This window comes from Physeter macrocephalus, unplaced genomic scaffold (assembly GCF_002837175.3).
Source record: "Physeter macrocephalus isolate SW-GA unplaced genomic scaffold, ASM283717v5 random_106, whole genome shotgun sequence".
NCBI lineage: Eukaryota > Metazoa > Chordata > Mammalia > Artiodactyla > Physeteridae > Physeter > Physeter macrocephalus.
Genome location: NW_021145389.1, coordinates 12,316 through 82,815, shown reverse-complemented (window position 1 = coordinate 82,815; position 70,500 = coordinate 12,316). Strand labels below are relative to the sequence as shown.

The window sequence follows — 70,500 nt, the reverse complement described above, 5'->3', positions numbered from 1 at the left end:
GCAAAGAAGGACAGGCCTGGGGCAGGAGGAGGAAGTGGCCTCCACCCAGACAGTGTCCTCTGAAAGCACTGAAGCTGTGGAGCCCTCTGCCCTTCCTGCCAGCACTGACGAAGCACTGCGGGGGTCTCCAGGGCCTTTTGATTTTCTGGAGACCCCCATCACCCCCCACTTAGATTGCCAGTACCCTTGGGAAGGCGTCCCACTCCCAGCCTCCCCCAGGAGCACCCCTGGGCAGGGTGAGAGCAGGAAGGGGACGTGGGGGGAAGAAGGCCACGGGGGGAAGCTTCAGGCTTGAGGAGTACACACGCCCCACAAAACTTCTCTTTTCACAGAGTGGGAGAGACAGAGACCGTTCAGAGCCAGGAGGGGCACCTATGGTGTGCAGACAGTGCTGAGCACGCTCACGTGCATTCTCTTGTTTCATCTCTGCACCGACGCAATGAGCTCAGCATCACCCCATTCTAGAGATGCAGAAACAGAGGCTTCCGGAGATTCGATACCATGTCCAGGGCCACGTAGCCAGCAAGCGGCAGAACTAGTCCCAGCTACATCTCCCTCAGTGTCCTCAGACAGTCTTATACCCCGTGATCTTCTCTTGCTCCCTCATTTCACAGAGGAGAGGCCCAGAGAGGGAGAGTGACTCCCCGGAGAACACACAGTGAGCAAGGTGTGGGCGGGTTCAATGACTCTCCCAGGCCAAAGGGTCTCCAGGATGCCAGGGACAGACACTGCAGCCGTGGAGCAGAGCACAGGCGTCTGCCCAAGGACCCAGGGAGGGAAACCGGCTTCAACCAATAGAGAAACCACATCATTTCCATGGCAGGTCCCTGGGGCCCTGGTATATGGTGAGAGACAGCAGAACCACCTGGGCTTCAATCTTAGGGGGTTCTCGGGAGTCCCGTAGACTTCGGGGTGCAGCTGACACGGCGATGACGCCAGAGCCATGCAGTGGAGGCTGATCTGCCATCACGGAGAGAAGCGGCATCTACGTCAGGAGGACCGACCACATCACAGGCGGCGGCCAAGGGTGACACATCCCACTCCCGGCCTGCTGCCTGTGATGTCGCTTTAGAAGTGAGCTGGGGGAGGACAGGAAGCCCGGGCTGGTATCCGGTTCTTGGGGTCAGGCTTTGTGCTAAGCACCGGGGTACAAAGATACCGGGGCGTGGTCCTTGCCCTCAAGGAACCCTCGGTCTAGTTGCAGAAAACACCCCAACCCTTTCCATCCCCTCCCAACACACACACCCCAGGCCCAGCCGCCACCTACAACCTCCTCACTCTTGGTCCCCAGGCTTCCCAGGCAGACCTGAAGCCACCTTCCTACACCAAGTCTGTCCTGAGCGCAACGTCCTCAGCCTGGGGCCCGGGGGCCGCTGCCTGGGCCCTGCCAGCACCTGGCACTCAGTCTTCACCTCGCCCTGCATCACCCCTCTGCCCAAACACCCTGCCCTCCCCTCTTGCAGGGCTAACTCTTCGGCTTCCTTCAAGAGTCCTCTCCACTATCATCTCAAGGAAACCTTCTCCGGGCCCGCAGATGTGGTCAGAGGTCCCCCCTGAGGCCTCCAGCGACACCCGGGTATATCTCTCTAATTCACGGACCACCTTTTGGTTAATCGTTTGCTTCCCTGTGTCTCCCCGTCTGCACCCTCTACGTGAGCTCTGAACCAGACACCCGGGTTTCGGTCCCAGCTCCGCCACTCACCAGCCTCAGTTTTGCCATCTCTGAAACGGGGACAAAAGCAGTGCCCACCTCACGGGGCTGTTATGATTCACTGGGCCAAGGCGTGTGGGGCGCTCAGCGCCATGCCCAGCAGCAGCAAGAGCTGAGCGTTAGTCGTTGGGTTTTTATTACTCATGGCTCTACACCCAGCCCAGCGCACAGCCCACAGCGGGTACCTAATAGATGCTGAATTGTTTAACAGAAGCAAAGGTTTCATTTCCAATTAGTTGAAATGAGCTGGGGCTAGCAGGAGAACTGGGCAGGAAATGGGCTTATAGAGAGACAGGGTGGCGTCCCCAGAATAGCAGAGCCCCTCATGGCCACTGCAACCACCGTGACTTCTGGGTGGTAGTTTAAGCACAGAGTTCGGAAGGGGCTGTCTGGGGTGGAATCTTGGCTCTGCCTCTAGTGAGCTGAGAGCCTGAGCCCAAAGCTTAACCTCTGTGCCTCGAATGCTTCTCCTATCAAATGGGGATGATAAGGGTACACCTTTCCCAGGTGGCCTTGAGGACAGAAGGCACTCGGGGCATGTAATGCCTTAGACCCATGCCTGGCACCCACGAAGCACCCCCTGGACGTCAGTCCTCGCTCAGGGTTTGCTGCACTCTCCCAGACCCCAAAGGGAAGTGACAGAGGGGGGCCCTTTTATCCCCACCTCACCACTGAGAGGAAAACCAAAGCCCAGGGAGAAGGTCCCAAGGTCCTGGCAGCAGAGGCAGGCAGGCCCCCGGGAATCCTGCCCCTCTGCCCATGGGGGGCTCATCACATTTCATGCCTGAGATGCAAAGGTCAGCCCTGCCCAGCCTCAGGTCCACCCCAGCAGCGGCCAGGGTGAGCGAAGCCGGGTTCACCCTGGGGCTGACCAAGAGAACTCCAGGAACACACGAGGGTGACACTGTCCATGGTCAGGTCGCAGGGACAGGGCTGAGGCCACGGGCGCCTCATGTTGCAGGATGGGGTGGAGAGGGACGGCTCCCCTTTCTCCCGAGTGTCTCTGTCCCCACCCTAGGTCTTTGGTCCAGCCCAAAGCCCACCTCCTCCTCCCTGAAGCCTTTGATCCTTCCTTCCTGTTCTGCTACTAACCTCTCAGCCCAGAGCTCTCGCCTAAACTATTGCAACACTCTATCCACCTCATCTGTCCTTCCCACTGAGGCCCGAGTGATCTTCCTAATACACCCTCTGCTCTGGTCACTCCCTCACTCAAAAACTATCAGTGGCTCCCCGCTGCCTCAACTCCTGATACGAAGTGAGTGTGGTAGCCGAAAGCATGGTCACTGGAAAAAAGATGCCTAGCTTTGAATCCAGACTCCCCTCTTTTGGAGGGCAGCATCAAAGGAGTTTTGCTATTTTTTTTTTTTTTAAATAAATGAGGCTAAAAACCTCAGTCTTCTCATCTGCAGAATGGAACTGATAAGAGTATATACCTCATGGGACTGTTGTGAGGATTAAATGAGATAACACATGTAAAGTGCTTAGTAAACACTCCAAAAATTACAGTTGCGGGCTTCCCTGGTGGCTCAGTGGTTGAGAATCTGCCTGCCAATGCAGGGGACACGGGTTCGTGCCCCGGTCTGGTAAGGTCCCACATGCCGCGGAGCAACTAGGCCCATGAGCCACAACTACTGAGCCTGCGCGTCTGGAGCCTGTGCTCCGCAACAAGACAGGCCGCGATAGTGAGAGGCCCGTGCACCGCGATGAAGAGTGGCCCCCGCTCGCCGCAACTGGAGAAAGCCCTGGCACAGAAACGAAGACCCAACACAGCCAAAAATAAATAAATAAAATACTGAATACATAACTACTTAAAAAAAAAATCACAGTTGCTACAATGTTTTAATTTAATTTTTAAATTTTTTACTACTTCCAGAAACTGGTCCTAAACAGCCTATAGCCTCAAGTGCCATCGCCCCCCCTAACAGGCCTGTTGCTCCAGCTAGGATGGTCTAGCTACTATCCTCTGCTATTCCTACTCCTGGTATCCACTCAGCCCCATCCTGACCACCCTCCAGGGCTCAGCTTTTAAAAAGATCCTTGTGTGGTCACTGCGGGAAGAGGAATGTGGGGGACAGATCAGGAAGGTGTCAAAAGATGAGTGGGGTGACCAAGGGGCCAGGCCAGGAAGACACTGAAGCCATGGGGTGTTGGGGGAGGGGAGGGAGGACGGGGAATCATGCCATGAGGTGGGGGAGGGGCTCGAGAGAGCTAGGAGGACAGGACAGGAAGGAGCAGAATTGGGGGCTTTTGAATGCAGAGCAGGAGATGACAGGCTCACCAGGGACAAGCTGAACCTGGAGCCTCTGCGCGTGGCAGACAGAAGTGGGGCTCTGGGTCAGCAAGAGGGAGGACACGGAGGGGTGCCCAGGATGCTGGCGGCCGTCCCGGTAACTAAAGCCAAGTGCTGGGAGCCCTTCCCTAAGAGTCACTGTCAAGTCCAGACCCGGGCCTTGAGCTGGAGACCCACAGAGGCCGGAGCCGCAGGCCACCTCCTGCCCAAAGTCACTGACCCTCTCTATCCCCTTCCCCCTCCCCCTTGTCTAACACTCAGGCTGGGCCAGGTCTCTGCTGAGCTCCACTTCCAGCTGGGCCAGCTGAGGGTCAGAGAGGAGAAGGGAACGGGCCAAGCCCTCCCGAGCTGGAGGCTGAGCCAGGGCTGGGCCCGGGACCCTCACTCCCAGCCCCACGCTCTTGTCCCTTCCGCAGCCTCTGGCATCTCTCCCGAATGGCACTGGAGAAGGCTCTCCACGGACAGTCCGGCGGATGCCCATCCCGAGCCCCCTGCCCCCAATCCCTCCCCGTGCTGCTCTCACCCTCAGGCCCGCTCAGTTCCCCGAGAATGTGGCCAAATCAGCCACACCCACTGCAGGGCCCAGTGGAAACAGACAGGTGGGCCCCTGTCTGGACAGCAGAGGAAAACAAAAGCCCCTGGGGATTTCCTCCAGTCAAAGCACTGCATCAATCCGGGGTCCCAGCTCCAAAGCCAGGGGCAGAGCAGTGGTTTGCTGGCCAAAGGGATCCAGCCGTGTCCCTCGACGTCACCCCGCACTGCCAGGTGTCCCCACGCGTGCCCACTCAGTACCTGCTACCAAGAACGGGAGGGCGGCTGGCCAGCCTGGGGCCTGGGAGATGGGCTCTGCAGCCTTGCGAGCCGGCTAACAGGTCTTGTTCTAGTAACAAAATGGATAGTCTTGCGACCCTCAACCTCCGCAGGTGACACCTGAGATGCAGCCTGTTCCAACCTCTCCTCTTCTGCAAAGAGGACATGGAGGCTGAGAGCTAGGGCGCTGTGTCACGGTCAACAGGCCACCAGGGCAGAGACAGACCAGAGCTGGAGTCTGGGGTCTCCTGGACAGCTGCCCCGCCCCCCGACTCCCCCCAGCACTGCTCACACCTGGGGCAGATGGAAATCGACTCCTTCAAACCCCCGTCGGTGAACAGACACTCTCTCTTCCTGGGCTCGTACCTCGAGTGCCCCAAACCACAGTGATGTCACCACCACCTGGGACCTCATGACATGACACGATGGAAAATGACCGTGGGCCCCAGAGTCCCAGCCCCACAGTCAACATCTCAGCGGAGGGGCACAAACACCCAAAGCCCTGGGACTCAGAACCAGGGGGCCAGCTGTGAGTCCATCACAGGTGACAAAGCCTTCTTCAAGGAACCCCCCCCTCCGCACTCAAGGCTTCCCCGAACCTGTGGGATCCCAGGCGGCAGGCCCCGCAGTGATGCCCACAGCACGGACTTTCCCGTGGTTTGGTGCCCCAAAGGGTCTGGCTTCTGAACTTTAAGAGGGGCTAATTAGGTAGTAAGGGGCAGGGAGGCGGGAAACCCGTGAAGCCTGTTCTGTCTGAGGGTTGTGCATCTTGTCTTGGATGCAAGCTAACCAGCAGCCAGGAATTCTTGATGCTACTGCGGCCTGAGTCAAGGAAATCATTCCAGCTAAAACAAGTGGGACTGAGGTCAGCAAGAAGAGAGACTGGGAATCAAAGATATTAATGGTGGGGAGTGGTGGACTCTCCTTCCTGGGAAAACTCTTAGACCACCCCCTCACCCCCAGTCTGTGGCCTCCATCAAGCACAGGCAACACTGATACTTCCCCAACATTCCAAGAGAGTGTTAGGATCAGTGCTGTTAGGTTTTATAGATAGGGGTGCTTAGGCCCAGAGAGGTTAAGTAACCCGAGCGAGGTCACACAGTGAGCCGGTGACCACAGTGTACAGATGGGAACTCTGGTCTCTTGGGCCCCAGGCCAGTGCTCCTTCCTCAGGGTCCTGCTGTCTCGGAAATCACTTGGAGGCTGGGGGATGGACAGCATGACCTCAGAAGAGCCTTCATAAAGCTTCCCCTTTTCAGGGTTACAGGTAAATACAACCTTCCGGATCACGGAGGTCAGAGATGGAAGAGATTTTAAAGACAGCCTGGAATCAGCCCATGCCCATCTTGCAGGTGGGAAAGTCGAGGCCTTCTGCATCCCCTTCACAGAGAGGTCATGAGACTCCTCTATTCTATGCCACATGTGCCCCCTGCTCACCCTCAAATGAGATCCAGCACCTGTCACTCACTGAAAGGAGCTGGGAGGGGGAGGGGAAGATTTCCTGACCCCGCGGCCTGTGCCACATGCCAGGTTCCTAAGGCCAGGCAGTTGGGTAGGTGGTGTGAGAGGCCCTAGGAAGCGGGCTCTGGAGCAGGAAGCACAGCCAGGAGAAGGCGGGCAGGAGGGAAACTGTTCTCAGGGATGTTGGGCAGGAGCTCTGCACAAATGGAGGTCTGCCACCCCTACCTCGGAGCCCTGCGGCTCAGAGACAGGGAATCTGACTCCACGGTGACTCCCAGGCCCTGCGAAGCCACAGATGCTCAAATAGCCACCAATGGGCTGCACAGCATATAAAGCACTTTTAATCCTGACAACCAGCCAGTGAGGTGAAGGATCATTTCTATTTTACAGATGGGAACACAGAGGCAGGCTCCCAGAGATGGAAAGACTTGTCAAGGTCACACAGTATATAAACAGCAAAGTAAGAAGTGAGCCAAGGTCTGTCCAGTTCTGAGGCCAGAGCGTTTCTTCTAAGTCATCAATATTGCTGCCCTGGGGCCTGGCAGGTGTCCAGAAGCGGGAGCCACAGCAACTCCACTTTGTTCCTGTTTCCCTTGGCAGCACCCTTCTCTCCACCGTAACCCCTGGCTTCCCTCGCTGCCTGCTTCTGGGCAAGTCACATGCTTCCTGGGCTCCTGAGTCACTGCCAGCGGGTGGCCCTGTCACGAGCCGGGAGGGGGATGTGGGCGGGTGAGCACTTTGGGGAGAGCACCGCTAGCCTCAGCAGACTCAACACGGCAGAGGAAGAACCCAGAGACATATCCCAGAGAGACTGAGACGAACTGGAGCCCAGCCCTGCACCACCGGCTTTCCAAACTCTCCTGTCTCATCCATAAAACAGGGTCATTACGGGGCTTCCCTGGTGGCGCAGTGGTTGAGGGTCCGCCTGCCGATGCAGGGGACGCGGGTTCGTGCCCCGGTCCGGGAAGATCCCACATGCCGCGGAGCGGCTGGGCCCGTGAGCCACGGCCGCTGAGCCTGCGCGTCCGGAGCCTGTGCTCCGCAACGGGAGAGGCCACAGCAGTCAGAGGCCCGCGTACCGCAAAAACAAACAAACAAAAAAACAGGGTCATTATGAAGGTCAGATGAATATTTTCGGACATTAATTCAATATTTTTTAGCACCCACTACATGCCAGGCACCGTTCTAAGCCAACGGTTCTCAACTGAGGCAATTCCCCCCAGGGGACGTTTTGCAGCATCTGGAGACAGTTTTAACTGTCACAACTGAAGGACAAGTGCTGCTGGCATCTAGTGGGTTGAGGCCAGGGATGCTGCTAAACATCCTACAACTCACAGGACAACTCCCACGGCAACCATATGGCCCGAGTGTCAAGAGAACTGAGAACGAGAAATCCTCTTCTAGGCTATGACCAAGTGAACAAGTCCCTGCCCTCACCATACTTAACACTCTAGTAGAAAGACACAATGCAAGTGAAAGAAATACAACAGGCCATGAGTGTTACATAGGAAAACAAAGCAGGTCAGGGGAGTGAGAGTACCTGGTGGGGAGCTTTTATAGGTAGGATGGCCAGAGAAGGCATTCCTGAGAATTCCTTTCAGCAAAAGGAAGTGCAGGAAAGAGACCAGAGGATATCAGCGGGAGGAGCATTCAAGGTAAAGGGGAAGTGCAAAGGCCCTGAGGCAGGGGTGTGTGTGGCATGTCTGAGCAACAGAAAAGCAGCCCACATGGCATAAACCTGAGAACTAAGTTGATGTGTAGAGCTGAATGAAACACACACACAAACACCCCACGGATGGCATCAAAACTCTCCCCCTCCAACCTTCTTGGCTACTTCTCCAGGAGCCACTAGGCCAAACCCAGGACCACAGTGAGGGCCACATCCTCGGTCAGCAAACAGGTTCCCCTCTGGCATATCAGACAGGGGACAAAGAGACATCCCGGCACAGCAGGTACCCTGGATCACCCATCTCCACCAAAGGCTAATGTCCCCAGGCCAAGCTAGGAGTCCCCAACCTCTCCCCTAACTCGAGCTGGCCCCAGGCTCCTAGGTATCGAGGCCCCTCAGCCTCAGGCCAACCCAGCAGGTAGAGATCCCCTCAGCCCCCTCCCAGCAACAACAGAAAGCCAGACAGCTGGAGCCCTGCCCATCCCCATTTGGTGAGCACCAAATGCTCACCTATCCTGCCAGCTGTACTGGCATTTGTTTGTTGAAGGAATGGATGACTAGATGAATGAATGATGCATTCCACACCAGCCAGCAAATACAGCTTTTAAAGCAGGCAAAAACCCTGTAGGCAAAGTGATTCTGCCACACCTGCAGAGGCTCAGGTCTCCCTGGGGCTCTTTCTACAGCTTGATCTATTACATCTGACACAACTGAGTATCCACTGCGTGCCAGGGACCCGGGTGGGGGCAGAATGGGGATACAGGCATGGGGAGGGTAGAGTAAGAAGAGCTTTGGAATCAGGCAGACCTGCATGCAAACCTCCCCACCCGCTACCCTCCAGTTCTATAATCCTGGGAAATGCCATAACTTCTCTGAGCCTCAGCTTCCACATCTCTAAATGGGAACGCCACCTTTTAAGAGTTGCTACAAGGAAGGTTTCAGCAAGGTTCTGCAGTTAAATCCTAAGCATGCTGCCTGGCACTTAGTAGGCATTCAAACAACATGTGCTATTGTGGTGCTAATAATAAGGAGGAAGACCCCACAGTACCTGCCCTCAAGAAACTTTCCATCTATTGAGGTGGATAAAACACAACCAGATTAAAAAGCAGAACGTAGTCTGTCCTAGAGAGGGATGAAGGGCTGGGAGTTCAAAGAGCAGAGGATCAAATCCAACTGGGAGGGGCTTCCCTGGTGGCGCAGTGGTTAAGAATCCGCCCGCCAATGCAGGGGACACGAGTTCGAGCCCTGGCCCGGGAGGATCCCACATGCCGCGGAGCAACTAAGCCCGTGCGCCACAACTACTAAGCCTGTGCCCTAGGGCCCGAGAGCCACAACTACTGAGCCCGCATGCCACAACTACTGCAGCCCGCGTGCCTAGAGCCCGTGCTCTGCAACAAGAGAAGCCACCACGATGAGAAGCCCACGCACCGCAATGAAGAGCAGCCCCCGCTCGCCGCAACTAGAGAAAAGCCCGCGCGCAGCAACAAAGACCCGATGCAGCCAAAAAAATAAATAAAATTTTTAGAAAATAAATTTTTAAAAAATCCAACTGGGAGAGTGAGGAAAGGCTTTGGGGTGTGGGGTGGGGGGAAACGTGCAAAAGACCCTGAAGGATGGGGGAAAGGGTGCACCATGGAGAGAGACAGCGTGGAGCACGGAGATACACAATGGCCGTGTTTCATGGGCTATGGGGTACGATGCAGAGAGGTGGCAGGAAACACCCGGAGACCTCACTCGCTCTGGCCTGGGACACCTGGGGGAGTTTCTGCCTTGGCCACTGGGAGCCTTTTGCTTCCCAGGCACGGAGAGAGGCACTCCAATTTGAGGAGGGTGCCACCAAGGAGGATCAGTGGGAGAGGGGGCAGGGGCCAGGGGACCAGCTAAAAGGCTCTGAAGACAATCCCGGAGGAGGGAACCTGAGCTGATACAGGAGCTGGTCACACGGGAGGGAAGTGAGAGACTCAGGAAAACCCCTCAAGCAACTCCAAGACTAGGGGCTGCTGTCCTGCAGAGAAGCCCTGTGCCTCCCCCCCACAGGGGCTCGTATGTCCCCAGGTTCGCTGAGGCACAGTGATGCCCCTAGTCTTGGCACGCTGCAGTCAGGCTGGGGACCAGAGCCATCAGCATCCACACTTGGGTCTCAGACCTGGGACTCTCCTGACCTCCTCTGTTTACAGAACAACCTCTGGGGCAGCGCACCCAGGTCCCACCCTGGCACCAACTGTGAATGAGTCAATTCTGGTCTGACCACCTCCATCCTCTGCCCTTGAGAACTGGACTCTAAAGGTGTCTTTAGCCTTGGCCAGTGAGTCACCTCACATGAGTCAATGCCACCTCCCACCTTCTTCCCTGGTCGAGATATCCAGATGGGTCGGCACACACCCATCCATCAGGGTAAGATCATGAGGAAAGGATGAAGGCACACCTCCTCCCTAGCCAAGAGGGGAAAGGAAGAGGTGTCCCTTTTGAAGAAAGAGAGCCCCCCATGCCCTTCCATGAAACACAAGGAGCTTGCTGAGCCTCAGTTTTCCTTCTCTGCAAAATGGGGCTATTCTTTTTTAAAATTTATTTAGTTATGTGTTTGTTTGTTTTGGGCTGCGTTGGGTCTTTGTTGCTGCGCGCAGCCTTTCTCTAGTTGCGGTGAGCGGGGACTACTCTTTGCTGCGGGCTTCTCATTGCGGTGGCTTCCCTTGCTGTGGAGCACAGACTCTAGGCGCGCAGGCTTCAGTAGTTGTGGCTCGCGAGCTCTAGGGCGCAGGCTTAGTAGTTGTGGCGCACCGGCTTAGTTGCTCCGCGGCATGTGGGATCTTCCCGGACCAGGGCTCGAACCCGTGTCCCCTGCATTGGCAGGCGGATTCTTAACCACTGTGCCACCAGGGAAGTCCAAAATGGGACTATTCTGTCTTACCAGACCATGGAGACAGCCGCAAGAGGCAAAGGTGGAACAATCCTCTGTACACTCTCCCTTGCTATTGTGGTGGGTGCAGTTAGTGCTGAATAACAGCTCTGGGGTCTCTGCTCTCTCCATTTTCCTGGAGCCCCTTAGACATCATGTTTGTCTTGATAACCAGCCCAGAAGTCCTCCTTCACCCCTGTCGCCCAGAGCTCAGGCACAGATCCTTGGGGAGGTCAGCCCAGGGGAAACTGAGGGCACTGTCTCCCTCCCCATCACCCCAGAGTCCACAGACGGCAGGCTCTGAAGTGGCCACTGGACACTCCGGGTGGGTCCTGGGGAAGGGGTCTGGGCAAAGGGCACGGAAGACAGTCCACAGTCTGACTGTGCCCTTATTAGGTGCTTACTGCACACCTGGCCCTGTTCTTTTACACACGCAGCCCCAGTATTTCTAAGAAAGAGGAAAACCGTAGCCCAGAAGGGGAGGAAGTCTTCTGAAGAAGGTGCCGGGCATCGGTAGTGGGGACAGCGCCCCAGTACAGATCACCGCCTACCCCCACCCCCAAGTCACCCCGGAGAGGCCAGGGGTCGCAGGGATAACGGAAGTTGGGGTCCACAGTCTGGCTGGGATCTGCCCAGGGCCCGCTGGCCGGCCACCGACGGCGGAGGGACCAAGGTGCGACTCCGGGTCGCGGTGGCCAGAGTTTCGGCCCCGGGCGCACATGTGCCAAACCCGGGGTCCCCAGAGGGTCTCCAGCGGCGCGCGTCTGATCCGGTGTGGCGGGTGCGGCGCCTCCGTCGCCCCGAGCCCCCCACCCCTGTCACGGAGCCCCGGACGCCCCGGGGCGGGGGACGCGCGCCAGCCCGGGGGTGGATGGGATGGCGCCCCCCCCACCCCCAGACAGGGCCGCGCGAGTCACCTACCTGGGCGGGCACGGCGCGCCCTGCGGCCCAGAGCTGCAGTCCGACGGCCAGCGCGGCCCAGAAGGCGGTGGGCACCATGGGTGCGGGCGGCTCGGCGGGCCCCTTACGCCCTCGCGCCTCCGCTCCCTCTCCGCTGCCTCTGGCGCCTCCGACTGAAAGCGAAAGCCGGCGCGCTGCCGGAGAGAGGCCGGGGGGCGGGGCGGGGCGGGGACACACCTCCTCCCCGCCCCACACAGCCGGCCGCCCCGCCCCCAACCCCCTCTCTCACCCCAGCTCTGCCAGCCTAGCGCTGGGTCCATACCTCCATACCTCCAGCGCCAGCCACTCCCAGCCCTCCGAGACCCTCCAGCCTCCTTCTAACGTCCCCTCCCCTTCGAGTCACCCTTCCCAGCGGGGCTGGTGGGGTGGGAGAGGGGGCAGGAGACCCGCATTGGGGTCGGGCTGCCACCAGGCTTGCGGCTGCCCCGAGGTTTTGTCTCTCGACCTGCCCTGCGTCCACCTACCCCTCCCACCTCCTGCAGGTTCCCTACTCCCTTGGCGGTGGGACACGAATTTGGGAAAACATCCCACACAACTGACACTAGCTCACGGGCATTCTAAATTATTCCCTCATTAGACTTTATCTGACTTTAGAGCCAGGCCACCTGGGTCTGCATCTCTGCATTAACCTCACAGAGCTAGTATGAAGATTGAAAGTTATATAACACACATACTATAGTATATGTTATATATGTATGTAAACTTACAAAGTAAGTATATAAGTAACTTAATAAGCTCTGTATACATATTAGCTGTAATTACTGTTATTCACTTGTTCATTTATCCTTAAACATTCTTCATGCCCTCCTCAGAGTGAGCCGGAGCCTACCCTGACCTGCTTCTTGAGTCCCCTGTCCAGGTGGCTGACCAGTAAACAGAGGCTGGGACAGAAAGCTATAGGAGCCCAGAGTGGGGCTGGCCCAGGCCAAGGGCCGTGAGGGCTGGTTCCCCTGGAGTTGACATCTGAGCACCCACTCCAGCTGCCAGCTGCACCCCCTGTGCTTTGAGTGCCAACCCTAATACCAGGGCCAGCCCTGCGGGACCAGAACATATTCCCCCAGCCCTGGGAGACCTTGCCCCCAGCAGGGTGGCAGGATGGGAGGCTATTCTGTTCCCTCACTGCAGGCTGCCCCAAGCGAGGTCCGGGGACCCTTCCCCCCCAAATCTCCCCGGCTCTGGGCCACCAAACCCTGTGATGGAGACAGCAAGGATGATGCTTCTAGGTGCTGAGTGAGAAACTGGGAAGTGACCCTTGGCGGATGGAAAATCCCACCTCCTGATCAGGAGACTGGGAAATTACCTGGTTTCCACACGTTTCTAAGACATGGGCCATGCTAAGGGCGAGGCTAGCACAGCCCACAACCTGAACTCTGCAGAGAAGGTCAGACTCTAAAACTAGCATGAAGATTTCTTCTGGCCCTTACAAGTCTTGTCTGGGAGCAGTTTGGAGGAGTCCCTGATCCATAAGAGAGAGCCAAAGGCCAGGAGTGGGGTGTCACCTGGTGAAAACAGGAGCAAACAGTTCTCCATGGATGCCCCCTACACACCTCAAACCCAGTGGGCCCCACTGACTCACTGCCTCCAATGGCTCCCCGTCCCAGGGGGCGGCACCACCACCACCCAAACGTGGGGATCCTCCTGGGATCCCACCTTCCATCCCAGCTCCACCAACTGGACTCCAAGAGGTGGGTGACAGCCAAGGCAACAGGAAATCAAACCCTCCGTCTAGTGATTCTGTACAAGGTACTTAATACAGAGGAACTGGTTGTAAAGATGTTAGAGAAATTAAAAGAACAATTAGAGGAAAGGGAGACTAGTCTGAGATTAACAACTGCAAGAAGCCGCCACCACCTCCGGGGCCGGAAGTGGCGTTACCAAAGCCAGGAGCTGGGGCATCTGGGGGCATCTGGAACCATGACGGAGACAGAGCCACTGTTAGAGACACGTGTGAAGCAGAGAGGAGGAAAATATCCCGGCTTCTCCCTTCCTCCCACCCTACGATCTCCCACCAGTGACTCCCACTGACCAAACCTAAGACAGGAGCCACTTAGCAAAGGGACCTGGGAAATGTCGTTTGTTGGGGTCAGCCCACTGCAGTGGGGGGTGGGGTGGGGGGACAAGATGGCAGGGCCTGGAGCTGAGCGCAGGCAGATAACAGGCGAGGGTCTAAGGAGAAAGTCTCACTCCTTGTTACACTTGCTTGGGGGATCTATCTTTTCCCAGACTCTGCATGAAATCCTGCGTAGGTCCTAGAGCTTTTCCAGGCACTCTCAGGCAAGAAACAACCTTCTGGTCTACCAGATGAGAGTCCAGTGCTGCCCTGGGAACTCAATAGAGCTACAGTCTTTTCTCCAGGGTGGAGTTTCTCCCCTTCTCCCGCTGAACCCAGGCTGGATCCTCCCTGGGTGTGGGAGGACCCGGTGACTCCTCTCTTGACCTGCCGAGTGTGGTTGGGGAGAGGGTTTTGGAAGCAAAGGGCACAGTGTTTCACGGCAGCTAGAGCTGTCACCCCCCCCACACACACACACTGGGGCCTCTGGGAGGCAGTTTCTGGCTCATTCTCTCTCAGGGCACTTTTGCAGGTGTCTATGAGACCTTCTTGCTGATTCCTCTGACCATGGCTCCCCAGCACCAGGGATACCTGAGCCTCCTGCTGGCCATAGCTTACCATATCCCCCTTGAACCCTACATGAGTGGTGGTCCTCCAGGCTCCTCCTGCCCAGGGCTCCTCCCCATAGGAAGCACTATGGGTCAGAGATGACCCAAGGCCGGCTTCCTCCCCGGAGCCCACGGTTGCCCTTCACCCTCCACCTGGAGCAGCCCGGCTCACACCCATGCACCCCGTCTCACTTCAGCTCTGCTGCCTCAGGCCCATCCAGCCACAGGCTCCAACTCACATCACGACCTTTCTGGAGAGCCTGCTGGAGGCCAGCCCTGGGGTGCTGGGCGCTCAGTAGTGCACAAGCACTTGAGAGTCTCCCATCAGTCTTGTGGTCCCTAAACGCCTGCGATGTCAAGCCAGGGGATTCAGACACATAGTCAAAGAGCTCTGCTCATCTGGCTGCCTCTCACTGCTGGACTGTGTGGTCCTCAAGGGCAGATGGACTTGGCCATGGTCCCCTCCATTTCCCTGCTGACAAGGTGATACCCAGAGTCGGGGCTCAGTAGGGTTGAAGTGGATAAGGACTGCATACAGGACAAGTGGACACAGGAGGCAAGAAAGGGGCGAGGAAGTGAGTGAGCGAATGAAGGGCTGAGTGAATGTCAAGGTCAAGGCTCCAGAATCCAGTCCAGCTCAATCACTCCCAGACCCTATGCACTCTGCCAGGTCTCCCAGGCCATGCATCTCTTAGACCCCTAGTCCCATGACGCAGAAAAATCCCACTTGCTCCCTGGTAACGGGTAGCAGGCAGGCTTCCAGCGCACAGGACCATGGCCCTCTGGTCCCCAACTCAGGGGCTGCATGTACAGTTATCTGAACGCTGGGGCTCCCTGGAGGCTTTCCTCACTTCCCAGTGCAGCCCATAGCCCCCAGCCATCTCGCACACACCACCCCAGCAAGCTGATGCCCGTGCTTTACAAAAACTGGTGTAGAGGAGAGCTCAGCCGCGGCACGCATCGTGCACAAGAACAGCCAGCCTGTCCGCCAATATTTACTGAGCACCTACTATGTGCTGGGTGTTCTAGTGAACCGTTTGGAGGAATGGCTGTCCAGCATCAGCCAGCATCAGAATCATCTGGAAGTCCTGTTCAACATGCAGATTCCTGAGCCCCACTCCCACGTCTGTTGAGGGCCTGACAATCTGGCTTTTTAATGAGCCCCCAGGTGACTGACAGACACCTTTTGGGAAACAGGGTTTAGCTGCAACAGGTGCCGTGGCTGAGGGTGGTTCGGAAGGCATTGCTGTGGTCGCACGGGGAGGGGGAGTTTACACTGTGGGGGAGGTCTCAGAACCCGCCATCAAATCTTGTGACCTGGTCTCCAGGAGTTCCAGTGGGATCCTGTCTTGGGCAGCAGGACCCCCTCCCCAGCCCCACCCAGTTTGGCCCACAGCCTGAGCAAGCAGCCTTCTCTCTCATCCCACTGTCCTGCTTGTCTCAGCGTCCTGGTTGCTCTGGGTCAGCCCCTTGATGACTCATGTCCCAAAATCTCGAAAAGGAAGTAGCGCTGGGGTGAGCCACAGCTCTGCACCCGTCTCCTTCATCTGTCGAGGCCTCCCACCTGCCCTCCTGCCTACCCCAGGGCCATGTCTTGGGCTGAGCTGGCCATACCAAGCTGGGGGCAGGGGGTGCTGGACCAGGAAATACTCCCCAGCTCCCATCCCCATTTCCTTCCAAAGAAGGGGAGGGCAGCTCTCCCTCCCCGCAACCCTCAAAGAGGACCCCAGACAATTTGGGGAAGGTTGCCAAGAGAGCCTCCAGGCCTCCTCCTCCCTCCACTCCACTGAAACCTCCCTGTTCTGGGTTGTCTCTTCCCAGGAACCAATCCCCAAACCTGTCCCAAAGCTTCTGAAGACCCTTAGTTTCTAAGCCCAGCAAGTGGGCCCAGCTCAGACTCAGGGGAGTTCCCATCCTAGCCCCCTCCCTGTGTGAGGGCCGAGAACATCTAGAACATGAGGGCCCTGGATTAGATCGGGGAGGCAGGCTGCTTTCAGCCTAAATGCTAACCCTGCTCGGTGGTAGCTGCCTAGGGCTTCATGTTGAAAAGGATTCTGAACCTGTGTGTGGCCTCTGCAAGAAAGGATGCTTAACCAAGTAGCCAGGTGTGTGCTGGGTGGGGAAGGAGGCAGCCACAGCAGATCACCCGGCCTCTGCTGTCTCTGGACTAGGTCCAAGTGCCCCTCCTGTCCTGATGTTCAAGGATTCTGATGTCCATGAGATGTGGGGGGATGGGGATGGAGCTGGGCTGGGCTTGATTCTAAACCCCTGCCTTTAAGAGTACAGAGGGGGGACTTCCCTGGTGGTCCAGTTTAAGAATCCGCCTTCCAATGCAGGAGACGCGAGTTCCATCGCTGGTTGGGGAACTAAGATCCCACATGCCGCGGGGCAACTAAAGCCTGTGTGCCGCAACTACTGAGCCCGTGCGCCACAACTAGAGAGCCCGCATGCCGCAACTACAGAGCCCACATGCTCTGGAGCCCACACGCCGCAACGAAGACCCGACTAAGCCAAAAAAAACCCAAAAAACAAAACAGTACAAAGGGGACATATCTGTCCTGCAGGAATGACCACCTTTGATCCCACTCAGGGCCTTCCACGATGGGTAGTTCTCCATTTCATCCTACTGCAAACCACGCTGCTGCATTTTACACCCATCTGTTTTTTAACCTGACATTGTCCTTGTCTCAGTTTTTTTTTAATTAAAAAAAATCCAAAGCATACTATAAGAAACACCCATATTCCCACTACCCAGAAATGACCAATGTTAACAACTGGGGCTGCCCTCCTTCCTCTCTGACCTTCTATCCTCTCACTTGACACCTTTGTTCTGGCTGGTCCTGAACAGGCAAAGCACCTGGATCACCCATCCTCCAGACACCTGTGTGACTCCCCCCCTCACTTTGGTCCAGTCTGCTCAAACGCCGCCTCCTCAGAGATGCTTCTCTGACCCTCCTAACTAAAGTTACTTTTCTTCATAGCAGCTAGTATAAGTTCTCTATTTGTTTATTGTCTCTCTCTCCCATGATGGCAGGAACCTTGTCTGTTCTGTTCTCTGCTGTGTCCCCAACACCTAGAAAGCAGCACCGGCACTGATTCGATCTTTTTTTTTTTTTTTAATAGTAGGCTCTCGGTAAATTTTTGTTGAATTATTTTTTTGCTTCAAATTCTTCTCTAATTAAAATCAAAGTCCTTCTTGACCCCCAGCCCCTGGTCTAGTCCCTTGTCTTTCCCTCCAAAGGCAACTATTCCTCTGAGTCTGCCATGTTTCTCTCAAATCCGTTTTCTGCCTTTACATGGAAAGGAACGACAGGGAGTATTATTATACGCGTGCTTCTGTGTTTATATCAACATACCAGGCACGCTCTCCTGCCCCCTGGTTTTTCCCCCCCCCACCCCTCGGCTGTGTTTCTGAGAACTTTCCGTGTTGTTGAGTTCAGACCTGGTCCTGCCCCGCACGCCTGTCCTCCATTCCCCCCACCCCCTCGCCCTCCCCCCGCTTCTGTTTACCTGCTGCCCTGCGAATTGACTGTCAGGTGTTTGCACTTCTGGCCCCATGCACATTCTGGCACCTGTCTCCTGGAGCACGGGATTGAGAGCTTCTCTAGGTCGTAAACCTAGAAAGTAGCACTGCCAGGCTGTGGGGTTTACACATTTTCATTTTCACTAGGTCCTGCCAAATTCCTCTCCCAAGGGGCTGTACCCGTTCACACTCCCAGCAGTATGTGAGGAGTCTCCCTCCCGGGTGCCCACATCTGCAAGGACATTTAATCTTGTCAGCGGGTTTCTTTTGATAGCCCTTTATATTTTCAAAGGGCTTTCAATTCTCCTACCTCTTTCCAGCCTCACCAAGGTCCTGCCATGTTCCTTTCCTCTGAAGGATGAGTCTCCCCTCCCCCAACCCCCAACCCCCAGTCCCTCACCCCTCCACCCCAACCTTCATACCTACCCACCCCACCCTCCAAACCCCGCTCTCACTGACTCTCCTTCAGGCCCTGGAAGAGCCAAGAAGCAGCTGGTCCTTACTTTGTAAGTAAAGCCTCAAAGACAAGGAATGTCTGCTAGACACACTCTGGCCTCACGTTGAGTTCTCCACCCCATTACAAACTGGGCCACTCCCAGCCTGGGCAGGTAGCCAACCCCCTCGACTAGTCCCTCCTCCAGCCCCTCCCCCCTTTGGGTAAGTGATGCCTAGCTATTTTATAATTTGGTCACTGGTGTGAACGGAATCTTTTTTTGCATAACTTCGCTTGCTCTCAGGTACCTCGGGTTCAGTGAATCATACTCCTCAGATCCTGCCTTACAAGCCTCCTCTCTTGCTTTATTTTCCCCCCAACCCCTGCCTCCCCCCCCCCACAAACTCAATCCATGTGTCCTTGTAAAGCACGTGGTGGTATCTGTGGGTGTTCGCATCTCTCTGCAGTGGCACTGCCAGGTCTTGGAGTCATTGCGTACCTATTTCACCAGCCTTGCCAGTAATTTCTCCAGGACCGCAACGCCAGCCACGCCCCTTCCCACCAGCATGGTCACAGGGTTCCCCTTTCTTCACACTCTCCCCAAAACTCACCATTAGCCAACATTCTGATTTTGGCCAATTTGATGGGTATGGAGTGGAGCCCACCATTGTCTCATTTGCATTTCTCTGAATATTCGTGGGTTTGAGCACCTCTTCATTACTTAGTCATTTGGGTTTCCCCTTCTGTGAACTGCCTATTCATATCCTTTGACCATATTTCTATTATTTCCTGTCTTTTTCTTGTAGCTTTGCAATAATTCCTTGTATATTCTACATATTAATTCCTTGTCATTTTTAGGTATCACAAACACTTCCCCATTCTGTCATCTGTCTGGTATCTTGGTTTATAGTGTTCTTTGTTGACTCAAAAACAGAAAAAAAAACTTTAATTTTAATGTAGTTCAAATCCATAAATTTTTTGCCATTTTGTTCTTAGCCAAAAGGTCCTTCCTTACAGTGGGATGTAAAAATATTTCCCTATATTTTCTTTCATTAGCTTTATGATTTTACATCTCTCATCTAGGTTTTTAATACAACTGAATTATATGTGGTATATCAGATCTAGAGACCCAACTTCCTTTTTCTCCACAGAGTGAGTCAGTCTTTCCTATACCATTGGCAAAATAGTCCATCCTTTAATCGCTGATCAGAATTACATGGGTCTGTCGCTGAACGATTCCTTCTGTCCCATTCATTCTTGCTCCTCGGCTACTTCCACATATTTTTTATCGGTAGAACTTTGTAGAATGTTTAGTATCTGGTAAAGTGAATCTCCTTAGCCCCTTTTTGAAATTGACTGAATTCTATAGGTTCTTTATTCTTCCACACACATTTTTTTTTTTTTTTTTTTTTTTTTTTTTTGTGGTACGCGGGCCTCCCTCTGCTGCGGCCTCTCCCGTTGCGGAGCACAGGCTCCGGACGCGCAGGCCCAGCGGCCACGGCTCACGGGCCCAGCCGCCCCGCGGCACGTGGGATCCTCCCACACCGGGGCGCGAACCCGGCTCCCCTGCATCCGCAGGCGGACGCGCAACCACTGCGCCACCAGGGAAGCCCTCGCACACGTTTTTGAATACGCTTGTTAAATTCCTCCAATTCCAGCTGAGATTTTAATTGAGATTGCACTGAATTGACAAGAAAATTGGGGGGAGAACTGACATCACTGCAGTGTTAATTTAGCTCATCGGCAACGTGGTATACCCTTCATCAATAAACGAAGGAAGAAGAGCTTCTTCTGTGGCTTTTAATAGTCCCCCTCCCCCCACCCGCCCGGGCATTCGGGTGTGGCAGGGTTAAGGTCGTCAGCACCCCTCCCCCAACTCACCAGCTTCTACACCTGGGCTCCCATCTGATGTTTGCAATAAGTCCAGGCGAGGTGAATGGCAGGACCCAATAGTCCTTTGTATAGATGATTTTAAGGAGTTTATCCAAGTCCACACCGCCAGCACGATGTGGACACGTGATCTCTCTGCGTTAACTCTCAACGCCAATGCAGGTGTAGAAGAGTAAATGCTATGGTACCTGGAAAGTACCTGGCTCACAGTAAGCACTCAATAATGATGACCATTTGGATGGAAACCCAGTCCATATTATAAGACAGATCCAAGGGTTGCTGCTTCAGCTCAAGGGGGCTGGGGAAGGTTTGCTCCCCACTAGCTTGGCTCTCTCCTGAGGTACCTCCCCAGAGCCCTAAAATCCCACGGTCTGGATCGGTGATCGCAGACTCTGTAGAATAATGGGAATAATTAAAAATCGGAAGTAGGCAAAAGTGATTCCCTGATATAGCACGGATGCTGAGAAGGAGCAGGTCTTGTAGGTTAAATAAAAGGACAAGAACTAAAAGCAGGAGGCCTCTAGGCATTCCCTTCAGAATCAGCAGAAGCAAATCCTCTCAGGACGGCCTCCATGGAAGATGGGTGGGGTTCACGTTGACAGTCTCAGTTATGGATTTCTAACAATTTGTAATCGTAGGATGAAAATGACTTTAACAATGTGAGTGGGGCTATGAACAAACACCCATAACCATGAAAACCATAAGTTGGGAGATTTTATTTTATTAACAAGTCACTGAAGAGAATTTTTAAAAATTATTTAGAAGAAGGAAAGAAACCAAAATGTTTGAAGTGCTTATAATGGGAGATGGGATCATGTATAATTCTTGTTATTTTCCTTATACTTTTTTCTATTTTTATTAGTTTTTCTTTTTCCCCCAAATTAGTTACCTCTCTGTTTATAAAGGTGTGTAGTTTTTGTTTTAAGTTTTAAAGCACCAGCAACCTGGGCGCTAGTCCTAACAGCCACTGATTCCCTATGTGACCTCGGGCACACCTCTCTCCTCTCCAGGCCTCAGTTTCCTCATCTGTACTCTGAGAGGGAAGGGCTGCGCGGGGCTCTGAGATCTGGTGGGGGGGGGGGCACGAATCCCTCTTGCACATCAGCCCCGCCCCACATCTGCACATCCCGCCTGGGCCTACCAGCCCAGATGGCCTACAGGTGACACTAACGAGAACATTTTTTTTCTCATCAGCGAAAACGTGGCTCAGAGCAGGAATGGCCAAGGAGCCAGGAGGGCCGACAGGGCCTGGGAGCCATTCCCCACCAGGCTGGGCATGACGTGGCTCTGGGCCCATCTCCCTGACACAGTACCCAGCCCTCCCTTTGGGAGATGCCACACAGGAGACCCTGCACATCAGCAGTGCCCAAGTCACCTACCTCACTTCCCCAGCAAGTTTTCCCTTTCCCAATTCGAAAGGAGGAAGAGATAAGTAATTTTTCCCCTGCTACAATTTCCCAACCTTCACTCATTTGGATGTTTACGAGGACATGTCTACCGGCCAGAGCCGGGCAGAGCTGGGCAGGGATGACTCAGTGTGGACACAACCGCTGCAGGAACTTGGCGGGTGGAGGCCAAGCACTTGGAGGAGGATGGAGGGACCCTGGCTGAGGAGCCCCGGGGCTTCTTGAAGTAGGTGCCAGTGACTTGGCCCCCTCTAATTCATCTCCCAGGTGAAGTCTGTCTACAGGACGTCACTCCCGGGAACCGGAGCCCCACACCCCCCGTCCCAGGCATGTCTTGCCTGCAGACTCCTCGTGTAAGTATCGGGCACCTCCTGTGTTCTAGGCAGAGTTTTACGGCCCCTTCACCTACAGTTCATGGAGACCCTGCTCCAGCCGTGCGCCCAAATGAGGATCCCAGAACATTTAGCTCCTAGGAATGAATGGTGGCATTTCAAGCACCAAGAAGGCATCAGCTTTGCCGCTCTCTAGACCTGGGCTCACGTCCTAGCTCAGACCACTTCCTGCTATGTGAACTTGACCTTGAACAAATCACTTCATCTCCCTGAGCCTGCATTTCCTCACCTATAGAATGCGGGGGCGCGGGGGCGAGGGGGCGAGGTCCCATTCTAAGTTCCCTGCAGGGATGCTGTAATGATCAGAGTTTGGGAGTCCACTGCACCTGGCACATAGTAGGTGCTCAGTAAACGTAGACTCAGACCTTAATGGTGGCCATACGTTCTGCTTGCCCACGTCGGAGTCCTGGGTCTCCCCCTGGTGCAGGGGAAGCTTTCCCTGTGAAATTCCCGAAGTGCTCAGCCTCCCTCTTCCCCTTGACACCCAAAGGAAACCCCGGTGGGGCCCCAATTCCACAGCAGCTCCCAAGCTCTCCCAAGGTTGTTGCAACTTCCCACCAACCACCCAGCCCAGCGCTTCCGCTCTCCCTCCCAGCTCCTGCAGAATAATTCCTGCCTCTGAAACCAGCTCCATCACTTCCCCCTTTCTCCCCCAGAGACCTAGAGATCTGAATGCAGGGGTGGGGCAGCCTCCACCCCTGCCTCACAGAAACCCTCATTTCTGACACCCCAAACACAACGGCTCACTTCCCCCTGCATGCCCCAAATTTCTCCAAACTTCCAGATCTTGTCTGACTTGTGTGAAACCCCCAAGCCCTGGCTGCGCACCGGACCCACACCTAGGACCCCCCACGGAGCTTTTTGTCTTTGTAGCAGTTACCACTGGCTAAGGTGTCTCATATACTTTTTATTGTCCCTCTCGATGAGGGCAGGGCTGTGTCCCCAGCACCCAGCAGCAGTTTGAGCTCAATAAATATTTATCGAACAAATTAATGAATGAGTTTAATCTTTGCAACTCCTCTTTGGGATAGGGGCTTATTAGATCCAATTTACAGAGGAGGAAGTGGAGACCCACCACCTGGGCTAGATGCCATGCACTGGGCACTAGAGCCCCATGCTTACCTCCGTCACAGCAATGACCATGCCCTCAGCCATCACCTGACTTCAGACCAGTCTCCCCAGTTGGGCTTTGACTCCTTGAGAGCGGTACCATGTATCCCCTCCCTTCCCAGCCCCACTGTGTTCCTCAGCACAGTTCCTGACACACAGTAGGTGCCCTACACAGATCTGTTGCCTGAGTGACTAAATGAAGGGCTGAGTGAATGAATGCATGAATAAATTCATCTCTTCATACAGAAATATTTTTTGTGTGCGGCTTCTGAAACTAGGCCTCCAACCCTCTTCATAGTCAGTGCTGTGGGAACTTAGAGGACACCGAGGTCCTGGTCCTGGATGGTCCTGGAAGGCTTTCTGGAGAAGGAGGAGAAAGTTGAAGATAGAGGTTTGGGAGGTGGGTCACTGAGCAGAGATTTCACGGTGGGGATGTGCCCTCCATATTTGGTGACTTGGGAGGAACACGGTTGGGTTGCAGAGGGGTTTTGGATACAGAAGCTATGCAGGCAGCAGGACAGGCCTGGGAGAGCCAGATTGGCAGACTTTGGCCTGTAGGCACTGGGGAATTATCGAAGGTTCTGTGAGAGAGTGGCCTGGTCAGGGCTGGGCTTTGGAAAGGAAAGGTGGACAGAAGCCAGAGGACAAACTCCATGCCCTGTACATTTACTGAGCCCTGTAGTTGTCCAAACAGTGTTCTATAGGGCCTGGGACTCAGGGTTGGGGCCACAGCACATTGGTGACCCCAGCCTGAGCTACAATGGAATAGCATGGCCAAATGGTTGGAAACTCAGACTCTAGCCAGACAGCCTGGGTTTGAATCCCAGTTACACCACTTAGCAGCTGTGTGCCCTTGGGCAAGTGACTTAACTACTCTGTGCTTCAGTTTCCTCACCTGTAACATAGGGATAATAATAGCCACCACTTCCTAGAACATTGTGAGGTTTAAATGATATAGCCCCAAAGCCTCAATAATTGAGTTCTTTATTATTTCTCTAACGAGTGTGTGACTTCCTGGATGGCAGGGATGAAGCCTCCTAAGTCTCTTTTGTCCGAGCCCAGCTCACAGGGGCGCAGGGTGGCTCTCAGGGAACTTTTGATAAACGCACCTGGCCCAGGGGACTTGGTCCACCTTGAGACTGCCCCAGTGTTCGTTCACAGGGGGTCTTCCGCCTGAAGCAAGGAGCCCTCCCTCGACACCTGCCTAGGCTGTGGGTACTTCCTGAGTGAAGTGTCGTCTCAGTGAAAAACAGTGTCCCTGTGACAGCCTGTTGTTGCATAATCTGCCCACAGCTCTCTGTGACTTCCTGACCGGGCAGCCCCGGGGGGGCCCCTTCCTGCCCTGGAAGGTGCCAGACCCTGCGCCCCTTCTCAGGGGAGGCCCAGCAAGAACTCTCCCAGCCTCAGTTTCCCCATCTGGGAAACTAGGGCGTTGGAGCTGATTATTTCAAAAGCCTTAAATGTTCTCGAGTCAGACAGATTCTGGCCCTGTCCCACTCTGGTCGCATGGATCCCTGAACGCACAGGTCGGGCCCCTGGTCCAGAGCTCACACTCCGGAGACAAACTTGCATTTGGTTATTAGCTTCCTTGAGGCAACGTTGGGAACAATAAGAGTCGAATTTCTGGGAGGAAGAAATAAGGCAAAATGTGAAGTGTGCGGCACAGTGCCTGGCACATAGTAAGATCTCAATATTCCCTGACACTCCTGTTGAGGGGTGGGGGCTACATCCCCTCCCCTTGAATCTGGGCTCTGTGACTGCTTGACCAATAGTACGTGGCAAAAGTGATGCTGTGCCCATTTCTGGGCTCCGATTTTATGAACCTGGCAGTTTCCGCTTGTTACGGGGTTGTTTGCTCTAGGAACCCATCCACTGTGATGTAAGGAAGTCCATGCCGCTCCAGGAGAGGCCCATGAGAGAAACCCACAGCCAACCCCAGCTTGCGGCCATCTCAGAAGTGCGTTCTCCAGTGCCAGCTAGTACTGTGTGAGCAGAGATGAGCTGTCCCTGCCAAGCCCAGGCCAAAGTGCAGACTTGTGGCAAAATAACCACCCGTTGGTGTTTTAAGCCACTAAGTTTTGAAGTGGTTCATGATGTAGCAGGAGACAACCAGGACAGTTAAGGTCAGTTACTAGCCAGTCAACACTTTTGAAAACTGGGGATCAACAGGCTCATCTATAGTTATGGTCACTGTGATGTGAAGTGGTGACGTATGTAAAGTGTCTTGGCACTGAGTAAATTCCTAACAGATAATTTCCCTGCCCCTTATGCGGGATCAGCTACAGAATTTTGGGGACCCAGAGAAAAATGAAAACACAGGGCCCCTTGTTCAAAAGTTATTGATTTTTCAGACAGCAACAGCAGAGCATTAAACCAAGCACGGGTCCTTCTAAGCTTGGGGCCCTGTGACTGCACAGGCCACATGCCGTGAAGCTGCAAAGCCCTTTTCCTACAATATTCTTGTCTGATTACGAGGACCACTTTGGCTCTTGCAAAGCTGTCTTATAATAAGAATCCAAGTCTCTTACCACAGTTACTTTTATTTTAACAACAGTTAAAAAAAAAAAAGAAAGAAAGAAAAGGAAGAATAAAAATTGGCAAGTAATCTTTACTGTTCCCTTGGACTAAAGAGTGATTCCCCGCATCAGGTCCCAGCGTAAGACTAGAGCTATCTCTACCACAGAGCACCAAGCTGGGCCTTAGGCAGACTGTGTACCTCTATGGGGCTCAGTTTTCTCATCTGTAAAACGGGGAGGCTTGCTCTTGACATGTCTCCCTTCCTGGAGACAGGTTCTCCAGCACACATTCTCTGTCCTGCCTGTCCTGCCAGGCTTGTGTCAACCCTGACCTCAGAGTCAGACCACCGTTAAGGAAAGCAGCTTCAAGAAACAAGGCTCTGGGGCTTCCCTGGTGGCGCAGTGGTTGGGAGTCCGCCTGCCGATGCAGGGGACGTGGGTTCGTGTCCCGATCCGGGAAGATCCCACATGCCGTGGAGCGACTGGGCCCGTGAGCCGTGGCCGCTGAGCCTGCGCGTCCGGAGCCTGTGCTCCGCAACGGGAGAGGCCACAGCAGTGAGAGGCCCGCGTACAGCAAAAAAAAGAAAAAGAAACAAGGCTCTGACTAGGTCAGCTCTGTGTCCTTTCTGCCTGGTCAGAGGCATCAGAAAGCCAGTTGATCTCAGGAAGGTTTACCCAGCCTCTTGCAACCGTCCCTGCCTCCCCATAAAAGAGGAATAAAACTGCCCTTCCTAAAGGAAACTGGTCCAGAAGGCATAGTGCCAGTTGGTAACTGCGATGTAGACATAGCCCCAACCAGAGAGGCAGCCAGAGTTGAAGTGTTGAATTCCAGCTCCGGCACTTCCAGGCTGTGTGACAGTGGGTTGGTTGCTTAACCTCTCTGAGCCTCAATTCATAAAAGGGGGTACTGATACTCAGCCTATTTACCTTTCAGTTATTATTATGAAGCCCAAATATGTAAAGAATGTAGAACGCCTTGGGCAATCTCTAAAGCTCATAAAATGCTACATATGATGAATATCATTTACTGAACAGGAAATATGCCCAGCACCAAGCCAGGCTCTTTACCTGTCTTACTGCTGAACCTCACAACCATCTTGGAAGATAATTATGATGTCCATTTTGAAGATTAGGAAACTGAAGTTAAAAGCGCTTGCGAGCTTCACCTGAGGCCGTGTAGCTGGGAACTGCTTTGGCCTGGAGGTTGAACTCTAATGGGCCCATTCCTTCCCCTACATCAGAAGCAGAGGTAATGAAATGGGACAGAGGCAGGTGCTGGAGGGCTAAGGAGGAAAGGGCGGGCCTCGATGCTAAAATGACCCACACCCCACACAAAAACACAAACGCCTCCAGCCTCCAGGATGTTTTGGTTTGGTTTTTACTCACCTGGAAGACAACCAAAGAAAGGGGAACCTGGACAGACTCCTCACCTCCTGTGGTGACATCAGCTGAGGGCCCAGGGCTGCGATGTTAACCAGGAATGTAGTCTCAGCTCTCTGCCCTTTCTGAGAAAACACATCCAACAGCTTCCTGGCTACCAGCAACTGCTGCCTCTTTAGCCCAGCTTCCCTCTAAATTAGGTCAAAACGACCTTCGCGGCCCCTGGTTTGCCTTTCCCGTCCATTGCTGAGATAATACCAGGATGTTTATTGTTCTAATAGGAGGAAAATAGATATAAACATAACTGATGTTCTTACAATATTTATGATAAAATCTAAGTACCTTACAATGGTCCACCAGGCCCTCCGGGATCTGGCCCAGCTGGCAGCCCCGCTCACCTCCCTTTCCTCTCTGCCCTGATCACTATGCTTCTACAAGGTGGTGTGCTTCCTGAACCTCAGGACCGGGAGCACCCCACCTCAAGGCCTTGACATTTGCAGTCCCCCTGCCTCCTGCTTTCTCGGGATGCTTGCGGGCCCCCACCTCGCCCACCCATCATGTCGCTCATGCAGAGTGCAAAGGGCACCTCCTCCAAGAAGCCCTCCCTGACCACCTGGCTAGAGTTGGCCCTGCCCTCCAGACTCTCTGCCACAGTCCCGAGTGGGGCCCTCTGGTAGCACAGAGCACGATCCCACTCAGGAATGACCTTGTTCATCTGGTTATGTGGTCCCGGACGGGTGGGGTGCAGGAGCCCAGGGTGGGCTCGGCCGGCTGCTCCCTAAGGCCCAAGGAGCTGCCCTTGAAGCTTTAGATAGTCTCAACCTTGGCTTCCAGTCAAGGGTACTGACGCATTAAAGCGTTCTTCTCCGGCCCTACCTGTGAATCCCTCCCCCGACCCATCCTGGCCCCAGCACCTCCCACCCGACACTTCCCCCACTGTTACATGTTAGAGGACAGGGAGGGTCAAGGAAGAGGTGGAGGAGAGAAGGCACACAAGGAACTGCGGCCAGAGAGCTGCCTCTCATCTCTGCACAGATTTTCATTTCTGTTCAGCTCAACAAATCAGGTCCCAATGACCGTGGGACAGAGAGGATGCCGGAGACATCCTTCTTTAGGCTCTCATGGCTGGAGGGCTGCTCTGCAGATTCAGGCCCTTGTTCTGTCTTAGGGATTGGCCCTGGCCTTAGAGATTCTAAGAACCTAGTGCAGTTTACAACAAACAAGACTGTCTTGGGAAACAACAGATTTTCTTTGAATGCAATAGTTTCTGCAGGACGCTTACTACTTACTGTCCCTCCCTGACTACAGCTGTTCAGGAAGAGGGGTGTGCCGGTTCCTTAGAGCCTGGGAGCTGCTACCCTGGGCAGCAGGGGCCTTGTCTGTCCGCCCACCTGGACGTCAGAACGACCAGAGGTTAAGGAGGGGTCCGTCATCACTGGGCAGGGAAATTCGCTCTGGTTCTCGGATCGACCACGTGACAGGCAGTGGCTGGTTCCGTGGCCAGGCTGACTGCGAGGTCTGGGTGTGGACTGGAGTCCTGGGGGTGGGATGGGCGAGGTTTCCTTCTTCCAGCCACCGGGGAGACACAGTCCGAGCGGGGCTTCAGGCTGGCTGCCTGTGGTGCAATGCAGGCCCCAGACGGCCCCTGAGTTGTGACCAGTTGTGAAATAGAATCCATCTTTTATGGCAAGGCAAGAAAAATTTAAACATAGAAATTCTTCTCTGCCCTTTGGCCTCCCCTCTCCCTGCACTGTGCGTTGTGTATCTGCATCATGCATTGACCAAACCTCCCCCAACAGCAGGAATACCTGCTCAACCATAAAGAGCAACATTCTCCCAGCATCAACAAGACAACTCCTTAAAAGATAGCATTCCTTCTTGATCTTGTAAGGGATCGCATGACTGGCGCTTAGATCCGGATTACATAAACTGTCAATAATACGTCATTTAACGTACAGCCCTGTCTCAGAAAACTTATAGAAACTGTGTCTCGACTTCCAATGGGTGGAACCATTCTCAGAGCCTTCTGAGATGCTGTTCCCAGGTAATAAGCCTCAAATTTGGCTCGAATAAAAATTTCCAATTCTTTCTTAGATCGACTGATTAAGTTTTCATTGACACCAGGGAGGCAGGCTGGAGCCTCCCAGCTCAGGCTCCAAGCCCACGGCTCACATTCACCCCCTGTCCTCTCTGGGCTACCCCAGGCTGGGGCAATCACGCTGCTACTTTGTGGCTCCCTTTTCCCAAGCTGTGGGGCTGCTGGGCCCAGCCCGGAGGGAAGAAGGCCGCGGGGAGACCAGGGATGCCTCCTGCCAATAACCAAAGGGAGCCTTAGGACGAGAGCGCTTTATTCTGAGTAGCCTCCAAGGCCGGGCCTTGGACCGACCAGGGAGTGGGAGTTCCCCAGGGACAGGGTCTGCCTCCATCCACAGGGAAGAAGCTCCAGCAGTGGGAAGGGCTGTCCCAGCAGGTAAGATGCTCCCTGTCCCCAGAGGCTGGCAGCCTAGGTGTCTGGGGCAGAGAGGAAAAGGGGGAGCCGCTGTCTTGTGGGGAGAGAGATTGCTCGGACCTTTCTGCTCAGAGGTACTCAGATCTCAGGGAGAATTTCCTGAGCCTTATGATTGTTTTGTTTTGTTTTGTTTTTGCGGTACGCCGGCCTCTCACTGCTGTGGCCTCTCCCGTTGCGGAGCACAGGCTCCGGACGCGCAGGCTCAGCGGCCACGGCTCACGGGCCCAGCCGCTCCGCGGCACGTGGGATCTTCCCGGACCGGGGCACGAACCCGCGTCCCCTGCATCGGCAGGCGGACTCTCAACCACGGCGCCACCAGGGAAGCCCCTTATGATTGGTTTTTAAGGGAACTTGTGAATTTTTAAAGGACCAAAGTTTTGTGAAGGGCCCTTGGGTGAGGGAGCCCGTCATTCCATTAACCATGTGTCGGCATCCTCGTGTCACAGCTGCAGAGCCCTTGGGGGTGGGGGTCGTGGCAGGAGGGAGCAGAGTCCTCACACCGTCAGGCACAGGGAGCTCGGGCCAGTGTCCAGCCCACGTAAACTCCAGGTTCTGGTGTAAACGGTCTCTCACAGCATCCAGCCTCTCTCCAACTTTCCCCAAAACATCTGAGCGGTTTCAGAAACTACCCCGGTGAAGCCGGAGCCAGGCTCAACTTCCTCCAGAGAGCAAGCAGGCTGGTGAGTAAACGGCAGCGCGCCCGGGGCTGGCTTCCAGCGGGTCACTCCAGCAGTCTCCAGGCTGCCTGCGACGCAGTGCCCCGGGCCTCCCCTGCCCACACTCCCTTTTCCAAGACCATTTGTTTGCTGCCATGAGTCTGAGAGCCCTGGAGAGAGCAGGAAGAAGCCCCAGGTCAGGGCACTTGACTCTTCTGTGGGAAACGTAAAAATCCTCAAGTCCAGACTGAACTACGAAATGCTCTTTCTTTTCCGGCAGAATGTCTGGGTGAAACCAAGTAGTTTTCTGACGTCCCCACCCCCATCATGGGTGCTGAGAGGCTAGAGCCAAAGGCAGGGCCTGGCACCACCAGGTCTGTGCACGTGGTAGATCTGGGGAAGACGCATCTTTGGTGGCCCAGGACAGACACACGGTGCCCACAGAGCGGGTAAGGACCCAAGAAGGGCCCACGGTTCCCCTTCTCCATGCGGGGAGGAAGCCCCCCTGGGCGAAGCAGAGCAGGCCCTTCTCCAGGCAGCAGCTGGGTGGGCAGGGTCTCCGGCCGGGCGGGGGCACCATGGCTGCTAAGAATCTGCAGGTATCTGGGTCCCGAGATGCCTCCTGCTGCGGGGACAGGGATGTGCCCTGGGCCCTGGGCCCACCGTGGAGGCTACAGAACAGGGAAGGACCAGCAGCAGCAGAAGCCAGGGTGCCCAGGCCCTGCTGGCTGGCTGTTGCCCCAACACACAGCGCTGTTCAGATCCAGCCCCTTGGTTGTCTCTGCCGCACAGGCCCGGGCTCCCCAGGGTCTGGGTTGGGGGGCAGCTGGGTGGGGAGGCAGGTACAGACCAGCAGAGCCTCCTGCGTTGATAGGCTGGGTCTACCGCTGGATGCTGGACCCTCACCTCAGGCCAGATGGGCCTCTGCCACCAGGTTGGTGCTACCAGCTTGGTGCCACCAGGGTCACCGTGGCCTCCCAGAGGCACCCAGCTGCCCTCTCAGCCCCAGCCCAGACCAGGCCTCATTTCCCAGAGGCGGTCGTGGGCAAGGGGTCCTCCTTGCCTTCCTCCTCCACCGAGAACATAACGTCCCCACAGCTGCCCACCAGTGGTTCCGTCTCCTGCTCTGGGTAGTGGGGGGCATGGTCCACCTCCAGATCCTCCTCGAACTCGGGCCCTGCCGGCCCCACCGGGCCCTGGCCCTCAGGCACCTTGGCCTTCACGGTCCCCACAATCACGGTGTCGGCCTTCATGATGTAGATGTTCTCTGCAAGGCAAAAGGGTGGGGGAGATGAGACAAGAGCTCCAGCTGGATGGAAACAAGGAGGCAGAGGAGGGTCCCAGTCCCAGCTCTGCCACTTCTGCTGTGTGGCCTCAGGCAGATGGCACAGCCTCTCTGATACACAGTAGGCCCCACCGACTTCACAGGTATCCTGAGGCTCAAAGGAGATAAAACAGCTAGGAACTGTGTGCTGAGGGGTTAAGGACTGACCCATGTATAGGAAGTGCTTGTGATTTTCTCGACACTTCTGCCCAGATGGGGTAGAAGAGAACAGGGTTAGGAGAGAAAGGAAGCCGTAGGGAGAAATTGGGGAATGACATTGACACCCATAGCACCAGTGAACACTCGCAGAGTTTAGCCTGTGCCGGATGCTGTTCCAGATGCTTTTCACACATTAGCTCCTGAATCCTCTCATCACTTCCACAATGTAGATAGTCTATCGTGATCCCCATTTACAGATAAAGAATCTGGAGCCCAGAGATGTTAAATGACCTGCCCAAGGTCACCAGGTAGTTAGTGGAAATCCCCAAAGAAACTCCACCCTGCCCAGCTGCCCTTTCAGTTACTATCCACGTGCCTAAAGCAGAAACCTGGGGTGGGGGGGCGGGTGGTGGTGGCAGGGCGACAGCAACGTGTCCTGGTTTGCCTGAGATGCTCCTACTGGTTTTAGTATTGAAAGTTTCACATCCCAGGAACCTCTTCAGTCCGGGCAAACCCAGACAGATTGTCACACCCTCCAGAAACCTCAACCCTGTTAATAATCACCAACAGCCTGTGATCTGGACAGCTTTGCAGGGGCCGGTATATCTTGATGTTTATTGCTTATTGCTATGTGCCTGCCTAGCACATAGGGCTGCTTGTGTGGCTCGCGTGGCTGAATACCAGCTCAGCCTGTTAGAGCCATGATCCCCCGTGGTCTGCTGACCACCTGCCACTAGGGCTTTGGAGTCTCAGGGGAGCTGAGTAAGGTGCCCAAGAAGCTGGGACGTGGGGAACCTGGCCTTCACCCAGGTCAGCTAACTCCAAACACCAGCAGCCCAGCTTCTGATGGCCTTGAGCTCAGGGCAGGGTGCTAGCTCCCAACCGCTCAGCGCTGGAACTCTCTCTGGAGTCTGAATGGGGAAGCTCAAGAGGGAACTTGAGTGCTAGGGTGGAGCAGGGAGCTCGGGATCCCTGCCTCTCTGAGGAACCCAGTTACACCCCTCTGATTCAGGAACCCCCCAGAGATTCGGGGGGGCCCCGCACGCTCAACCCCATTGCATAATGCCAGTTCTTCTGTTTTGGTCTTTGATACTTCCAGGAGAGAGAGAAGTGTTCAAAATAGCAGTGAGAACTAGAGGGAAAGCTACAAGCGTGAAACAAGCTATGGGCTGGGAGCCCCCCCTACACCCCAAAAGCGAGAGCGTGGCCTCAAGCCACATACCCTCCATCAAGACCTACAGGTCCTTTGCCCTGGGAACCTGACCGGAAGGGCTGGCAAAAGATGGGAGCCAGTGATGGTGAGGGAGAGGGGACCCCAGGAGGTGAGAGAGAACACAGAGGAGGCCACACAGTGTTAGAGGAGATGAGACAGACAGACAGACAGACATAGAGGAGTAGGGGTGTGGAAGAAGAGGGGTGAGTTTGTCCAGGGAGAAGCAGCCAAAGCTGGGGACCGGGCTATGATCCCCTCACATTCCTTGGGTCCTGATTCCTCTGGCTCTGTCCCCCATCACAGGGCTGCCCACTCCCTAATTGGGAGAGGAGGGTCTTCCAGAAGTTGCTTGGACTTCCTGCCCCACCCGGGGCTCCAGAATCCAAGGAAGTTGTTCTGGACTGGGAGGGCGATGAAGATGAGGGGAAGGGGCTCCCCCTGCCTGGTGCCCAGGGGTAGAGGGGTAAAGTGCAAGCAGAGTTTGGTCCCCTTGGGAACTGGACAAGGGGTACTCCTCTAGGGAGGTGTCAGGAGAACAAAGGGCTCACCATCTCTTGAATGTCCCAAGAGAATCTCCAACCTGCTTACCAGCCAGGCTTACAGGCCAGGCTGCCCACGCTCCAGCCCACCTGGGAGCCTGGTGCCTCCCTCCCCCCTCCCCCACAAACACTCCCAGAGCCCCAGCCTGCAGTTCCAGGCACTGAACTCAGCATTGACTCAAATAGTCAGATTAGGACTTCTTAGGAAATTTGCAGGAGATGTTTTCAGCGGTATTTCCCAAAATACATTCTTTTCCAGTAAAACTTGCAGAAAGCTACAATTCCAAAAGTTTCAGTTTGGTGCTAAGGGTTCTGCCCTAAAGAGTTCTATCCACCAATCCCTGCCACACAAATGTGTAGGATGATCACAAATGTCTCTTTGGAATTATCTCAGTGATGGTTAACCCTCCAAAGACAGAGATGGAGCCAATTAAGGCCCTGCCCCCGGGGAGCTAACAGCCAAGTGGATGCGGGTGGGGGTGGGGAAGGAGGCTGCAAACACACACTGCTGGGTGCTGAGGACACTAGGAGGGGAGGCCTGGGCTCTGGGGCCGCACAGCACAGGGGCGTCTCCTAGACGGGAGAGTGGAGAGGGCAGGGAGAGCTTCCTGGAGGAGGAGGCAAATAAACAGGGTCCTCAGGACATCAAGAATTAACTAGATTCAAGGAGGTGGAGTTGGCTGTTTCAGGTGAGAAAGCAGCGCCCCCAGAGCTCAGAAGTGAGAGAGGGTTCTGGAGATTAGGAAACTGACACTGAGTGGGAGAAGCAGACCTGTGGGGTGGGGAGGCTGGCAAGCCTGGTGGGGAGGAGGCAGCTTAAATGCCAGAATAAGAAGCCTGGAATTCACCCTGCAGGTACCAGGGACCCCCTGGGGGGCTTCAAGCAGGGGTGTAATATGGGCAGGTAACCATTTTGGTAGAAACGCTCTGGTTGTAGCAGGGTGGAGAGGAGGGGGAGAGAGGCAAGGAGGCCTTCGGGAACGGAAGGTTCGTCCTGGCTGGAGGGTGGCTGCAGTTTGGGGTGCACTGGTCTCCGGGTTCCACCGCAGGGTACTGATGCGGACAGACCCGGGGGGTTTCGGAGCCTGCAGCCCTGCTGCCACTTGGTAGCTGTGTGACTGGGAAAATCACTTCTCTCCCCTGAACCGCTGTTTCCCCAATTGTAAAAAGGCGGGAAAGACCCCATCCTCAGAAGGCTGTGTGACAAGAGGTGACCAGCATGCCATGCCCAAATGCGTCAGCCAAGCGGCAGCTCTTACTTCCCTGATGTCTCCCTCCATCCCCCTCAGGGGCCCTTCGTTGGGGGCTGGGCTGGCGGTTACTTTCCCTCTAATCAGAGCAGGCACCAGGCAGGGGGAGCCCCACCCCCCAGGACAACTCCATGCACATCATTTCACGAATTTTCACAGTGGGCTCCGTGAAGTCAGAACTCCTGCTGTTCCTATTTTACAGAAATGTACACTGGGATGAAGAGGTGGAACAAGCTGCTCGATACCCCTGAGAATGGCTTAACTTGTTCACAAAAATAGCCTCCTACTCATGAGGGCCAGTGGAGGAACGCCTGCCTCTTCCTTGCTGGGCCTTCCGTCCTCAGGGTCTCTAGTCCTCGCTGGGGGCTCAGGGCCCATCTCCCCTGCCCCTGAGCACCCCGGGACCCCCCAAACAGGCCGACTCACCAATCCTGTTGTTGGTGTGCTCCGTGGTCCCTCGGGGCTCGGGAAGGTCCATGGAGGTGGAGGGGCTGCTGGCTGGGTTGGCCTCCAGCAGCTGCAGGCTCTCCAGGTTGGGGCAGGTCTCCACAGCTGGGGGGCTCATTAACCCCTGCTCCTCGCTGCCCGGCTCTGCCACTGATACCCTCCTGATCAGCTGCAGTGGGCACAGGGGAGATGGTGCTGATGCGGGATGCCCCAACCTCTCCCAGTCTCTGAGCTGGGGGGCCCCTGTTTCTTCATCTCCATAGACCCCAGTGAGTCTCCCTCTCTGCTTTAAAGCCGGCATGCGCTACCCTGGGCTTCTCAGCCTTGATAGCCTGACATATCTGAGTGTGGGACCCTGTGAAGTCACGTTGTTTTTAACTTGTACTAAATAATGATACTGTCAGCATTGCATACAATGCTTACCACGTGCGTGGCCCTTGACATGTGTTAATCCTTAACAACCACTCTACAAGGTGGCTAATATTAGCACCCTCCCCATTTTACAGATCAGGAAACTGAGGCACATAAGAGTCAAGTAGCTTGCTCAGGGTTAGTTGGTAAGTGTCCGGCCAGTGCTTGAACCCCACCCAGTATCTCACTTTAGAATCCATGCACGTTAGCCCCAGTCTACAAGTATCAGCTCCAGGCCCACCCCAACTCCCCTGCTCCTGGGACAGCAGCCTTTTATGATCACACTAATGTACTCTAAAAAGTTATGTCTCAGGAAAATGTTGGTTTTGTTTTTCACTTTTCTGTAAGTGCAAGGAGAAGTGCTCTTGTAAAATGTTCTGATGTAAATACCATTTACCTTCAGCCTTCAAAAGGGAATGAGTTTGAGTAAGGCAGAAGGTATAGCTACATAATCCTGAGTATTCTTTTTTTTTTTAATTTATTTATTCATTTTATTTTTGGCCGCATTGGGTCTTCGTCGCTGCGTGTGGCCTTTCTCTAGTTGCGGTGAGCGGCCTTTCTCTAGCTACTCTTCGTTGAAGTGCATGGGCTTCTCATTGTGGCGGCTTCTCTTGTTGCGGAGCACGGGCTCTAGGCATGCGGGCTTCAGTAGTTGTGGCACGAGGGCTCAGTAGTTGTGGCTTGCAGGCTCTAGAGCTCAGGCTCAGTAGTTGTGGCGCACAGGCTCAGTTGCCCCGCAGCATGTGGGATCTTCCCGGAGCAGGGCTCGAACCCGTGTCCCCTGCATTAGCAGGCGGATTCTTAACCACTGCGCCACCAGGGGAGTCCCCTGAATATTCTTTTAAAATAATTTGAAGTCCAAAAGACGGCATTCTTGAACATGTTACTATTAATGCTTTGGCCCACGTGGCCAAAAGATATTTGATTATCTTACAAATCGTTAAATAACTTTTCATGAAATTTCTTGGCCTCATAACAGCAAACTGTCTGACCCAAGCGTGTCTGAATGTGATCTCCCATGATTTGAACTTGAACTTGTATTGTGGTTCCATCTATTATGTTTAAAAATAAAGGATGGAAACCGTTCTCATGTACGAAAATTTGAGTTAAAAGAAAGTAACAGAAGAACTGATAAGTGGAAAAAGAAAAGCGGGCGAACCATACACACCTGAGACCCAGCCCATATGGTGTGCTTTGTCCTGCCCGCCCCCCCAGCTGCGGAGGGCAGTGCCCCTGGGCACTCTGCCCCGCACTGGTCCCCGCGCTGCCCCTGGGAGGCTGGGCACAGAGCAGGGCGCCAGGACAAGCCCAGTGAGGGCCTGGTGTACGCGCCGCATCTTGGGTGGTTGCAGCGTCAGCGGTAACGTGTGCAAAGCCCCCAGCCCAGCGCCTGCACACGGCGAGCACGTCATAAAAGGCAGGTGAAAATGCTCTTGCTAGGAGGCAGCTCAGGGTAACAGTTCAGAGCACCAGCTTTGGAGTCACACAAACCAGGCCTCAAATCCTAGCTGATCTATTTTCCAACCGTGGAACCACCTTTCCTGGCTGGGCGCCCGTTTCCTCTTCTATACAGTGGGACAACAGTACCAACCTCTGTGTTTTGTAAGGACTACCCAGAATAACTTCAAGAAAGCACAAAGCCAGGTGCCTAGTTCACCGTAAGTGCTCCATATGAGAAAGCTCAAGTTTCAGAAGTTTGTGCTGCTGCATTGACATCCCAGCTTTGAGGACGAGGCTCAGGCAGGAGTGATGGAGAAAGGGGGGAATGAACACAGCCTTCCCTCTGACCACACCTGGCACCCACATGGCCAAAGCCAAATCCACTGTCTGGCAGGCCCTTCTGGAAGTCCCCGGCAGGATGAGCCAGGAGCCAAGACTGCTGTCTGGGGTGGGGCTCCGCATCCTCGGCCAGGGCCTGGCTCAGGCCCCACTGTGCTCAGCGCTCCCTGTGTGGGGCAGACCCGGCCTGAACTTGCAGGGGAACTTGCACCCGGGCCCTGGGAGGGCTGGGGTCCACGCAGCTGCTCTCAGAACCAGCAGATCTGCTAGGGAAGGAGTAAAGAGTTAGGGGCTACTTACTGTCGGGTTCCTCCCGGGCCTGGAATCTGCAAAGAGTAAGAGCAGTGACTTCACCGAGGCGGGTCTGGCAGCCGCCTGGCCCTGCCCCCCCCAACCTGTGGGCAAACGCCCCCTCCACTGCCCCCAGGGTGGCAGCTGGTGCCTCGGTCAGACCTGGAGAGCCGTGGACGGGTTTCAGGCCCAGGGCACAGGGGCTCACTTCCCAGTGGCAGCCAGAGAACGGGGGAGTCACCTCTCTTCCAGCCACCAAGCCTCCCAGCACACCGGACCCCTCCACAGCCCTCCCACTCCCACACACGCACAGGAGTGGTTCAGGACAGGCGCGCACCCCAGCTGGAGCCGAAGACACTTCTGCTGGGTCAGAAGTTGGTCTGTGGCTGCTGCTACCACCTGGTGGCCTCCAGGGGCTGGAGAGGCCAGAACGCCCCGGAGCACCATGTGAAACTCACACGGAGGACCCCTAGGTGATAGAGCGCGGGTGACAGGTCCCGAGGACCTTTTCTTAGACCTGCATCGGACACGCCTAAAGCCAGTGGACCCCGGAGCCCTTTTGGCTCGGGCCAGCGTGAGTTCGGTTTTCTATCACGTGTGCCTGAAATAGCCCACGTGACTGGTCTCACCAGTCACCCCACTCCCTGCAATCCCACCCTCCGGTGGGCTCAGTGTGCAATGATCCTTAGGGCACAACCTTTTTCTTCTCATCCCAAACCCCACCCTCCTCTCCAACTTTCCTCTCGTATTAAACTGGGCTCCGGGTCATGGCCAAGTATATGTTGACATTTAATCACGGCCCAGTGGCCGCCTGGGAAAGCTGGAGATGGTACCAGTCACCTGGTAAGCCAGGGAGAGTCAACTCCCAGGAGCTGACCGTCCTCTGGGGGCACACGACCTCTTACGACTCCCGAAGAGGTCACCTACTGAGACTTGGCTTTTGTTGCTATTCGGTGTGTACACCTAACCAGAGAAACCTCGTGAAAAGAGGCCAGCGTGCCAGCTAAGTCACCTCTGGAGGACCGTCTGACCTCAGCCCCTCTAGGGAATGAGCATCCCAAATCCTAGCAGAAACGCTCACTGGAGGCCGACTGACCACGATAATACAAGACGGGCAGTTTGAACCTGCTGTGTGGACACCAGGTCAGTCTGGGGGACACTCTTCCATGTCCCTTTTAAATGACCATCAGCAGGTAAAGTGTCTAAAGGGGAAATAGATCCGAATAATGGTCAAAAGAAGCACATGTGGGCTTCCCTGGTGGCGCAGCGGTTGAGAGCCCACCTGCCGATGCAGGGGACGCGGGTTCGTGCCCCGGTCCGGGAAGATCCCACATGCCGCAGAGCGGCTGGGCCCGTGAGACGTGGCCGCTGAGCCTGCGCGTCCGGAGCCTGTGCTCCGCAACGGGAGAGGCCACAACAGTGAGAGGCCCGCGTACCGCAAAAAAAAGAAAAAAAAAAAAAAGAAGCACATGTGTAAAATGACACAATTCTTGACTCTTGATTTAACAAATCTGGTAACTGCTGTTGCCAGCAGAGTGGTCACCTTGAGAGGCCGTGGCCCCCTCCCACGAGGCAGCCACTGTCCATTGCCCGAGCCAGCACTATGGAAACACTGTCTGGCCTGAGGCACATTCTTTTAAATGATGTCAGTGAAGCCAAATCTTTGTCCTTTGAGGGTGATTTTGACTTTTGCAAACAGCCAACTGTCATTTGGCAGCAAGTCTTGGGGGGAAAAAAGGGTGTGACGAAGTAACAAGACAAAAGAAATTAAAATGATAAAATGCAGTCTTGGGGGACGTGGGTAAACAGGAACCCAGCTGCTCATGCCCTGTGAACTGGTTTCCTCTTTCTCAAGAGCCATCAGGCAATGAAAACTTCACACACTTTGACCCAGTAATCCCTCTTCAGGGACACACCCTCAGGAAATAACCCTAAGGAAAGCGATCAGCCTGTGCACAGCGGTGCAGCTTATAATAACCAAAAAATGGAAAACAAGACAGGTGCCAAACAATAAAGCAGCTTAGCAGTCCTACATCGCAGGCCTTCCTAGCAGTGAAACCCCAGCACAACATCTTTCACCTTTCCCAGCCTTCAGTTCTCTCATTCGGAAAAGGGGACAGATCATGCCAACTTTGGAGGGTTTTTATGAAGATTAAATGAGATCTCAAAAGTGAAGTTGCCCAGGGATTAATCACGTTGAGAGCATAAACCCTTGATATGTTGTGATGAAAATAACACTGAACCCGTATGGTCTTCCTCTCCCAAACCCACAACTCCAATCTAATCAGGAGGAAAACACTAGACAAACTCTAAACAGAGAGCCATCCTACAACTTAACCGACAAGCAAGTTGTAGGATGCAACTTAACTCCTCAAAACTGCCAAGGTCAGCAAAAACAAGGAAAGCCAGAAACTGTCACAGGCCAGATGGGCCTAAGACATGATGACTAAATGTAATGTGGTGTACTGGGTGGGATCCTGGAGCAATGAAAGGACATTAGGCAAAACTAAGTAGATCTGAACAGAGTATGGACTTTAGTTAATACAATAGTAATGTATCAGTATTGGTTCGTTTATTGCGACAAACTTACCGCACTAATGTAAGATGCTCATAATAGAGGAAACTGGGTGTGGGCTATACGGAAACTCTCTGTACTAACTTCTCAAATTTTCTGTAAGGCTAAAACTTCTCTAAAAAATGAAGTCCATTTAGAATTTTTTAATTAAAACGTTTAAAAGGGAAGGTGACCAGGATGCCGCCTGGCACACAGGGGCCCCAGGATACTCCAGTGGCTTGGCAACTCCATCACACCGAAAAGAAAATCAGCATTCGATACTGACTCTCGGAAACAAGCATAAAATAACATCGAGGTGAAAAGGCAGAATCCAGAAGGCACCAACTTCGGCCTACAGGCGTGTTACAACCCTCATGTGTACTTTGATAAAGACCTAGAACAAATCGTGCCAAGTACAGAGGTCAGATTTCATAAGTGCTTTTCCCCTAAAATGTTGCTTCAGTCCACTGTCTTCACTTATTGGTATCCGTGCTTTTTGGAATAAGAACAATTTTCTCATAAAATATGTCCAGCATCCCAGGACACAAGTCCAGGGACACACGCACTGGGCATCGGTGGACCCCTCCTCCCTTGGGGAGAAGTGCCTGGTTTCCCAGGGCTTCTCTGAGGGCCGCTCAAGCCAAGCACGTGGGTTCTGACACCCAAGTTATCCACCCCTTCCATTCCCATCGCTCTCCCCTTTCAGTCCCATCCCCTCTCTGACCTGGGGTCCCGGCTGCTGTGGAAAGCAGAACAGACCCAAGGAAGGCGTTTGGCAACAAGCACCCCTAGATTCAAATCCAGGACAGGGCAGGGAATTACAAGCTAAGCTGGGAATATCATAGAAGAAAGCAGTGCTCCAGTGAATTCCCTGGTGGTCCAGTGCTAAGGACTCGGCACTCTCAATGCTGAGGGCCAGGGTTCAATCCCTGGTTGTAGAACTAAGATCCCACAACTCTCCCATCTCGGCCAAAAAAGGAAAAAAGAAGAAGAAAGAAAAGAAGGGAGGAAGGAAGGAAGGGAAAGAAAGAAAGGAAGGAAGAAAGAAAGGAAGGAAGGAAAAAAGGAGGGGGGGAAGGAAGGAAGGAAGAAGAAAGCAGGAAAGAAAGAAAGAAAGAAAGAAAAGAAAGAAAGAGAAAGAAAGGAAGGAAGAAAAGGAAGAAAGAAAAAGAAAGAAAGGAAGGAAGGAAGAAGGGAGGGAGGGAGGAAGGGAGGAAAGAAAGAAAGAGAAAGAAAGAAAGAAAAAAGAAAAAACAAGTGCTCCAAACACAGAAGGATGGGGACAAAAGGACACAACAGCCAGCTTGAAGGGGCCCCCACTGGCCCAACCTGGGAAAATTTGAGCATCAAATTAAGTAATGATGGCACTACAGTAAGAGAGGAATCCATGAGTCCAGACAGATGTACATACAGAAATGGAGCAAAGCTGATGAGGCACCAGTTATTCACAGAGCCTCCGAGTACTTAGCAATAACCACAGAGGAAAGAGGACTCCATGGTGGAGCAGCCTGGCAGACACCACCTTCATCAAGGGCTCACGGTGAACACGGCGGGAGGGGACAAAGGGAAACCTGGTGGAGTGGATGACTCACTCCTGGGATGCTCCCGCCAAAGACGCACCACCTGAATCCAAGCGTGAGGCAACGTCAGGCAAACCCAAGGTGAGGGCCAGCCACAGAATCACTGGTGGAATCTTCCAAAGTGGCAAGGTCATGACCGGGAGGGAAATCCAGACTGGAGGGGACACGAGACACGACCGCCAAATGCAGTACGAGACTCTGAACTGCATTCTTTTGCTCTATACAACATTATTTGGATCAATGAAGAAACTTGACTGGGGTCTGAGAATTAGTTGGTGGTGATGCATCAAAGTGAATTCTCTGATTTTGATGGTTTTACTACAGTCGTGTGAAATACACACTCAGGTACTCAGGGATGATACGGCATTAGGTCAGTAACTTACTCTCAAATGGTTCAAAAGAAATAAGTTCTCTGCACCATCCTTGAGACTTTTCTGTACGTCTGAAATTGTTTCAAAGCAAACAAAAAATTTTTCCAATTTAAACCTGCCTGAAGTAACAGATAAAGTGATGACTATAGTGTCCTTTAAAATAAAGGGTTAAAGGAATTTCAATCAGTGTTTCTCAACCAGGAGTGACATTCCCCTCCAGGGGAAATTTGGCCATACCTGGAGACATTTTTGGCTGTCACAGATGGGAGGAGCTACTAGTATCCGGGGTGTCTAGAGACCAGGGAACTAACTGCCTGACATCCTGTAATGCACAGGACAACTCGCTTGGCAAAGAAGGATCCCATGCAGATGTCAACAGTGCCAAGGGTGAGACCCTTGATGCAAAAATCTCACCACCACCACCAACAAAATCCTGGTTGGTCGTACTGCCAAGTGGCCTTAAACAAGTTCCTTCATCTTCCCGTGCCTCAGCTTTCTCATCTGCGAAATGGGTTTAACAGTGGGCGCCTCACAAGGAGGAGTAAAATGAGAACACGTGTGTGCCTGCCACCAAGTCAAATCCATTCAGAGATGGGGGTGAGCATCAAAGGGGCATCTGCCCAGATCGCTGATGCGCGGCTTACTGCACCAGGGGCTCCCCCAGCCCTGGAACTCCGGGACCGGGACGGCTGGGGCAACCATCTCCATCCCGCTCACCTTTAGTCATTTGAGCAACTGATGCTGGTCTGAAAGCTCGGGAGGGCAGTTTCCATACCCAGCACAGGGCCAATAGGAAGTGCCCCACGGAGACATGAAGGAGCCGACGAGTAAATAAAGGCTCCTGCACCCCTCCAGCCCCCACTGCATCCACCCCGCTCAGTCCATAGGCATCCTGCCCCCTGCGGCACCTCCTTCTCTCTCGGACCTGGGAACCAGACCCTCAGGGACCCACCGGAAGCCAGCGGGCTAGAAACGGCCCCAAACAGAGCGGCCAACACTGAGCCCCAGGCTTGGTTCCTGGTAGGTCTGGTTTCTTAAGGGAAGGTGCTTTCTGTCTTTCTTGCTCTCTCTCTGTCTTTGTGTGTGTGTGTGTGTGTGTGTGTGTGTGTGTGTGAGAGAGAGAGAGAGAGAGAGAGAGAGAGAGAGAGACAAAACTGCTATCACGGAGGTTTGAAGCAAAAAAATAAACTGACAGCAATGGAAATTCTAATACTAGAAAAATGTCAAGAAAGCAAACGCGGGTTTCAGTGAAACACTGAGCCTGACAGCTCACGGAAAAAAGCTTGAAATTGTCAAAACACAAAAACCCCCCTTGCGAAGGGAAGGCGAGCACCTGCTTGTGAAACTCATCAAATCCAAAACATGCCTCACCGGACTGTGTTCAGGGGCCCAAGTCAGAAACCGTGCTACAGCAAGGCTCTCCACGGGGCCTGGGGGGCACGGCCTGAGTTGACCGCTGGGCTCCAGGGTGGGCACTGGGTGGTAGACAACCTGGTGGGGAGGAAGGAAGGGGGGGCAGGACTGAGCCCTCTACAAACAAGACCGGCCGTCTCCAGGACCAGCGTCTGGGTCTGGTGTGGTCCCGACAGGTGGTGTGGCCCCGGGTCTTTTCTCTTCTTTACGGAATGAAGAGCATCACCTGCCTCCCCTGGGGCTCCTCAGTCAGTGAGTCCCTTTGCGGGAGGCTGCCTTGAAACCAGAAAGGGAAGTTCAGACCATTTGTGTCCACTCCTTCCCCTGTGGTCAGGGCCTGTACACAGTAGGTGCTCAATCAATGCTTGTGACATGCTGAGGAGGATGTTGCCCTGCCTTGAAAGAGGCTGCCCAGAGGAGAGGAGACACTTGGCACAAGATGGCTGGGATCCCCTCCCCCGAGATGAGAGCTGAAAGAGTCTGCTGCCTGGATGGGTGGAGCATGGAAGGCTGCCTGGAAGAGGTGGCTTGGAGGCTGGCCAGGGATCAGAGAGAGGGGTTCAGAAAAACATAGAACTCAGGAAGGCCTGGGACTCCTGCTGAGGAAAAAGGCCCCAGACACAGGGCGGGGGCATCAGCAAACAGCAGCCACTACGTGCTGAGCTCTGACTACATGCAGGTGCCCCGCACGGCACTTAACAGGCCCATTGCGATGGATCCACACGCCCGCCCTCTGAATTAGGCCCCACCGTCCCCATTTTACAGATGAAGAAACTGAGACACAGAGGAATTAAGTAACTCACCCAAGATCATGTAGCTCATAAGGGGCAGAATCATAAGCTCATAAGGGGCAGAATCAGGCTAGCCCTGTCAGCCTACACCCACCCCCACCCCGACCCCTATGCCCTCAGCTGCCAGCAGGAGGGAGGGGGTGAGGGGAGGAAGGGAGGAATGGGGAGGGGAAAATAATAGGGAGGCTGGGAAGGGGCGACAGAGAGAAGAGAGGAAGGGAAGGCCTCTCCTGAGGGCACGATAAAGGCAAGAATGGAGGGTAAGTTGGGTTCTTGAAACTTCATGCCCGCACTCCACCTGACGCCGAACAGGGCATGTCACAGAGTTTCCACCCACATTATATTCCCATCACAGATGAGGTTGCACAGAAAGGAGGTTGCACAGCTTGTGGGAACCCCTACAGAGGGAGCCCTGAGGGAGATCCAAACCCACGGTCCAGAGCTGCTGTGTAGCTGCACGTAGCCCCTTTGGACCTCTGGACACTCACCCACAGGCTCCAGCTTGGGCTGGAAGGTCTGGACTGGGTAGCACAGGTGGAGCTCTGAAACGACAACAGGAGGAAGGCTAGGAATGCCAGCCTCAGACAGCCTCAGCGGGCAGGGCGGGAGAGGGACCCAGGCCAGGCTAGGACAGAGCACCCTGCCCTCCCAAGGCCCCAAGGACACATGCACTCACTCTGCGCCATCCACTTCCTGCAGCCCCTGCGGTGGCACAGGAGAAAGGAGCCAAAGCTGATGACCACCACCAGTGTCAAGATCACCCAGAAGAGCACAGGTCCTGGAACACAGAGGCATCCTGCACTCTCGCCTGCCCTGGCACTGGTGGCCCCCGAAGTCTGCATCATGGCGGTGAGCCGGGGCCCTATAGCAACCACACAGGACAGCCCTCGCCCCAGACTACTTTCTCCTGGACACAGACTCTACTGTGGCTGACAGGACCTGGTCCTTTGCCAAGCCAGGACAGAAACCCAGATCCTGTCTATATCTATCTTGTCCAGCGTTTACCCACCTGTCCTTCCTCACCTGGCTCTAGGAAGCACATTAGGCCAGGCCAGGGGGACTCCAGAGCCCACGCTCTTAATCGCTATCTGGATATATTTCTTTACCACTAAATACTTAACTTGCTTTGCTACTTTTGAAAATCAACATACAGTTATTATTCTTTAAAGTCCATTTTTAGATGTTAAAAAAGTAGCATGTGCCAGATAAGTGCTTCTCAAACATTCCTGTGCATATGAATCTCCTGGCGACCATGTTAAAATGCAGATTCTGATTCAGCAGAGTCTGGGGTGGGGCTGGTGTTTTGCTTTTCTAACAAGTTGCTGATGGTGCCAAGTCCAGGACCTCTTTGAGCGCCGCTGGCCTGAGAACTACTGCCACCTCGTGTCTAAGAGTAGAACTGCAAGTCTTAAAACGCATGGTACTTAGAGCGACCGTCTAAGGGGAGCCGGTAAGGCTCATGTGTACTGTACACTGCTTACTACCCTGCATGGTATATGCTGTTACAACGTTACAGGTGAGAAAACTGAAGCTCAGAAGAAGTAAGAAACTAGTCAAGGGCTTCCCTGGTGGCGCAGTGGTTGGGAGTCCGCCTGCCGATGCAGGGGACGCGGGTTCGTGCCCCGGTCCGGGAGGGTCCCACATGCCGCGGAGCGGCTGGGCCCGTGAGCCATGGCCGCTGAGCCTGTGCGTCCGGAGCCTGTGCTCCGCAACGGGAGAGGCCACAGCAGTGGGAGGCCCGCGTACCGCAAAAAAAAAAAAAAAAAGAAAAAGAAACTAGTCAAGGTCATGAAATCAGTCACCAAATATTTTCTGAGCAGCAATTATGGGCCATGCGGGTGAAGCTGTGAATAAAATCCCTGCTCAGAAGAATTAAGGAATCATCTCTAGAGAGTGACAGAGCCATAGCCCCAGATCAGGGAACCGGAGACCTGGGGTCAGCCTTGGTGTCCCCCCCACCCCAACCAAGTGGATGCTGTCGCCTAGTGAGAACCCTCCCTCCCTGTGGTCCTCAGGGAGGAAGGCCCTGCTTCATGGGGGTGGTCATTACCTGAAACCAGAGTGGGCTTCCCTGTGGAGGAGAAGGAGATAGGAGTGCTGGTTGAGATAGAGGCGCGTCTCCGCACGTGGGTAACGTCCCCTCCATGCTCCTTACCAGTCAGGGAGTCGGCCAGGGAGATCAGGGAGGGGGTGGGGCTGCGGGGAGAGAGGCCAGAAGTAAGAAGGACAGTCAAGATGGAAAAGGAGGCCTGAGACCCCTGTTCCCCTGTCTACAGCCTCTGCCAGTCACGTTGAGGGCAGGGCCTGGGTTTCTAGGCCTTCGGGGCTTCCACGGTGCCAACACAGACCTAGGCTCACATTCTCCAAAATGACTTGTGGGCTTGGCCCAGAGATCTAGCCCAAGCCCTGCTTCCACTCCCAGACGGCTGCCCCCCGGGCATCCCCTAGGTATGAAGGGCAAATGGAGAGAGGGGGCCAAGGAGTCACCTGGCGGGCACCCTGCTGTCCTCTGCGTTGGTGCTGCAGTTAGAGTGTGTCCCCGGGGGAGGTGGCTCATAGGTGGTGTCCCTCTCAGCCATACCTGCAGGTTAGAGTTGGTGCCAAGGATGGTTACCAAAGGGGAAAGGGGGGAGGGAGGGGTAAACTGGGAGTTTGGGATTAACAGATACACACTACTATGTATAAAATAGATAAACAACAAGGACCTACTGTATAGCATGGAACTGTGTTCAATATCTTGTAAATGAACTATACTTCAATTTTTTAAATTAAATTAAAAAAAGAAAAGGAATCAGTGCCAAGGAGCCCTACCCATCTGGACTAGTGACTTCCAGGGAGGTAGCACCACAGGGTGGGAAGGACACTGCAGCCGGGCAGACCCAGGTCTTTGTCCTGGCTCTGTCTCCTCACTTCCTCTCTCCCTCCCTCCTCGCTTCCCTCCACGTAACAACCCTTTATTCAGCACCTACTATGTACTGGGGACTGTGCTGAGAGCTGGGACAGAGCAGTGAGCAAAACAGACGAGATCCCCACCCCTAGGGGCCCACCGGCTGGTGGGGCTCACAGACTCAGGTGTCACACGAAGGCAGGTGGGGTCCCTGTAATGGGAGACTTGACCTCATCTGACCAGGGAGGCTTCCCTGAGAAAGGGGTTGCTGGGATATGAGTAGGGGTGGGGATTTCTAAGCAGAGGAAATAGAAGGTGGGGGAAGGGAGGAGATGGCTCATAGCAGCATTCTTCATAGAAGTCAAAGAAGTGGAAACCACCCAAACGCCCATCCGCTGGAAACAGATGAACAAAATGCAGTAGACGTGTACACTAGAATATTATTTGGCAATAAAAGGAATGGAGTACTAATACAGCTACAGCATGGATGAACCTCGAAAGTGTTGTGCTCAGTGAAAGAAGCCAGACACAGAAGAATGCATAATGTGGAAATGTCCCCAAAACACTAATCTAGAGGAACAGGTTGTCCAGGCTGGGGGTGGGGGTGGGATTGACTGACCCATGCCCTCCAAGGGTTAGGGTTCGTCAACTAACTAACCTACAAGGTCTCTTAGAAGGTGGTGATAGTTTCACAACTTGGTAAATTTCTTTAAAATTCCTGAACTGTACACTTAAAACTAGTAGATATTATGGTATGTCAATTAGACCGCAATAAAGCTGTTTTAAACGCTGGGTCTTTCTCCCCAAAGTGATGGTTTTAATTAGCAACAGGATGGGATAGGTGCGGTAGATTGCATGGCGGTCTCACCTCTAAATCCTGCCCCACATCCACACCCTTTGCCAGGTGACTCTGCAGCTCCCTCAGGTCAAGGCAGGTGTCTGTGTGTCCGCCACCCCTTTGGTGTCTGAACTTGGCCGTGTGACTTGTGTGGTCAGTGGAACGGGAGAGAAGTGACGGCTGAGCCTCAAGAGGCATCTGACCTCCACCGCCCCCTTTCTGCACTCTCACCGTTGCCATAAGTAGACCACGTCAGGGGGTGGGCAGCCAGTCCCCGCTGGTCCCAGAAGTACATGCAGAGCAAACCCAAACCAAACCTTCAAGCCCTGACAAGACCACAGAGCGGCCCAGCTGACCCACGGAGGAGTGAGAGATGAATGCTGCAATGTCGAGGTTTTTGTAACACACTATTCCTGTGGCTCTAATTGGCTGAGACGATCAGATTTGTGTTTCAAAAGATCAAAGTGGAAAAGCTGCCCCTTGGGGGACTTCCCCGGTGGTCCAGTGGGTAAGACTCTGCGCTCCCAGTGCAGGGGCCCAGGTTTGATCCCTGGTCGGGGAACTAGATCCTGCATGCTGCAACTAAGAGTTCGCATGCCGCAACTAAAGATCCCACGTGCCACAACAAAGATCCCACGTGCTGCAACTAAGACCTGGAGCAGCCTAAATAAATAAATATTTCAAAAAAAAGAAAGAAAGCTACTCCTCATCTCCATCCAACTGTGATCATGCGGGAAGGTGGCCTGGTGACTCCAGACTTCCTGGTTTTATTTAAGAGAGAGCTCATTAAATAAACGTAAACGAATAAATAAATTTAAACATCTTCTGGTATGTAAATGCAGCCTCAATTCTTAAAGTTCTTTTCTTCTGAAATCAGTTTTATTAAGGCATGATTTACATAGAAGGAAATGTCCCCTAAGTGCACGGTTTGATGAGTTTTAAGGAATGTATACATTCAGCAGTCAGCCCTCCATATCTGCGGGTCACATCCGAGGATTCCACACCTGAGGGTTCAACCAGCTGCAGACGGATTGACCCGCGGATACTGAGGGATGACTGTACCTTCATGTAACTGTAACTCCACTCAAGATCTAGAACATTCCCACCTCCCCAGTAAGTTCCCTTGTCCTTTTGCAATCAATCCTCCCCCACACCCAGGCAGCCACGGATCTGCTTTATGTCACTACAGATGAGTTTGCCTCCAGAACTTCATTAGACAGAATTGTGCAGTGTGTACTCTTTGGTGTCTGGTTTCCTCCACTCAGCAGAATGTTTCTGAGATTCATTCACGTTGCTTGTCTCAGTAATTCATTCCTTTTTAGTGCTGAGTAGTTGTTCCATCATAGAGCTGTACCTCCATCTATTTAGCCGGTGACCAGTTGATGGACATTTTGGTTGTCTCCAGTTTGAAGCTATTATAAACAAGGCAGCTGTGAGTATTCTTGTACAAGTCTCTGTGAAAACATATAATTTCATTTCACTTGAGTACCTAGGAGCGGGAAGGCTGTGTCACTGTGCTGACCAGACAGAACGTCTTTTGAGGACCAGTTCAAGCACGGTCATCTCTGATCTGACCCAGCCACCTCTTTTTACAAGTGGAGAGAACCACAGAGCCGGAGCTAGAGTCAGAAATCAGGGCTCCTGAGTCCCAGCCCAGAGCACTTTCCATTGGACCACACTGCCTCCTGCCTGGGGGCTAAGCACTTTCTTACAACCTTATGATTAACTGCTTTTCTAGGGCAGAAAAAAAAATGGCCCACATCTGAAGTAGGTCCAGCCCAGCTACCAACCCTCTCTGCCCCCATGTTCCTGGAGGGGGCACCCCTTCCCTTATGTGGTACAAAACAAACCTCCCACCCACACACACCTCCCTTCTAAAAGCTCTCATGATACCTCTCAGATTTTTCCTGAAACACTCTGAAGAGACAGTGAGGCTAGGATTAATCTTCTTCTTGCATCGGTAGGGTCCTGAGGAACCGTCTGATTTGGGGGGTCTCCAAATACATGCTATGTCTTTCCACGTGGTCACCAGACAATTACCTAAATTAGTTGAAGCCCGGAGGCCTTGGGCTATGAGGAAGATAATGCAGTTCGTTATGCTACTTTCTCTTTGTATTTGAGATGTCGTGGGGATTCAGTGAGAGTTGGCTTCGAGAGGATTGGAGGAGCTCTTGGGCTCAAGAACACTAACTGTGGCTACACCCAGTTAGCACCCTCTGGCCTCTCTCTATGGCAGCCTCGGTCTGAGCTGCCACTGGAACACCCGCGACAGGAACCGGCAACAGAACTGCTGCCCTTACTCTAAGCGGAGAAGGTGGGCCCAGCGCTCCTGGGTGCCTCTCATCCCTTATCTGTATGTACCATACCTCACCCTCTTTTCTCCCTGGGTTATTGACCCTCCCCTTTTCTTCCTCCTTTGGATCTGAAGGTGAGAAGAAGTCATGGTTTAGCCCATCCTTAGTCTGCCTGTGTTCTCTGGAGAGGGCCCATTGGAAGAGGGGGAAGAAGAAACTGCCCGCTCGTACTCTCAATTTAGAAACTAAAAAAGATATACCAGACTTAAATATTTCTCTTTAAATTGAAACACCTGACCCTTGGGTCATCTGAAGGAGAATGGTCTTAACATCAAGGTCAAATGGAATCCTTTTTTGGTACAACCAGAAATTGCTTAAAATCAGATGAAATTTTCATCTTCATATTTGAACTGTACATTTCTTGTCAGCTTTTTATTTTCCCTAGAGTTTTCAGTCACCTTTCTTTTCCTTGTTGACAAAAGAATAATGTGCCTTTACCATATCCTCAAGTTTTTCAATTCTACTGCTCATGAAATTGACTGTAATTCTACCTTTTATTCCTACAGACAATTCCCTGGAGCCCTTCATTTTCTTGCTCTGATGGGGCTCAACCAGATGCTGTAATGTCTTTAGCACAGCTGTCATTCTGGGACTTCCCTTCTTTGCTCTCCTGGGATACAACCAGTTTTCTAGATTTCGCGGCTTTTTCTTTTTTCTTTTTTGCCCCTCATTTAACAGAATTACATCTTCAAGTAACTTTCTAAGAAAGGATACACGGGGGAAAAGCAGAATTTCTGCCCTGTTATGTCTGAAAATGTTTTTATTCTGCTTTCAAACGTAATTGTATTTTAGCTAAGTTAAAAAAGTCTCTGTTCAACTAAGAAGGAGCTGGTGTGGTCCAGTAGAGAGCACTTGGCTATGACTCAGGATCTCTGTGTTCAAGCTCTAGTTCTGGCACTATGTATGGTTCTCTCCACGTGTAAAATGATGTGGTTGGATCAGATCACAGGTGGCCAGCTTTGATCTAGCCCTCAAAGACATTCTGTGTGGCCAGCACAGTGACCCAGTCATCCATCTCCTAGGTATTTAACCATGAAATGAAAATATATGTCCATACAAAGACCTGTACAAGAACAGTTGTAGCTGCTTTACTCAGTTGTAGCTGCTATTATTCATAATAGCCCTAAACTGGAAACAAGCCAGATGTCCATCAACTGGTGAATGGATAAATAAATGGTGGTGCATCTATTATGTCTACATGTGGGTAATTTTCATTCATCCTGCTTTGCTCCTGGCAGGTCATTTCAATCTGAAGTCTCACTTTTCAGGTCAGGTACACAGGGAAAGTTGGGGCACCACCGTGGGAGCACACAGTAACTGTGTCGAGAAATGGTGAGCAGAAGACCCGAGGCTGGGAGCGGGGCAGGGTGGGAGGGTGGGACCACAGAGGAAATTATGGCCCTTTTGCTGACACGAGGTCTGAAGCATGGTAGGTGGTCGCCAGACCTAGCCTGGGCCTGTGGTTGCCGAGGGACTGTCTACTCTGGAAGCATGACTGGGGCAGGACGCCACCAGATGACCCCACCCACAGGCCCTGCAGACAGACTCTGCAGCAGGAGCAGGAAAAAACAAATATAGCCAAGAGAAGCCTCCTTTCTCCTGCAATGGTCCTCCAGCTCAAAGCGTAGCGTCACACTCAACGAGGAGGAATCTTCCAAGAGTCTAATCCTTTAGGGCACAGCAGGTACTCAAGGGTGAATTGGGACCTGAGAGGCAACAGATTGGCAACAAGGGCACTTTCTAAAAGCCATTTCTTGCCCTTTACTCTCTTGCTGTTCCTTCTTCTTTGCCTTCTGTTCTCACTTTGTGGTTGTAACAACTTCTTGCATTTTTCTGTGGACACTAATTTTTTTCTCTTCCATTCCTGGGTTCATCATTGCTTCATCTGTAGTAAGTTCTTCTGTTTGTGTATCTTGTTGTTCTCCTTCATACTGCTGTTTTTCCTTATAACTCTGAAAATCTTTACTGCTCATTCATACTTATTTAAAAAGAACGATGTTGACCATTCCAGTGGCAGGTGGGGTTTCTTCTTCTGTGTTGTTAGTATGTCATTTTCACAGTGGGTCTCTTCCCTCAGCAGGAGGTCTGCCTGGGAACTCTGGGCTCATGGGTGGGGAGTATGAGCTGGCAGGCTTCACTTCAGCGTGACTGAGCAGGAACAGCCCATTGACAGGATGTCCTCCCAAAGACACAAGCAAAGGGGGCTTTGCACCAGAGTGGCCAACATCTAGCTTTCCCTGGATAGTCCTTCAGTGTCATTAGCCAAAAAGTTGATCATTTTCATCAGGGGATAAAAAATCAGGCACCATTTCTCAGACTGGTCAATGCCCATTGTATATCACTGTTACACATATTTTTGCTGTTGTTATATTCATTCGTTTGTTTTATTTTTAGATTGTACTTTGGTTGGTGGGTTTTGCATTGTTACAAATTTTTAATTTTTATTTTCGAGATGAAGTTGCAGCTCACTGCACTTTGTAATTCTCCACTTCACCCCCATCCTTCATTTTACTTGCCTGCTCTAAGCCCAGAGCCTCTCTGGCGGGTCTTAGGAGCAACTTACCCCTCACTTTTCTGCAGGCCTCGTGGAGTGAATTCTAGTTACGTAAGCTTTCCTCCACTTGGTTTCATTTGTTACCACCCTTGCATCTGTTTTCCACCTTCTAAAAATTTGTTGAACTCTCTCATCTGCTGATGAACTCTTTTTTGTTTGTTTTTTTGTCCACTGTCGAGGGTTTATACTTTTTTACACTCTGGTGAATGTCCATCATTTGAATTGGAAGCTTCTTCATAAACTTTATAGTGATCTATCTTTTTTTTTTTTTGCTTTCCCCTCATCCCTTAGGAATATGTTACTTTTTTTTTTTTTTTTTTTTTTGCGGTGTGCGGGCCTCTCACTGTTGTGGCCTCTCCCCTCGCGGAGCACAGGCTCCGGACGCGCAGGCTCAGTGGCCATGGCTCACGGGCCCAGCCGCTCCGCGGCATGTGGGATCTTCCCGGACCGGGGCACGAACCCGTGTCCCTGCATTGGCAGGCGGACTCTCAACCACTGCGCCACCAGGGAAGCCCTATAGTGATCTATCTTGAGTCAATAAAACAGCCTTGCAAACAAGTCAAGATTTTACCAGACCAACAATTTCAAGAAGAAGAATAAAAAATTTTTTTAATAATTTAAAAATTTTAAAATAATCCTCAGAAACTCTTACCAAAATGCCAAGTTTGGATTTTATCCCACTCCCTGGATCTAACTATTCAAAGAGAAAACATAGCCCAAACCTGACCTAGTTAACAGCTGGGATTGAAGGTCATTTGTCAGCTGGGGGTGGGGAGAGGTGCACACCTAGGGACAGAGAACTCAGCCCCTTGGTTGGGGGTGTGAACTGCTTACCCTGGAGCTTGGTGACCATCCCTGGTGGGCAGATGGGGCGGGTGACGCAGCGGGCACAGGAGTTGGAGGCTGACGTGGCACAGAACATTCCAGGTCGACACTCGCAGACGCGGGAGGAGTTCCACATGCAAGGTGTCTTCTCCACGAGGTGGTCTGTGGGACAGAGAAGGGTCCTGAGGAAGGACTGGGATGGAGAGGGCAGGGGTCCAGAGAAGCCCCAGGAGGACAGAGACATATTTGCCCAGGAGCACATGCTCATTTGATGATTCCGTTGAGCAGATCTTTTGGCGCACAAAATAATTATGCTGAGCCAAAGAAGGCGGACAAGAAAAGGTGTATTATAGGGACTTCCCTGGCAGTCCAGTGGTTAGGACTCCGAGCTTCCACTGCAAGGGACACAGGTTCGATCCCTAGTCGGGGAACTAAGATCCCGCATGCCACGTGGCACGGCCCCAAAAAAAAAAGAAAAAGGAGTATATACTCTATGATTCTGTTTATAGGAAAAGCCAGAAAATGCAAACTATTCCATAGTGACAGAAAGCATAACTGTTGCCTAGGAATGGAGCAGAGGCAGGGATCGATGGGAGGGATGGCAAGGAGCACGGGGACAGTTTTGGGGGGTGACGGACAGTTCATTGTCTTGACTCCGTCGTGATGGTTTCACAGCTACACACATCCGACAAAACCTAACAAACTGCACACTTCAAACGTGTGTATTTTATGGTATGTCAACTATATCTCAATAAAGCTATTAAAAGAAAAAAATTGCCCCAAAATAAAATAAAATAATTTTTTAAATAAAGAAAATAATTCAGAGAACAGGGGTGAGTGGGCATGGGGAGAGATGAACCAAGACTGGCCCTGACTGATAATTCTTTAAAACTGGGTGATAGTCCATAACCGTTCCTGATTCTCTCTACTCTTGAATATGTTTGAAATTTTCAATGATGAAAAGTGGGTTTTTTCAAAAATCAAAAAACAAAATTGTTAGTGGTTTTGGAAAAGAAGAAGTATAATAACGCATTTATACATGTTTGGGGATATTCTACATGCTCTGTTTACGGGTGAAAATAGAATTACCGCATCAGTAGTTTAGACAAATGTGATTCGCTCATAAGGACCTTTCTCAATCGGCAGGATACTTACAGCCTTAGAAGCCTTGCACGATAAAGATAAGGGACTGCACAGCGTCTTCCTGAAACCTCTCATTATTACTTATAACATGGTGTTAACATAACATAACCGAGTGTGTGCAAGGCAGTGTTCTTAGCGCTCTATCCAGATTAACCCTGTTTAACCTATTTAACTCCCAGAACAGGTCTCTGAGAGAAGTCTATTATTCTGCGCATTTTACGGATGAGGAAACCGAGGCCCAGAGAGGTTAAGAAACTTGCTTGAGCTTATAAGCTCCCGAGTGGTAGAGCCAGGCACTTGAGCTCCACTCCACAGGGTTGCAGGGCTTCAGTTATTCAAGTTGAAGGAATTCTTGGGCCCAGAGCCATCTCTTGTTTCCCCATCTGACACAGCAGCTGTGACAGATTATATTTTTCCAGGAATGGCCACAGAAATAGCTCTGGGTCTGTCTGCTCTTCCAGAGCTCAGCCACTTACCCATCAAGAAGCATGGTCCCTGGTCGGGGAACTAAGATTCCACATGCCATGCGGCACGGCCAAAAAAAGAAAAAAAAAAAAAGAAGCACGACTTTTTTTTCCCTTCCATGACTCAAGGGGGCCCTGTGACCGCCTCCATAGGCAGAATGTAGTGGAAGTTACGCCGTGTGACTTCCAAGGCTGGGTCATAAAAATGGGTATGGTTTCTACACCCCACCCCACCCCAACTCATCTTTGAGTCCAGCACCCAGACTTGAGGACGCCCGAAGCAGGCCATATAGAGGCCGACATGGAGAGGATCTGAGGGCCCAGACCACGGCCGCATCGACCCCAGACCCGAGAATGAAAAAGCTTTCAGACGATTCCAGCTCCAGGCTTCAAGTTTTCCAGCTGAGATCCCAGACATCCTGGAGCAGAGAACCAGTTGTCCCCGCGGTGCTGGGTCTGAATTCTGACCCACAGACACCACGAGTACAGCGAATAGTTTGCTTTTCACCACTCAGTTTTGAGAAAATTTGCTCTGTGACCTTAGTAATTGGAACAGTGACCCCCAGCGACCACGAACAGAGTGTCCTTTCCCCCACTTGGTCTCCCTGGACTCCAGTCCGTGTTGCTGCAGAGACAGAATCACGCCTCTCCCCGGTGGTGGTGGTCACTGTGAGTGGGCCAGGGCTACAGCCATGGCAGCCCGGGGCCTGGGCAGCTGCTTGGACGTCACAGGGAGGCTGGTGGTGCTGTGAAGCTGCGGGGAGCTGGCCGCAGGGGAAACTCTGCCAGGACGTCACCCCACCGTGCATATAGCGGTCAGTCTCTAAGTGCTTGTGCAGAGGCGCTCTAAGAGGCAGCACAGTGGAGTGATGAGCTCAGAACCCAGTGGCAGACTCCCTAGGTTCAAATCCTGGCCCTGCCATTTGCGAGGGCTTGTGGCCCTTGGAAGCCCCCTGACTTCCCTGAGCCTCAGTTTCCTCTTCTGTAAAATGGGGGCAATTGCAATCCAGGCATCATAGGATACGTACAAAAATAAAGAGACAAGCTTGAAACAGGTAGGTGATCGACCAATATTTCCTTGCAGGAAAGACTGAGTGAATGGAAGCTCTCTGAAAAGGGGTCACGGCCATCAAAACCCACAATCGTGAGTACGAGTCACTAGAAGCCAACTGCTCAAAAAACGCCAGCGAGGTGAACCAGGCTCCCAAGGGCTGAGCATCCGAGACCAAGCTCAAGGCTCCCACCCCCAGATTCTTGGCCTCTTGTCTAAGACCCCACCTGCTCCCTGGAAGGAGCCTCTGGAGGAGGAACAAGGCCCTTACCTCCTGAACAGCTCACACAGGCCGTGCAGCGACCGTCCCCGTCCAGGTAGTAGTCGGGATCACACTGCTTCCTGCAGTCGGCAGACCCCTGAGGGCATGGCTGTTGCAGGGTCAGCCCTGGGAAAAGAAGCAGAGAAGCTTCAGGCCAGGCCACCTTGACAGAGGCCTTGCCCTCATCCCACCACCACCCCCATTACTGAAGCCCCCCAGCTCCATGGCCAGCTCCCAAACTCTGCACATGTCGATCAGTCCTTCAGAGGGAGTCCTGAGGCTCAGAGAGGGAAGGAATGTGTCTAAGGCCACATAGGAGAAGAGTGCTAACTGCCTCCTAACTGCCCCCCACTCCTGCTTCCAGTCCCTCCCCTCTGCCAGAGCCCTCTCCCCAGTCTCACTGCTCTGTCACTGCCCTGCTCAAAACTTTGGTAGCCACTTTCCCTTTGAGTTCAGCAATGAGGCAAGGATGCCTACTATCACAACTTCTATTTAGTTTGGTCCTGGGCATCATAGGCAATGCAATAAGGCAAGAAAAAGAAATAAAAGTGGTAAGGTTTAGAAAGGAAGATACCAAGCAGTTATGGACAGATGATATCATTGAGTGCACAGATAATCTGAAGAGTCTGATTCAGATACATTATTAGAAGAAATAAGTGAGTTTCGCAAGTGAGTTGGATATAATGTTATTATATCAAAATCAATTGAACGTCTATATATTTGCATTGAACCGCATGAAACTGCCATTTTGATAGTCCAGAAACAGTCAAATACTGGCTTTTCACATAGTTCAAAATAATACTAACAATAAAAAGTTAGAACATGAAATATTAAAAAAGATACCATTTACATCATCATCAGAAATACCAAATACTTAGAAATCTAACCAAAAGATGTAAATATTTTTACACAGACAATAATAAAACATTATTGGGAGAATTTAAAGAAGGCCTAAATAGGGGTGGGAGGGATAAATTAGGAGTTTGGGATTAACATATACACACTACTATATATAAAATAGATAATCAACAAGGATTAACAGATACACAATACTATATATAAAATAGATAATCAACAAGGACCTACAATACACTGTAATAACCTATATGGGGAAAGAATCTGAAAAAGAATAGATATATGTATATGTTGAACCGAACCACTTTGCTGTACACCTGAAACTAACACAACATTGTAAATCAACTATACTCCAATATAAAATAAAAATTTTTTAAATAAAAATAAAAAATAAAGACCTAAATAAATGTAGAGCTCTACCATATACTCAATACTGCAAGGAGGTGGATTCTCTTCAAACTGATCTGTAGATTCAATGCAATCCCAATTAAAATCCCAATAGGCTATCTTATGAAATTTGAAAAGCTGATTCTAAAATTTATGTGGCTATGCAAATTACCAAGAACAGCCAATACACTGCTGAAGACCAAAGTTGGAGAAGTTGCTCGAGCATCCAGACTTACTGAAAAACTATAGTAATTAGAGAGAATGGTATTCACACGGAATACACACAGAGGCAATGAGTAGAATAGAGACTCCAGAATCCTGCCCATACATATATGGACCCTTGATTTACAACAAAGATGGCATGTGTAACAGTGGGGAAAAGACAATTTATTAGATAAATGGTGTGGGTTCAACTGAATATTCATGGGGACTCTTTAAACAAAGGCAAAACAGCAATTACCTCAGAAAATAAATGTAGGGTGTCATTGAGATTTCAGCGGAGGAGAAGCCTTACAAAGCAGAACATGAAAAGCGCTAGTCATAAAGAAAAAGATGGATCAATCTGACTACACTGAAATTAAGAACGTCTCTCCATCAAAAGACACCATAAAGAGGATGAGAAGGCAAGCCACAGGGTGGGAGAAGATGTTTTGAACACAATTATAGGACAAAGAATTATAAGAAGCCCTACAAATCAATTTTTTAAAAAGAGAGAAATGAAAACATACATTCACACAAATGTTTTTCATTATAGCCCCGAAATGGAAACCACTCAAAAATCCAAAAACTGTTTGGATGAACAAAGTGTGGTATCCCTACACAATGGAAGGCTATTGGGTAATAAACAGGAGTGAGCTGAGGACCCGCATCTGTCACCATGGGAACCGGGGGGGGCATCAAATCGACACGTGCAGAGGCTGGGCTGCTCTGCTGCATGCTCCAGCACCTGCCTCAGTGTCTGGCACCCAGAACGTGAAACGAATGAGTCCTTCCATTATCTACTCTGGCCCACGAAGCCCTCAGCCCCAGAAGACCTGGGGACCCTCTTCTCCCCACACTGGGAAAGACCACAGCTCGGTGCCTGCCTGCCCCGACTGTCCCACACAGACGCCCAGCCATCGGACACCGTTTCCCTGGAGACAGCCCACAGCTTCTCTGGAGAACTTACCTGGATCTGGACTGAGCTTCCCCACGGAGGAGCTAGAGTGGGCAGTGATTTTAGAAGCATCTTCTGGGGCGAGGGGGGTGCCCCCTCCAAGAAGTGTGGTCCTGGCATCAGAGCTTGCTGGAGAGGTCTGGGTGGGCTTGGCCTGGGGGATGGTGCTGCAGGGAAGGAAGCGGGAGATGAGACTGGCAATTTTCCTGATGGGGCAAGCGGAGTCTGTGCTCAGGGATAACCGTTTCTACAGAGAATAGGTCCGCACACACTCTGCCCACAGCCTCTGGCAGGCCCACCGTCAGCTCCTGGGAGCAAGGGCTGTGTTTTCTAGGCCTTCTCGGTATCCTGTGTGCTCAGGGCAGGCTGGGCACACAGTAGGGACTCAAATGACTTGCGGGCTTGGCAGAGAGGCTCCCTGGGCTGAACCCCATCCTCACCCCCAGCCAGCCGTGCCCTGGACCCCCTATGGGGTGGGACAGCCCCACGTTAAAGTCAGCAGGATAGGAGGGGGCCGGGAGTCACCTGGCAGGGGCTTTGCAGTCCTGTGGGCTGGCGCTGCAGTTGGGGGTGGCCCCGGGGGAAGGCGGCTCACAGACAGTGTTCCTCTGCGCTGTGCCTGCAGGGAGGATGGCGATGCCTTCAGACTTGGTATTACAGAGCCAGAGGCTCCAAAATACACCTTTTACCACCACAACCCAGGAAAACACAGTGGCCATCTGATGTTTGTGCCTGCCCAGCATCCGTTCCCTTTTGGGGTAAAGCCGTCCAATTTTCCCTGGAGAATTACACCTCAGTCTCAATGTCTGTGGTAAGGGGCTGGGACCCCACTTCAGGAGTAGCCATGGGACCAGCCTGGACCAATCAATCCATCCCATTCCTCTGGCCATGATGGACTGGTTCAGGGGTGGGCACATGACCCAAGACACGCCTATGAGATGCAATTTCCAGGTTTTATTTTGGTCGTTGAGAATGTGGGAAGGAGAAGCTGTCTTTCCACTAGGGTTGGGTAGGAAGCAAGCCAGGAGCTGCTGGTAGGTATTTTACAGACAAACCAACACATAGGGTAGTAGAGATGAGAGACGGGAAAAGACAGAGCTCCTGGATCCAGCCATGCCTTAAGCTCCACAAAGCTATCCTCAGAAACTTCAGTTACATAAGCCAAAAACATTGTAACTTGCAAGCCAAAGAGTACTGGAGAATACTGGGTGGAAGCAAAAGTGGAGAAGAAAACACATAGTGCTTTCAACCAAGTGGACTTGAGTTTGGAAGTTTTGGTAGAGGAGGGTATGAGCAATGCTGACTTATCTCATCTATCTGCACTGTGGTGGGGTGATAAGACCTGGGCATGAGGTTCAAACACTGGATTAGATATTCCCTGCTCTGTGGTCTTGAGCAATTAATTAACTGCCATCTCTGAACCTCAATTTCCTCACTTATAAAATGGGGCTAATACAGGCTGATGACGTCTGAAGAATTTCAGGGGAGAAAGCCTATGCGAGGTCTTAGTGTAAGGCTTAGCTATAAGCTTGATCTGAGACAGAAACTACTTTCCATTCTACAGCAGAAGAGACTGAGGTCCTGCGAGTTGCTCAGTGTGAAGTCCCACAGAGGAATCTAGAAGTTAGCCAGGCTTTGGCAGCCAAAGGTTGGAGCACTTCTAAAGCAGTGCTGTCCAATAAAATATGTCAATCGCATGTCATCGTTTTAAATTTTCTAGTAGCCACATTTTAAAAAGTAAAAAAGAAACAAGTGAAATTAAGCAATACGTTTATTTAACCCAATATATCTAAAATATTATGCCAATCGGTAATCAACATAAAAAATAATTATTGAGACGTTCTACATTCTTTTCCTATACCAAGTGTTTGAAATCCGGGGCATTTTCTATACCGACAGCACATCTCAGTGCGACTGGCCACATTTTAAGCGTGGCCCGTGGCACCGCCTTGGGCAGCAGGTCTGGGGGCAGCAAAGAGAGGCCTCTGGTGCCACCGTGTGGCAGGTGCAGAAACACCGTCGAGAGAGTTTCTCCAGCCAGAGCTGGTCCACAGGCTGGAGCGACAGAACTCCAGGCTACTTTTCTCAGAGACGCAAGCGTTTCTGAGCTGAAAAGCCCCCACGCAAGGCCTTCTAGTCACACCTCTGCATTTTACACATGGGAAGACTGAGGCCCAGAGAGGACTGGGAACATGCCCCACGAGGCAAAGCTGTACAGAACCCCAGGTACCTGATGTCCAATCCAGAGCCCTTTCCACGCCACCACCTGCCCCTGCTTGTGGGTGGCGGGCTTCTGAGGGTCCCTCCGCTGAGGGTTCTGTGTGACCAGAGAGAATCCGGCCAGATTTGAACCCCACCACCCCCAGCTCTGATCTCCCTGTCACATCATTCAACACGTATCTCTGAAGAGCAGATTCTGCGCCGGGTGTCTGATTAGGCAGCAGGGAGATGACCGTGGCCCTCACGAAGCTACGGCCTAGGGAGGGAGACAAGCACTGACCACACCGAGACAGACACAAGTGTTCGCCTCCATGTCGAGAAGTGACCTGGGAGAGGTCGGGAGGAGATGTTTGGACAGAGAGCTGAAAGCAGAGTTGACTGAGTGAATGGGGAAGGAAGGGTGTCCCAGAAAGAGCGAAGAGCATGTGCGAATGAGTGGTAGAGTGAGAAGCACGGTGCATCCCTGGACCAAAATGGGAAACCAGCCCTCATCTTCCAGGAAACTCCCAGGACAGAAACTTCAGGTTTCTTTCTTGTTTATCAGGCATCAAAGAATTTCTGCCCCGATCCTCAAACCAACCCAAGACCTCTTCCAGCCAGGGCGGTGCCTGGGACTCTTTCTGAGCCTGGGACCCGAGGTGCAGGGAAGGGGCAGCAGGGGCCTCCGTTTGCATCCCTGGCATCATCGTGATAGGAGATGTGATCTTTCCAACAGGAAGGAGGAGGTGGGAGGTGGAGAGTCGTTGGGAGGTCTGCGGGGGGGGAGCATTGGCACAGATCGTGGTCCTGGACGGTGGGGATACTCACCCTGGAATTTGACAACCATCCCTGTCGGGCAGACGGAGTGAGGGAGGCAGCGGGCACAGGAGTTGATGGCTGATGTGTCACAGAACATGCCAGTCCGGCACTCGCAGACACGGGTAGAGTTCCATGAGCATGGCTTCTTCTCCACGAGGTCATCTAAGGGACACAGAGAAGGGTCACCGGGGACAGAGGGAGGGCGAGGGAAGGGACTCAGAAAAGTCCAGGAGCAGTCCAGCACATGAGGGAGGATGCTGCTATGGCATTCTGTTGGGCAGGGCAGCTGGTATGCCCAGCCCTTCCTTCCAGAGTGTTCCTGACGTGAGGACTAGAGGGCAGGCGGGGTCCATGAGGCAGCCTCCACCTCCCAGCCCGCATCCCTGGAGATCACTAAAATGGTATTAAAAAGAAGTGAATGGGGCTTCCCTGGTGGCACAGTGGTTGAGAGTCCGCCTGCCGATGCAGGGGACGCGGGTTCGCGCCCCGGTCCGGGAAGATCCCACATGCCGCGGAGCGGCTGGGCCCGTGAGCCATGGCCGCTGGGCCTGTGCGTCCGGAGCCTGCGCTCCGCAACGGGAGAGGCCACCCAGTGAGAGGCCCGCGTACCGCAAAAAAAAATAATAATAATAAATAAATAAATAAATAAATAAATAAATAAATGACGAATTTTATCTTAAAAAAATCACTGGTAAAAATAATAATTAAAGAATGCAAATATCCCTGGGGAAACAAGAAGGGGCATTTTTGGTCAACCAGAAATGAGGAAGACTTCTTAAATATGGAATTGGATGGAAGGAGACCACAGCCCCAAACGTACCCCATACGACTGATTATGCTGGGAGAGGCTCTGGGTGCTTGTCCCCACTGGGTGAACGGTAGGGGCAAGCGGGAGGGAATCCCACAAGGAGTGCAGCAGAAGTCCCTCGCCCCACATGCCTCATCCAGTCACTCCACGGAGCTAGAAGCCAAGCGTCTCCCCAAGGATACTCGGGTGAGGTGAGCTGGGCGGCGCCCCGGGGCTGGTCAGCCGTGGGGGAAGGAAGGGACCCTGCAGACCCAGAGGACCAGCCTCTGACAGACTCCGCCCGGCACCTCCACCCCACCCGCTCATCCTTGCAGTCCCCGGAGGTGGATTTCACAAGCCCCACTCGCAGACCCCCACCCTACCCCAGTCATCAGATCCCACGTGCAGAACTCGAAGTCGCCAAAGACCAGAAGAAACCAGCACCAAGAAAAAAGAGCCCCAAACTCAAACAGAACTAACACTCAAGAAAACAGATAAAAGAGAAAACAGAACAAGCCTCTGGAATCAGTATAATTAATATCCTCGGAGATGCAAAAGGAAATTGCAGCTAGGAGAAGGAATCCCCTGGAGCACAGTGATGCGTTCCCCAAATCCTGTTTCAAACGGGCTCAGAGGAAGACTACATTTCCCAGCCTCCCTTGCAGATGGAAAGGCGGTCATGTGACTTGGTTCTGGCCAATGGGGTGTGGGCAGCAATGATTAAAAGACCCACCTACGCCTGGCTCCTAAAACCATCTCGGGACCCTCTCCTCTCTCTTCCTTGTTGTAGTGACCCTGGTACGGCCCCTCACTCTCACCTGCAGCCTAGAAGCTGTACTGAGGAGAGAATAAAATCCTGATAATTTTCAAAAATCTGGAGACTCCACCTAAGGACAGTGGGTAGACATCCTCGGAAAACTCAGGAAAAAAACACTCTGAGTAGCTGCCTGCATGTAACATCAAAGGCCTGGGCAGAGGCAGAAAAGACTGCGTGGACTTGCCAATTCCCTAGTTGGGGGGATGAGCAGAAGCTCCAGGAGTGGGGGGCACCCCTTTCTAGGCAGCAGGAGCTTGATAAAGACTATCTGACAGAAGAGAAGGCAGAGCCCCTGCCACCATGACAACACCCATCTCTGGCTGCTCTCTGACCCCCACCCAGGCCGCCCTCAGGCTCCTAAAACGAGTTTCAAAGGTAACAGTCAGGATTCCTCAAGAAATTAAACATACAATTCCCACATGATCCAGCAATTCCACTGCTGAGTGTATGAAGAATTGAGAGCAGGGACTTGAACAGCATTTGTACAACTATGTTCATAGCAACTATATTCACAATAGCTAAAAGGTGTAAACAACCCAAGTGTCCATGGACATCAACGGATAAACAAAATGTGGTAGATCCATCCAATGGACTATCATTCAGCCTTAAGAAGGAAGGAAATTCTGGCACATGCTACAACATAGATGCACCTTGAAGACATCACGCTAAGTGAAACAAGTCACAAAAGGATAAATATTGTATGATTTCACTTCTGTGAACATCCTAGAGTAGTCAAGTTCATAGAGACAGAGAATAGAATGGTAGTTGCCAAAGGCTTGGGGTGAGGGTGTGGGGAGCGATGAGGAACTAGGGTTTAATGGGGAGAGAGTTTCAACTGGGGAAGATGAAAAAGTTCTGGAGCTGGATGATGGTGATGGTCACCCAAAAATATGAATGTACTTCATGCCGCTGAACAGTACATTTTTAAATGGTTAAAATAATAAATTTTGTGTTATGTAAATTTTACCACAGTTTTTTAAAAAAAGTAATTCTTGGGAATTCCCTGGTGGTCCAGGGATTAGGACTCGGTGCTTTCACTGCCGTGGCCCAGGTTCAGTCCCTGGTTGAGGAACTAAGACCTCGCAAGCCCCGCCGCACGGCCAAAAAAAAAGAAAATGTAACCCTGAGAGTCCCCAGTTGATGCTCTGAGCTGGGAAGACGAACTCAAGGCCAGTGAGATGGGGCAGGTGTGAAGGAGAAATCCCTCACGCTGTATCAGGGACAGAGCTGCTGCCCCGGCTAAGCTCAAGCAAGAAGGAAAAATATAAGAAGGCGACAGTGCAAACATGCTATAGCAGGAAAGATGGAAGGGAGGGAGGAAGGAAGACAAGGAAAAGAGAAAGATCTAAAAAAGATAGGAATATAGTTTGCAAGGACAAAGAACCCAGTCTGCAACTAACAAGCAATCCCAGCAGTGCTTCACACTATAAAGGAACTTAATAAGAATAGTAATTCAATATAGGAAGAGCTCAAAAAAAAAGATGATTTTTTAAAAGGATGAGATAAGAAGGAAGACTGCAGAGCAAAAGAAAACAAACTGAGATGCACAACACCATAATTAGAAATTCAGTAAGTGAACTACCAGTGTCCTGGGGGCCCTGTCTTGCCCTGGGCAGCAAGGAACAAGATTAGGCAGAAAATTGAGTTAACGGCATGGAGAAAAGATTGAGAAAATACCGGTGAATGCAAGGCTAAAAGACAGATATTAATGCAATTAATGAAGATGATAGACAAGCAGGAAAGGCAAAGACAATCAAACATAAGAATAATTGGTATCCATCAAGTTGACACTGAGATCTATCTGTTTAGCAGAGATAAAATCCATGTCAGCTCCCCTGAAATGAAGGAAGAACTAAATCTACAGATAGAAAAGACATACCAGATACCAGGAAGATTTGTTTCCAAACAATTAATATCAAGGGATATTCTGGTTAAGTTTTTGATCCTTAAGACTAGAGAAAGACTGATTCTTGCAGTCACCTACAGAGAGGGGGAAAGAAGCTGACTGCAGACCCCTCCACAGCAATATCCATCACGAGAAGACAGTGCACCAATGCCTACCAACTTCTAGAGAAAATTTGTCCCAGGCATAATATTATACCCGCCCAAGTTGTCATTCCAGTTTAAAAGCAACAAATATTCTCAAACATGAAAGAAGTGAAGGAAGGTGCAAAGATGAGTCCTCCCTGAAAAGTCCACATGACAGTGAAACCTAACCAATCAAGTGACAAATCAAAATGAAAAATTCAGGAATGAGAAGCTGTGATAAATGGACTCATAGGGCACAGTGAATGAATTTAAATAGCAAAGTAAAGCTAACATGCCAAGGGACTTAGGGCTACAGAAAAGATGATAAACATCATAGACTATGACGAAGCAAAAATAATGTAAGCAATAAAAGTCAGGAAGAGGACGGGGAGCCCAGCGAGCCATTCATTTCGCATCACAGGGAGTCAACCAACTCTCTGCTACCCCAAAATTGAAACAAGTAGAATATGACTCTACCAGAAGAGACAGTCATTCCTTAAATGATTCCTAGCCGCTTATTGATTTTCATAACCTCTTTTGTTAATTTCAGAGGGTTTTTTTTTTTTTTTTTTAGGAACTACTGTCTCTTGTGATAGTTTAGCTTCTTCACTTTGGTTGCTTCTTTCTCTGATATATTTGAATAAAGTTAAATGTAATCATTTTCACGCCATAAATAGTATGATCCCATCCTCTTAAAGATTCCTTCTTTCTAAGTGTGTATAGTCTGTCTGGCTACTAACCTACCCATCCTTCTCTCTATAGAGAGGGACAGAGAGGTGTCAGTCATCCACTGATGGGGGAGGGGCAGAGTTGACTTTCCTCCTTACACTTGTGTATTGAATTTTTATGATGGACGCATATAACTTTTGTTTAATAAAATGTAGTCATTAATTTAAAATTTTTTAAAGATACACCAGAGAAATGCTAACATAAACAAGAATGGCAATATTAATATCAAACAAAAATGAAATTAAGGCAAACACATTATAAGAAACAGAGAGGTGTATTTCATGTTGATAAAACGTCCAACCCACCAAGACAGCAGGATACTCATCAGCATTGTACCTAATAACATAGCTTTGACATTTATAAAGCAAAAATAGAACACAATGAAAATCTGATGAAAAACAAGCATATTGGGAGATAGATTTTAACATGTCTACCTCAAAAACCAACCTCTGTGAAGGTGACAAAATAAATAAGGATGCATATTATTAAAATAACATAATTAACAAGCTTGATTAGATAGGTATACATGGAATTTTGTACACAACAAGCAGAATACTCATTTTTCCCCCCAAACACACTAAACATACTAAAAAGCATGAAAATGTGTTAGGCTACAAGAAATCTCAACAAAATTTCCCCAGCTCACCCCCCAAAAAACCCAACAAACGCGAGATAGCACACAAACCATATTCACTACCCATAATAAGAAATTATCAAAGAAAGCACTTATTGAAGAAGTTCTCCTGGAAGCACTGTGGTCTTAGGGGAACAACACAGCCCTTGGTGTCAAACCAGCAGCTAAAACTCTAGTGCTGCAAATTACCACAACATTGTAATTTTGGAAAGGCCCTTAACCTCCCTAAACCTCAGTTTCCTCACTGTAAATCTGGGATAAGAAAAGAATCTTCCCCTAGGGGTTTAGCAAAGATTAAACTTAATACATGGGACTTCCCTGGGGGCGCAGTGGTTAAGAATCCGCCTGCCAATGCAGGGGACACGGGTTCGATCTCTGGTCCGGGAAGACCCCATATGCCACGGAGCAACGAAGCACGTGCGCCACAACTACTGCGCCTGCGCTCTAGAGCCCACGAGCCACAACTACTGAGCCCGCGTGCCACAACTACTGAGCCTGCGTGCCTAGAGCCCGTGCTCCGCAACAAGAGAGGCCACCACAGTGAGAAGCCCGCGCGCCGCAACGAAGAGTAGCCCCCGCTCGCCGCAACTAGAGAAAGCCCGCGCGCGGCAGCGAAGACCCAACGCAGCCAAAAAATTTTAATTAATTAATTAATTTTTAAAAAGTAAACTTAATACATAAGTGTGAGTCCCTCCCTTGAGGAAACATGGTAACTAAGTCTCTCTAAAAAGTATGGATGCTGGGAATTCCCTGGCGGTCCAATGGTTAGGACTCGGCACTTTCACTGCCGAGGGCCTGGGTTCAATCCCTGGTCAGGGAACTGAGATCCCACAAGCCACACGGCGTGGCCAAAAAAGCAAAAAAAAAAAAAAAGTATGGATGCAAAAGATCACGGTTGATATCAATTCACAAATCCAGAGGGGTAAACTGAGGCACCAGGGGGCTGATTCAGAGTACAGGCACCAAATCTTGATCCGCCCCACCTTTCAGATTCTCCGCCTCCGCTGCCTTCCCCACACCCCCCGAGGCTCCCCATCCTCCCTGGAAGGAGCCCCCGGAGGAGAGACACAGCCCTTACCTCCAGAACAGCTCACACAGGCTGTGCAGCGGCCGTTTCTGTCCAAGTAGTAGTCGGGATCACACAGCTTCCTGCAGTCATCGGGCCCCGCAGGGCACAGCTCCTTCAGGGAACGCCCTGAGGAAGAGAAGCAGAGAAGCTCCAGGTCAGGCCACCCTGGAGGGTCACTGCTGCTGGGGTGTGGGCGGGGCCTGCCTCAGAAAGAGGTGCCTCAGAGGTGACAGAGGTGGAGAGAAATGAGCTCCTGAGGACGTCATTCAAACCTGAGTTATGGCACCATGGACTACTCTCTTATGGACTCAATTATTCCCCCTTTGTCTTGTTTGGGCCTGAGTTAGGCTGCTGTTCGTTACAACCAAAGACCAGCGGATCTCAACATTTCTCGTGTCCCCTAGTCGTTCTGGGGGAGCCTGTGGACCCTGCTCAGAATCACGTTTTCAAGTGCACAAAATAAAACACTTAGGATTACGAAGGAACCGGCTATGTTGGCATACAGTTATCAAAGCGTTAAACAAAATAATTTAAGATGTAATACATGTGATTCTTTGTAAAGTCGTTAAATAAGATCTAATAACTACCATAGTTTCAAAGTAGTGATGAAAATAAACAATGTCTTATGGTATCTGCAGCAGTTGTAATATAATATGAGAATACCTGATTTCTACTGATGGAAAAGCTGCAGGTACTGCTATTACTGCTGTGCTTTGTTGCCTTAATTCATAATGGAAGGAATTCATAAAGGGAATTTTTGTTAGAGGCGAATGAAAATAAGTGAACTCAATCAGGTTCATGGCTTCCCTGAAATCTACTCACGGACCCTTGGGAGTCCATGGACCACAGGTAAGAGTCCCTGCTCTAGAATAACATGCAAGAACCTCTCAAAAGTACTAGCTTGATGGTACACACCCTCTAGCTCAGGCAACTTTAGTAGCTCCCCAGTGGGCTTTCAGAGAGGTAAATCTGACCCACCACTCCTTGCTGAAAACTTTCAAAGACTTCTCACGGCTCCCAGGATAGAGGTCTAGGTCCTTACCATGGTCAATGCCCACTCATATACCCCTGCCTCTATTCTCTAGCCACGCTGGAGTCTCCCTGTTCCCCAAGGTGGCCATGCTCCCTTCTGCCCCGGGGCCTTTGAACAAGCTGGTCCTCTGCCAGGACTGCTTTTCCTCCCTTTCCCCTAGTAAACTCCCACTCAGCCTTCACATCATAGTCAAGGCATCACTTCCTCAGCAACTTGGACAGGACCCCTGTTATAAACCGTCAGAGACCCACATACCTTGCCCCCTTACACCTAACTCTGTTGTAATTTCATATTTATTTAGAGGATAAACTTAGTGTCTGGATTTCCCACATGAGTGTCAGCTCCTCGAGGATGGATCTTTCTGTGTCTGCTCACCAATGGGCCCCCCGTCACAGGGGCTGGCACGTACTTGATCAATACATGTTCTGACAACCTAAGCAATACAGACTCCTCAGCCTGGCACTCCCAGGCCTCACTCTTGTCTGCAGACTCCTGGTCTGGCGTCACTGTACCTCATTTGCTTCGTGCACTCTGTACCCCAGCCAGCCTGGGCCTCTCCATCTTTTCCCTAGCACTCCTCGGATGTCCTGGAATGTTGTTATGGGTTGAATTATGCACCCCCCCCAAAAAAAAAAGTGATGCTGAAGTCCTAACCTTCCAGTTTCTCAGAATGTGACCTTATTTGAAGACAGGGTCCCTCCAGAGATCATCAAGTTAAAATGAAGTCATTAGGGTGGACCCTCATTCCGTATGACTGGTGTCCTTAGAAAAAGGGGGAAATTTTGGATACAGAGACAGATATGCACACAGGGAGATGCCCACGTGAAGAGTGGAGGTATGCTGCCGCAAGCCAAGGAACCACCAGAAGCTGGGAGAGAGGTCAGAACCTTCCTTGGAGCCGTCAGAGGAAGCACAGCCCTGCCAACACATTGATCCTGGACCTCTAGCCTCCAGAACTGTGAGACAATGAACTGCTGGTGTTTAAGCCCCTCAGTTTGTGGTACTTTGTTAATGGCAGCCCAGGAGACTGATATGAGAGATACCCCCTCCATCTCCACTTCCACCCCAGGGAACCCTTCGTATCTAGCCAGGTCAGGCTGAGACCACCCCCCCACCATGGAACTTTCCTGATCACCTGATCCTTTCCAGATTCCCCTCCTGGGTCCCTTTAAGATCGCCTCTCAGCACCAGGGGCTGTTCTGCCGTGAACTTTAGAA

The 70,500-nt window shown here is 52.0% G+C and overlaps 2 protein-coding genes across 4 annotated transcripts in view; both read right to left on the bottom strand.

The window, feature by feature from the left end:
- Window positions 1-11,901, bottom strand: part of TNFRSF1B (TNF receptor superfamily member 1B) — a 37,662-nt gene extending 25,761 nt beyond the window's left edge. For all 3 annotated transcript variants that reach the window (XM_024125577.3, XM_028483998.2, XM_024125579.3), the window contains exon 1: window positions 11,759-11,901. In XM_024125577.3, coding sequence (XP_023981345.1) covers window positions 11,759-11,836 — 78 coding nt within the window. In that variant the 5' untranslated portion in view covers window positions 11,837-11,901. The remainder of the gene's footprint in view (window positions 1-11,758) is intronic.
- Window positions 11,902-31,292: 19,391 nt separating this feature from the next.
- On the bottom strand, window positions 31,293-62,674 carry TNFRSF8 (TNF receptor superfamily member 8). Its single transcript, XM_028483999.1, has 12 exons — window positions 62,196-62,674; window positions 59,694-59,787; window positions 59,181-59,335; window positions 56,780-56,896; window positions 53,860-54,012; window positions 46,880-46,973; window positions 46,443-46,588; window positions 45,069-45,170; window positions 44,881-44,934; window positions 37,693-37,718; window positions 35,182-35,371; window positions 31,293-31,537 (listed from the first exon to the last, which is right to left on the bottom strand). The coding sequence occupies exons 1-12, from the start codon at window positions 62,281-62,283 to the stop codon at window positions 31,293-31,295; spliced, it is 1,464 nt and encodes a 487-aa protein (XP_028339800.1). The 5' UTR covers window positions 62,284-62,674.
- Window positions 62,675-70,500: the final 7,826 nt, after the last annotated feature.

Bases quoted from the DNA above. Each gene is read 5' to 3' on its own strand.
- TNFRSF8 (XM_028483999.1), bottom strand. From the start codon at position 62,283: ATGTTCTGTGACACATCAGCCATCAACTCCTGTGCCCGCTGCCTCCCT. The intron at 45,171-46,442 runs GTAATGACCACC...TCTGTGTTCCAG, and splicing joins GAAGCCCACTCTGGTTTCAG to GACCTGTGCTCTTCTGGGTG. The intron at 44,935-45,068 runs GTGAGTGCATGT...TTGTCGTTTCAG, and splicing joins CAGGAAGTGGATGGCGCAGA to AGCTCCACCTGTGCTACCCA.